Genomic DNA, 72,089 nt, shown 5'->3' with positions numbered 1-72,089 from the left:
TTTGTAGTGTATTCCCAAGACTTGCCTAGGGAATATATACTTTGAAATCACTAATTTATGTGTGTGTTAATTTTTGTTGTTTTCGAGGTATGGAGAAACCCACAAATTCATGACCACCACGAAATGTAAAATGCCACGAAATCAAATCCCCACGAACCTGTAGTTTTTCCTCAAACCATGAAAATTTGACCCCAAGAAAATATGTGATTTTACAGTATATTGTATCTGTACTAAAAATATTTTAGCGACATTGGCGCGGACAACAAGTCAATAACAACTCAATAATATATGAATACCATTCATGAATCATTAATAAATACAGTAGGTATTGGTTAGGGCTACTTCATGATTACGAAAATCACTCATTACCCAATGACTGTGCTAAATTTGAATACCTTAATTTATGTACACATACAGTACATCATTTCAAGGAGGTGATTTTTGTTTGTTTGAATGTTGTTTAAAGTCCCTCTGAGAATTCTTTTCTCATATGGAGACGCCACCACTTGCCGGTGGAGGGCTGCAAATTTATACCTATACTCGGCACTCAGGGCCATTGAGCAGTAAGGGGTCTTTTTCGTGCCAACACCTACTGCGACACGGAACCTCGGTTTATACGGTCTCATCCGAAGGACCGGTCTCCACGTCCCGCAGTGGATTCGAATCCGCTACGTAAGGATCAACCCTTACTCCGCGACTCTAGAGCAGAAGCTCTACCCGCTGCGCCACGCGGGTGACTCAAGGAGTTGAATAAAATAAATTTAAAAATCACACAATTAAATTTGTTCTATTCACATATATCTCATTCGATTTTTGTTTTCATCAAACTTTCGAGATGGTTCATGTAAAATAATATTACACTGACAAATGATTTTATGACATATCATATAACATAGAAAAAAATATAGCATGAGTATATTTAAGCTTTGAAATGTTCATTTTCATGATTTTTAAAATGTCTCTTTTGCCTTCCAAAACTATGAGAGCAAATGACACAAAACAAACAAAGTCTTGATTAAGTATCTTTTTAGAAAAAAGAACCTAAAAATGAAATTAAATGTTATATAGAAGTCCAGAAGTCTGTGGAAAATTCATCAATATGAAAATTAATTCAACCAAATGATTAGGCCCTTGCAAAAAATACTATAGTAAACTACAGTTAACTATTATATATAATTATAGCACACAATTGTTGACTAAAGTACACTTTAGTTTAAACATTGGGAATTTTGATTAACTCCACTTATAACTGGGACATTTTAGTGATAACGTAGATTTTCTATACTGATCAAATGACGCTATAGGGATTTCTGACTGTATTTTTGAGACCTTTTGATTAAATATAATGATAACCATGGCACTTTACTGATAGTTTAAAGAAAAAATCACTATATTAATGATTTTAAAAACTTTCATTTAATTAAATGTGTTTTATATTATTCTAACTAAGGTAGTAACTCTTCTGATTTGAAGCAATAACTAGCATCGTAATTTTTTATGTTCCAAACTTATAAAACATATTAATAGTGTCTCATTATTACTATAACTACATCGATAATATTAAAAAAAAAAAACAAAAATTAAAATGAGACACTAGCTTAATTCATGTAAAAATTATTTTGACAGTGGCAGTAAGTGAAAGATATTAGGTTTCAAAAGTATCAAATAATATCACTAAAATCGTTTTTTAAAAGGTTGCATACAATATGCATTGCATTTTCATTTGCAAAATGCAAGACTCAAATATATTGTTAGAAAAATAAGAAAAATCTTCAAAACTGGGTAACATTACTATACGAGACTTTTTTCACAGGAAATAATTGATCATATCAATAACTTTGTCACAATGAATGAACTTTGAATTTTTTATGAAAATCTAAATTAACTAAAGTGATAGCATTGATTAACTGTCGTAGTTTAAGTAAACTTAAGTTGACTATAGTTTTCTAAAATTAACTTTAGCTAACTTTGGTTAACTATAGTTTGCTAAAGCTAAGTATAGTAAACTATAGGTAACTGTTTGTATTTCACGATAGCATTATTTGGTAAAGATGATACCGCGATTCGCAAGAAAAACAAAATTATTCAGAACGTAATAGAAAAAAGAGTTTAAAAATAGGTTCATCACATTTCAGGTATACTTAACCTAAACAATGAGAAGTTCAATCTCTCTGTATTTGGATCTTCATATCTGTTTGTCGTCGCTTTCTAGAGAAAAATCTGACGTAGTCTACTTCTAACGAGTCACAAATCCAAGTGGTACACGCTTTTCCTTTAACAGCATTTGTACCTTTCACGGTAGTTCAGTCGGTAGAGTGCTCGCTCCGTAATTTTTAAACCTTTTGATTTACTTATGATACAATGTAACCATGACACTTTACTGATAGTTTTAAAAAGTATGATTCACTATATTGATGACTTTAAAAACTTTGATTTAGTTAAAAGTCTACTAGCACCGTAATTTTTAATGTTCCAAACTTATAAAACATATTATCAGTGTCTCTTCTATTACTATAATACCGTTCACGGTAGCTCAATCGGTAGAGCGCTCGCTCCGTGATCGGGAGGTCGTGAGTTCGAATCTCGGCCGCGACTGACCTAAGTCGATAAAAAATGGGTAGCAACTGTTCCTTCGCCATGCGCTCGGCACTTTGAAGTGAAAGTTGCGGGTCCTTCGGATGAGACCTTAAAAACCGAGGCCCCGTATCACGGCAGGCGTTGGCACGATAAAGATCCCTCACTGCTCAATGGCCCTGAGTGCCGAGTAAAGGTCAAAATTTGAAGCCCTTCACCGGTATCTGGTGACGTCTCTTTATGAGTGAAAAATTCTCGAATGGGACGTAAAACAACATACAATTAATCAATCAATTTAACGGCATTTGTTTTTTGAAAACGCAATGTAGGTTTTGTGTACTCTAAGAGTATTAATAAAATTTATAACACACGAACGAGGAAGCCTTTTATCCTTGTCTTATAACAATTTATTCACCCAGTTAAAAGATATCAGTACATCATAAGTTGTTGAGAATGAGAGATAAATACTGATACTTGACATAGATATCTATCATTATCATCATATTGCTATTAATTGTATATATTCTTGTAATAAACAAGCACAAGAAAAGTATCGTTATTATCACTAAGGAGCTCAAGAATATGGATTATTAACGGATAGTTCTAGTAAAGTACGCAAAAATATTTGATGCTAACGAACCACATACCCTTTTTTTATATATGAAGAATGTCGTACCTATCGAACAAAATGCATTTTAGATGGTTATAAACTATATTAAAGAAATAATAGAGTGTGTCAATCTCAAATGATAAATAACACAATTTTTTACGTTTCAATATTTAGACCTCAGTGGATAGAATATGGTAGCAACTATTCCTTCACCAAGCACTCGGCACTAAAAGTGAAAGTTGCGGGCCCTTCGGATGAAACCTTAAAAACTCAGGCCCCGTGTCACGGTAGGCGTTGGCACGATAAAGACCCCTCACTGCTCAATGGACCTATGTGCCGAGTAAAGGTCTAAATTTGACGGGGTCATTCACGAAAGTTATTATTTTTTTTATAAAAATTAGGTCAAACACGAAGGTCAAGATCAAGTTGCGTACCTTAGTAGTAATATCCATTTATAATCCATATTTTGTCGCCCGCGTGGCGCAGTGGTTAGAGCGTCTGCTCTAGAGTCGCGGAGTAAGGAGTTGATCCTTACGTCGCTTGTTCGAATCCCACTGTGGGACGTGGAGACCGGTCCTTCGGATGAGACCGTATAAACCGAGGTCCCGTGTCGCAGTAGGTGCTGGCACGAAAAAAGATCCCTCACTGCTCAATGGCCGTAAGTGCCGAGTATAGGACAAAATTTGCAGCTCTCCACCGGCAAGTGGTGGCGTCTCCATATGAGCGAAAAATTCTCGAGAGGGAACTTAAACAACATACAAACAAACAAAAAATCCATATTTTTGATCCACGTTTGAAAAAAAATAACCTAGACCATTAGTTGTTTTTTTTTCACAGTTCATGCCAAGGCGTTTATGTTTCGCATGATATATGGAGATAACGAACAGAATTCAAACTCACGGACCGCTAAACATCTAAAAGGATCAGGTGCGACAAGCATTAAGCATCCCCTGCCAACCGGTCAGACCCGCCGTATGCTCCTTACCATGATCGGGAAAAAAGAAAAATCCGTAGAGAATTCAGTGCGATAATAATGGCCGATCAATTAGTGTGAGAAATGTCCATCAGCATTTGACTTAATGGTAGATTGTATTTGCTGACAAAGTCATTGTATTGACCATAGAACTTGCTAAATGATGGCTTTAAACAAAACTGATTGATATATTCCTGTTTCATCAACGCAACTGTATTTCTAATTACATTTATGGAATTTTTGTAAATACCGAACTAAGTTAGCAGCGAGATGCATTTGCTTTGCACTGTGGGTATATAGTAAGGAAAAAAATGGATCAATATGCACACTCCGAATTTTCTCTTCACTCAGGCGTTGCTGTAAGAGCGCGCACTGTCGAGCGCTGCTTCGCACCATTCGCTGCACTCACTATTACTCTATTGTATACATGTCCACCAGAAAAAGTTTATTACCAGAAAAAAAAAAAAAACATATCTTTATAGAAGTTGACTGGGTATTTGTTTAGGCCACGTCACTTGATAAGTCGACAGTCAATATTGGAAACCCCTAATCTATCAAAAGTGCTAGATATTACAACATATTGTCTGAGAGAGATCCGCTGAAAAGACTGATCTAGGGGTTCTTCAAATGTCAGTGTGTCTGGCCACTGTGGTAAGTTGTTCTTGATTTATTTTGTTAAGGACAAACTTTTATTAAAAATGTTGAAAATAACAATTATGTCATATATATATATATATATATATATATATATATATATATATATATATATATATATATATATATATATATATATATATATATATATATATATATATATATATATGTATGTATGTATGTATGTATGTATGTATGTAAAATGAATAAATTTAACCGCAAAGATATTATTTTTTCATTCAAAGTTTCATAATAATGAGGTTAAAACGACAAAAGGTTGTAAATGTTAAAAATATAGTTGCAGAAATGTTGAGTTTTGAGTATCATTGAAGAATTAAGAATTTCTTAGTATTTTGGAAATTTATACAACCAAAATAGGTTCAAAAATATATACTCTGTACCTACCAGACATCTATTTTTTGTGGTTTGTATCTTATTCCTTAATTCACATATCGAACTTTTTATCAAAGCTATTTTTATATGAACAAATAGATTTGAATTTTTTTTTTATTAATTAGATGTACTTTTTAAAAAAACAAATATGAAATAAAATGGCGAAAGGCTTAAATAGTGAACAAGTCAATATATTTTCCAATGTATATTTATTGTAAGATTTTGTATTATGACATACAGAAGTGGCAAAGTTAGCTGTAAACTTGTGTTAAGAATAATTTTTGCTTTCTTAAATATAACGTTTGAGAACTAGGGTTCATTTATTCATCTTATTGTAAATATACATGCATCTTAATAATGAAAGGAATGTTTCTAACTTACTATGGATCCTTAATCTTAACTTTGCAAATCTGAATTAATATTGTTCTCATATAAAGTTGAACTTCGCTTTTCAAACAAGAAGCAAAGGGATGAATTCCCATGTATAGGCCCGTAGCAGCGGTTTCATTTTTTTTTTGGGGGGGGGGGGGGGCTTCGTACTCAGGAAAAGTGCCCCGCCCCTCCCCCCGCGCGTTCTATGGGCTTGTCTGTATACAGTATGTACTCCACTCTCTGAAGTGCATTTTGACAGATAACATCGTGCAAGAAAGCCATGACATCCACCTTGGTGAAAGGCTTGGTTTTGTACGTCCTGGTGACAAATTACGTAATTGTTACAACAGCTATACTGACCATTAATCGACCTCTCCTGGGGTTATTAATAGCTGGGTCTGTGCTTGTGCCATATGCTTGTAAGTACAACTAGAGAAACTTTCTAAAAATATATACATTTGACATTTAAAAAAAAAGATAAAAAAGAAAGGAATACATGTAAGAATTAGAGTTAAAAAGAATAGGTCATTTTATTTAATGTTTTCTCTTGAACTTTGGAGCTTATGATGTTAAGAGAGTGTTGCAGTTCTTTTGTTATTTTCCCTAAAGTTGTAGCAATTTGAGAAAAATTTCAAGTAACAGAAAACGGTCTTAATTTTTTTTCAGATACAACGGTATATACAGCACAATGAAGAACAATATCTAGAAACTGCATATCGACTACCAATTTGCCATTAAATGAAGTGTAAATTAGCCACTTAGCAAAATAAGCACAAGTTTTCTGTTTTTCAAATAGGCAATCCCCATTGTTCTGAAAAATTGCCTCCTTGAAACAGAATGAATTTGAAATACGCATAAAGAGACAGGATTTTTCTTCAAAACTGCCATTTCCGATTTTTGTTTCATAGAGGCATATTTTTGAAAATCACAGAACTCGAATAAAAATTATTATCCATCCGAAATGGAAAATGTGCACATAAAACAGCACATGATACTTCAGTGTCGGAGCTGGTCTGGTGGTAAAGCGTGTGGACTCTTTGTGAAGATTATTTTACCTGAGAATGGGTTCGAATCCTGGAATGGCTGGTATATACAATTTTTTTCTTAAATAATGGAAGTAACATCTCTCTTGAGAGAGAAAGAGAGGGGGAGATGTCGTTAAGTTAATGAGTAATATTTTAAATGCATGCAGAATTAAATTGTTTTCCTTGATATCGTGATCTAAATCAAATAAGACATACATTTCGTGGCGATGTCTTAAAAAATAAAGTACTATCATTTTAAATAATTTAACTTTTTCATACTCGTTTCGTTTCATTATTGTTCTGTTAATTAGTTGCTCAGATTTGACTTGAAACAACTAAATTGAAATGACTCAATGGAATTTTTTGGATATTGCATCAACAGCGTGATTATTGGACACATTTTTATATACATATTAACAAATATTAACGCATGCTGTCTACAGCACATCTTTCAAAATGATGTGCGATATGCACTTTTCGTTAATTGTGCATTTTATCGTTCTAACTTTTCGCGTGCAATATGACGATAGTGACCATAGAAGTGAAAAAAAGTTTACTATCAGGTCGCCAGTCTATAGGATAGGATAATTTTTATTTAAAGTCGGATAAATCAACAAGATAGGAAAAAATATGCATGAAATAAACGTAAATTGTGAAATGTTTTATTATAACAAGCTGGACATACCCGCCGTATAAATGAAATCATCTACGTAGCATTATCTATATTTAGAGATAACTCTCCATGCGTCGTGGGTATTTAAATGCCCTTCTCGATATAGGGAAAAATCACGAGTTTCTGCAACACCCTCTTTACAAAAAAAAAAAATGCTTAAATGTTTAATTTTCTCACTCTGTTTGCAAGCACTCAGCTACCATTACTTTTTTAGACGGAAACATGGTACTCACTCCAGAGCTGCTTGCACTACTTACTACTGGCCTCTTACTTGTAACAATACCTACTTCACAAACAGCCACCCTAGGGTATAGTTTAAATCGCCATTTAATTAACGCTAAATAAATTTCAAGAATTGGCTTCATGTTATTTCAGCTCAATCGCAACATCTCGGATCTTTTCGACAAGCGGAAAAACAACCTTGAAGGTATTACATGTATGTAGGCATCCAAGACACCACCACCCCCCTTTTCATAACCATTGAAATAAAAATAGAAGCATGTTACCAGTGGAGTATGGAGTTTAACTTTATTGAATGTAAAGGTATTACATATTTTCTTGTACAAAAGTGGCTTTCAAATCCATTCATCGAATACCTTAAACCATTTTTAAGAAACTTTTAACATCCGGTGATGTAAATACATTTGAGGTGTTTTTCCAAGCTTGTTGGAAAGGCCAAGAAGATGATATCGGCTTTTCCAGCTTTAGGAGTCATGCATGTAAATTTGGTATTATGTGCTACATTCGCTTCCATCTGTATTAAATTCATTCTTCGTTTACGCTCTATATACGATCTATTATATTTCCAGAAATCCAACCTGCACAGCCACTGGTTATGAATATAACCCTTTGACAGGATGCTTTCGTGTTTTTAAGGGCCTTGTTACAAACACAGAAGCCCAACAGCAGTGTAATGGTGATGGTGGTCGTCTCCTGCTAGTTAACTCGGAAGCAGAGGCTGATGTTTTGATTACGGAAATGGGTAAATGTTCTAAAACTTCATTTTTGTAACTGAATTACTGGTAAGGTATTTAAAGTATAAGGACCATATTTTGTACCTAAGAAATGAATGGGCCAATATTTTTTAATCATGGTACATGTAATTATCACATAAAAATACTCCACCAAAGGAATTTACAAAATTTTGAATCTTGTCCAAGAAATTGCATGTTCATTTTAACATTGAAGTCTATAGGCAGCGCATGTTTTATTAAGATATTATAAAAATTAATCTGAACTTCATGAAATTCCCTTGTTTAAAAAGATGCAAAAACTCCATATTTATTAAAATATGAAATAAATGAATAATTAACCATAGATATTTGTCAATATTCAATTTTTATTCTTTTCTTCAAGGGCAGATAACTCATCCAAAATGTGTAAGGTGCAAAATGGCTGGCTTCATTTTTGTTATCAGTAATGAGAATTTGGTTCATTTCACTTTAATCGTTATCTAGCAATACATATTTAACTACGTGTACTTCAAAATGATTCCAAACTGTTAAATATCCCTTCATTATACAATGAATACGTTAATATATATTTTTTTCAATTAAGTTTTTGCAGAGTCAATATCTTGATAATCTCTTTAGTCCGTGATTCTGTCACTGACTTTGCTGTGATCCTGTAATGTATAAGGTGAATGTAACAAACAGTGACGATCTCAAAAACTCCATTTAAAAATACAAATATATGAAGAGAGCATGAAACACGGACCCCTGGAAATTCCAGAAAGGGATCAGGTGTCTAGGAGGAGTAAACAGCCACTGTTGACCAGTCACACCTGCTTTAACTGACCTAAGGCCGTGATTTTTAATGGAGATCAAGACCCTGAATCTATAACTGACTTCACGTCACGTTTTATAATCAATTTAATTCATTGATTCTGTACATGACTCAATAAGATAATTTTAATACTGAATTAGGGCAATGAATCTGTAAATGACATAATACCATGATTCTGTAACTGACTTAATACCATGATTTTGTTAATGACTTGTAAATGATTTAAGGCCATGGTTGTATAACTGACGTAATACTTTGTTAATGTTATTGACTATGCCATGATTTTGTAATTGACTTAATGGCATGGTTCTGTATTGTCATGATTCTCTAATGACTTATTGCAATGATATTGCAACTGACTCACTCCCATTAATTTTTAGCTGATATAAGGCCATATTTCCTAAATGACTAAAATCTGTATTTTCAAAACAGACTTAAATCACTGACTTGAGGCGATGATTCTGTAAGTAAGTAAAAGGTCGCGATTTTGTCTTTCATTTATGACTGGGATACACTTTACTGTTAATAAAGTCAATATTGATTCTATAAATCAATTAGGACAAGATTATTCCTGACAAACTCATTATCACTTTACTCATTATCAAGCCGTGATCCTGTTACTAACTTCTTTTAAATACTTTGATTTTGTAACTGACTATAAGGCCTGATTCATTGATTTGACTTGCATGCCTCTGTAACTGACTTAAGGCCATGGTTCTCTATATGACGTAAGGTCTTCATTTTGTAACTGACGTAAGGCCGTGATTCTGTGTTTGACTTAAGGTCGTAATTTTGAAAATGACTTAAGGCCGTGATTCTGTATTTAACTTAAGCTTGTAATTTTGCAGCTGAATCAAGGCCATGATTATCTATTTGACTAAGGTCGTGATTTTTTATCTGCCTTAAGAATTCATGTTTTGCAATTAATGAAGATTAAGATATTGAAATTTATTTCATTTTAATGTATATCACTGTAAACAGCTCAGATGTAATATGCTTTTGATCATTTCATACCGGCATTATTTCCAGAAATGTAACCGTTTACGGTAGCTCAGTCGGTACAGCGCTCGCTCATTGATCGGGAGGTCGTGAGTTTGAATCTCGGCCGCGACTTACCTAAGTCGATAAAAAAAAAAATGGGAAGCAACTGTTCCTTAGCCATGCGCTCGGCACTTTGAAGTGAAAGTTGCGGGTTCTTCGGTTTAGATCTTAAAAGCCCAGGCCCCGTGTCACGGTAGGCGTTGGCACGATGAAGATCCCTCACTGCTCAATGGCCCTGAGAGCCGAGTAAAGGTCAAAATTTGAAGCCTTTCACCGGTATCTGGTGACGTCTCTGTATTAGTGAAAAATTCTCGGATGGGACGTAAAACAACATACAATCAATCAATCCAGAAAATTAATGTATTTCTTAAAAGTGTTTCCCTAATTATTTCAATGATAAATAAATATTAGTTAATTGATACTCTGTTATAAAATTGTTAAACTCTTCTTCCTTGATTTGCGACTTTGATTTAAAAAGGTATAATCTATGAAATTTTCATTGACTGAAGAAAAACCTGTTATTAATGCAATTTGACAAATATTACTTAATTTATATTTACCATTTTTAAATCAGTCAACTATAAAAAAAGGGGAAAAAATCAAAATACACATTTAGATGCTTACAGAAAATGTTGCGCTGAATTTTTTACCTTAAGGAGGTACTTTATTGCGCATGTTTTCTTATTTCTACGAATTACATTGTATAAATCTACATTTCAGTAATCTACCCGATTCGTTTATTCGGATTTTTGCTTGGAAATAAAAACATCGAAATAAATAAATGAATATCTCCCAAAAATATCTTTATTTTGCCAAATCAAAGAATATTATTATGCTATATTATATAATAAATATTATGTTATATCATAATAAAAGTGTTGTATTTCAGAAGCTATACGTTTATCCGAGGCTCTGGTTCAAGGCTCTAGGAGCAACGCTTCTGATCCATGGAAGGATGATTCCGGAAATCCTCTGCCTTATACGGGAAACACAATCCGACGGAATGATAGAGACTCCAACACAATCATAGGCATGCGGACAGACAAAGACTTTCAAGCACTTAATCCTTCGACGAAGGTTGAAGGATTTATATGTGAAACTAGTGTTACCTACGTATGATATATTTTAATAAAGTTTGAGTTCGATCGATAAACATTTCAAACCAGATAAAGATTTAATCTCTTCTACCCCATTAATTTTATCTATTTTCCAACGAACTCTATTCACTAACCAACTCGTCGCCTGCGTTGCGCAGTGGTTAGAGCGTTCGCTCTACAGTTACGGAGTAAGGAGTGGATCCTTACGTCGCGGGTTCGAATCCCACTGTGATACGTGGAGTACGGTTCTTCGGATGAGACCGTATAAACCGAGGTCACGTGTCGCAGTAGGTGCTGGCACGAAAAAGATCCCTCACTGCTCAATGCCCTGAGTGTGGAGTATAGGTAAAATATTTGCAACTTTCCACCGGCAATTTGTGGCGTCTCCATATGAGTGAAAAAATTTCGAGAGGGACATTAATCAATAATATAAACAAACCAACTAACTAACTAACCACCTCACTACACAGCAACCTTTTTTCCATTATATTCATTAAGAAATGCCCAGCACAATGATATATAAGATATATATACCGTAACGCAGGTTTCTTTAGCGACTGTAATTTTTTTTTCCCGAAAATAACTCCAGTAGTGGACACAGTATCTTCTAGATAAGTTTTCAGTGTGTTTAATATACGTAAGATGAAATACCAGATGAAAGATAACTGTAGACAACGGACTGATCAAGTTATTTTACTTGTACTCTGCACTTATACAGAAGGGTGCAATTTCAATAAAGCATCAAGATATTGTGTTTACAAAAATATAGAACGATTTTAAGAAGTGCATAAAAAATGTATTGAATAAAGTAGAAGGTATTTTACCAAAGAATAATACTTAGAGGTACAGAATACGTGCACCATTATTCTTTATGAGGAACCTGATACGATAGGATAAACAAACGACACAATACACATAAAATACGACCTAAAATGAAGCAAGTCATTAGCAAACAAGTTGATGAAACAACAATATCAACAGCTTCGTTGAAGTAAATATTTCTTTTTTTTTTCAAATTCTATGGTCGATACAATGATCGTGTCAGCAAATGCAATCTATCATACAGTAAGATGCTGCATGCCTGACGTTTTTCATACATGATAATAAAACATTTGAGAAATATTCATGCTTTGTAAAAGGAGAACATAAATTTTTTTTCCCAAAAATTAATTGTTTTAAATAACCTGTGTAAATATCTGATATTTAATTGGCCCATTGAGCTCATAGTGTTACAGTGGAGACGGTATTTGGAATGCCTCACTCTTTATTGTTATATCTGTTATATCATGTATACTGCCTTGTAAATGCATGAATGTTCCTATTTTTAAAAAATAGCGATGAGTGAAATATAAATAATAATTAAAAAGTTTTCAACTGTTAGTAATTGTTTTTTAATATTTACGTACTCTTAAAATTGTGCTTGGCATGAAGGTTCCCGTTAAAGCATACGGCGAGAGAAAAAATGACAATTTTTTTTTCTGTTAGGACCATTTTCCACGAATTTACGTATCCTCGAAACTGTGATTTTTTCTAAATCCACGAAAATTGATACCCACGAAAATTGATGAAACCACAGTACGCCCTGTATATTTGCAATATAGCAACCGGAGGGGATCCGCTCCGAAACAATTTTGAAGAAATTAAATGAGTTCCACTGAAAATGGTTACCGCTTTATTATAACGAATCTTTTTGAGATTTTATATGCATCTTTACCTAAAAAAATCCATATAAAGACGAAAATTCAACTTAATTTTCAATGTTCATTCTCGCTTAGAATTTACACGCAATGTTGACATTCCAATTCTCTAGACTGTTCATATTAAATGCATTGAGTTGGAGTTGTCCCTCGTGTTTATTTGCCACATTGCCAATAAGAGGAAGGAATTCTATCGTTGAATCGGATCCGTAGGACAAAATAATTTTAACGGTGGAACGTTCTATTTAGATTCGCCGTGTAAGGAGTTGATCCTTACGTCTTAGGTTTGAGTCCCACTGTGGGATGTGTGGACCGGTCTTTCGCAGTAGATTAGGCACAAAGAAGATCCCTCACTGCCAAATGGCCCTGAATGCCGGGTATAAGTTCAAATTTGTAGCCATCTAGCTGCAAGTAGTGGCGTCTCAAAATGAGTGTTTGTTTGTTTGTTTGTTGTTTAACGTCCCTCTCGAGAATTTTTCACTCATATGGAGACGCCATATGAGTGAAAATTTTGCGAAAAGAACTTGATATAAAAACCCAACAAATTAACAAACAAACTTCATTAGTATATCACTTTGTATACACAGGCTGCACAGTTCAGTCAAACGTTGCGCTAGATAACAGCAACATGAATAATAGCGATTTCATATCTCAGTAGCTATAGTTTCCCACGTTTTGAAGTGTTTCTCGAATTTTAAACATTTTAAGAAATATATATACATTTCAAATAAAATACTTTTTCTGTCAGTTTTTGAAACATATTTCGTGTGTGTCTTTTTTTTTTAATATTATCCTTATATGTCCAATGAGCAATAACAAAAATATTGGAAAATGAAGATAACGAAGTTACTTTCCACTTTCATTTCTTTATTTACATGCAACTTCAATTAGATTGTACAGGACTTGGAAGTGCGTCAGGTATATGCCCCAACGTCATTCATGCTCACTAATTGTATCTTGCAAAATATAAAAAGAAATACACATACCAAAAAAAGGAAAATATGTGCCTGTCGTTGATAAAAATGCATATATTCTTAAGGTTGAAAATCGCCATTCATTTAACTGAATTCTGCCATTCCGTAACTTTTCAGTGGATTTCAAGTCACCTTTCAGTTTACGAAATGGCAGAATTTCATCATGTGAAAGATAAACGACAACAATTTAAAGAAAACTAATTTCAGCCTCTTTTATTTCCTTATAATTATTAAAAATATAAGAAATAGGAGGTTTTGGTGAAAAATAGCGATTTGGCGTCGAACTGCTGTCATTTCATGAAACCTTAAAAGAAAGAGTTTACAAATTATTAAAAAAAAAAAAAATAAACTCATCACTGGAACTTATTTTAAGAATATTCAATATAATATCCTTTTCAAATGCTTAGAAACGTTCAATTGAACAAGGAATGCCCTTCCATTTTCCACTTCTGGCAAGAAGTACACTCGGACCGTCACCGCTTGGTTCTTTAATGCGCCAATAGTGATAAAAGAAATTGCCGTTGCTTCCTGTCCACCAACTGTCCACGCTCCTGCCTATTACAATATTTTTGAAGTCCATTCTTTTAAATTTTTACTTTTTTTGGTAAAAAAAAAAATTGAATGTAGGAATTATAAAACTCTAGCCACAGGTTTTGGGCTGAGACCAATGAACATAAATAAAATTTAAATTATTATTTTGGCCATGCTGCTAATTTTTATTAAAGACTGTTTTAATATATGAGGGTTGATGCTAACGTTATGTCACAACTGCTAGAAAATTCATTAATAATTGAAACTTTTCATAAAAAAATCATTGAAACTTTTCATTAAAAATCATATGCTAATACCTGCATCTACTTTGACACTTGACCTGAAATTCCATTTAGTTATATATGCAATACTTTATTATATATTGAAATAAACAACGTGGTCTCGTCTACCGAGACATGGCATAAATGTACCGATGTCATTTAACTTTAAACTTTGACACTGATTATGAATCAGATGATACATAAGATTTACGCAAAAAGGAAATCATAGACAACGTTCAAATGATTTAATACTTTAAATCAAAATAAGATAATTTATAGTAAAACGATAGTAAAGGAAATAAAGAAGGTGCAAGTTAGAGGTTAAAAATATTTGAGTATGAACCGAAAATGAGTGCCAAAATGCAACGTCATAACAACATTTTCCCAATTTGGCAATGGACGAAACCTAACGTTGTGTTTATCTTGATGTTTAAATAAAATATGTAACTAAATGGAATTTTAAGGCAAAAATAAAAATATATAAGGACATTGTAAGTTATATTTTCTTAATAATATATGATAAATAAAGATTTTAAAACAGATGTCTCACATTACTTTTGGATCACCCTCGTATGCAACATCAAAACCAAATCAATGCTCTTCATAATTTTACCTTAAATCATACCATAATCAACAAAGATTAAAACATTCAAGTTTTTTATATTATATTTGTAATAGTTGATATGATAAGAAATAAAAAAAAAAAATGAGCACAAAAATGCATTAATTTGGATCTGTCTGTCTGTCATTCTGTACGTGGGTATCTGAATGATATCTCAAAAACGATTTTAAGCTTTTGCAATGAAAGTTTATATGACAACCGCCTTTGGCCTATTGAAGACCCTTAGAGATTTGGAGCTCAAAATGTAAAAGGTCAAGGTCAATTCATACATTTAGTCTGTGTGTACGCTTTCGTTTCTGTACGGTATTTCAAAAAACCTTTAAGCCTCTGATCACACAATTTCTTATGGTCTTAAAAAGACATTAATTTTAAGGTCAAAGTCGAAAGGTCAGGTTGAGAAATTCATACATTGCAAAAATTGTTTCAACATATTAACTTTAGTTTTCTTTGAGCTTTTTCAATGCGTTTTGTATAATATTTACATTTCCAAATATTTTTCATATAATTCCTTGCAAATTAGAAAAAGTTCATGTTCTCATGAACTGCCGTGGGATGAGTAAGTATATTTCCATCGTGATGTGATTGAAGTAAAATAAAAGTACGATTTTTTTTTCAAAAAGTATCATTGAATGACAAATATATGTGGCAAGTCATGAGAAAAATGATGTCAATATAAGATATGAATTTAATTTTTAAGAATTCATGAGGTACATGAACTACAACGCTTCACGCCTGCATATTTATCTTGAAGCGCTAACGCGCTTCATGAAATATGCCGGCGTGAAGCGTCGTAGTTCATGTCCTCATGAACTCTCAAAAAATAAATTCATCTCTTAAATAACTCTCAATGGTTTATAAAAGACTACTAATAATTTGTGAAGTCAGAAGGCCAAAGGTCAAGTAAGAAATTCATATCTTGCAAAAAATGCTTTCTAGACGACAACTGTAGTTTTCCTGTAGGTTTTTAAATGAAATGTTATATCTTAGCTACCAGTGGCTTAAAGAAGGATTGCATTGTTTTAAGTCAAAAGGATAAAGGTCAAGAAATTCCTATATGCCAAAAAAGGACTTAGATTACAATTTTAGATTTCTTTGAGGTTTTTTTCTATGAAATCTTTTAATAGGTAACCTAAGTCTCTTAGATCAATAATTGCTATTTGTTTTTGGCCTTTGTCGTCCGTCGGTTGAAAACTTTTCAACATTAATTTTTATGTATATTTCATTTGGCTTCCGATTTCAGGAAAACGCACATTATCAATCAGCATATCTAAGAAAATCAGTGTATTACATGTACTTTCAATAAAAAATTGCATAGGATAAAACATTTTCATGATTTTGGGCTTTGCTTACTACTGTTCTATCTCAAATCTATGCACCATACCGGAGTGACACTAAAAAAATATTTTTCTAAAGATTATACCCATATTATAAGACTGCTGGGTAAAGCAATATGAGTGCAATCTGTGTCTGTGCCTCTTCAAAAACTTTAAAGGTTCTCTGTATCAACAGATCAGATTAAGTATTGATTGAAAAATGGTATATTGAAAATACATATACCTTAATCGGACAATTCAACAGAAAAGCACGATTTTTTTTTTTTCAAAAAGCATCATTGAATGACAAATATATGTGGCAAGTCATGAGAAAAATGATGTCAATATAAGATATGAATTTAATTTTTGCCTTTGTAAAAACTTTACTTCTTATAAACTATCAACACTTTGGTAACATCATGTTTCATCATAATACTGGTTCATTTCGAAACCGCCTCTGAATAGTCCCGAAGGCTAGATAGCTTTATCTCTTTATTGAACATATTCAATGTACTTTAGCAGGCAATGAATTACGAGGGTTGTTCAATAAATTATGTCCTGAACTCTATAACGTACAACATTATTATTCCCACTGATTTTATTTTTTTCAGTTGAAAGATGAAATAGGTTTTGATTTCGTTCCGAGTGAATTATAGAGCTGTTGAAATGTATTAGAATTTACAGTTCCTTGTTTCCAGCCTACATTCAATGGTTTTTATAGGGGTATTCAAGAACACAAAACAAAACGATATTTTAGTAAATAAGCTGTTTTCAAACAAATCTTCAATATCATTATTCCATATGGACTATATAAAAATCAGTTTCAATAAAATATCAAATATTCGTCACATTCGATGTGCCTCCTATTAATACAGTACTGCCTGGTTTTCTGATGGACTTCCTCTTAAATAAAAGAAAATGGCTTTTAATATACCTTAGTGTAAGGAATACTGACCTCTAACATTTGTACAGTTTACACATTGTTATTCTGCACTTATCTAATCGTATCATGTGTGCATTAAATTTTTTTTAGCTCACCGAGCCGAACGCTCAAGTGAGCTTTTCTGATTAAAATTTGTCCTGTCCGTTTTCTGTCTTTGTCGTTGTCGTCGTTCTTGTCGTTATCGTTGTCGTTAACATTTAACATTTTCATCTTCTTCTCCAGAACCATTGGGCGAATTTCAACCAAACGTACCACAAAGCATCCTCGGGTAAAGGTTTGTTAACAAGAAGTGTCACGACCTCTTTCAAGGGGAGATAATCATTACATAGGACTCAGCTAGTGTGAAGATTCCCATAAAAAAAAAAATAAACACCAAATTGCCACAGATAATAAACACTTTAACACGTTTAAAATTTAAACACTTCGTGAAGTGTTTAAGAAATAAACACGTTAAAATGTTTAAATTCTAAACACATGAGGTTTAATATTTAAATACTTCCTTCTCATTCTGTTTAAATACTAAACACTTTAAAAACACAAAACGTTTAAAGATTACACACTGAATAAACACAAGGAGTTTACTAAATAAACACCGTACGTGTTTAAAATTAAAACATTTCATGCTTTATTAATAAACACGTTCAACCTAAACACTTAAACACTTAAACATGTTTATTCGATGCAACAGATAATAATCACTTAAACATGTTTATACGTCATTTCTTAAACACTTCAACGTGTTTAATTTACAAAATAAATAAACACTTAAACGTGTATATACGTTTTCAACATTTTTATTTGAAACAAACATAAAACAGTACAAAATACACTGTTCTTGATGATGAACATGTACATAAAGCTTAATTAATTAATGATTTAATGTTGAATAGAGATTCAAACTTTATAAACAATTATAACATTTATCAACACATTTGCTAACATACACATAAAGATGCATAATTCAATTCAAGTTGAAAGAATTATAAAAAAAAAAGTTGATAGAATTATAAATATATATATATATATATATATATATATATATATATATATATATATATATATATATATATATATATATATATATATATATATATAGCATGAACATGTAAAACCTGCACGTGAACTAAAATTCAATAAAATTGGTGGCGGGGGATGGGGGAGGGGGGTGAAATAGGAAAATCGCTTAATAAAATGAAATATTATTTTTCAGGAATAAAATTTTTAAACTTTATCTTTAAAAAGGGACAGGGCGTCCATTACATCTTTTTTTTAATAAAACAAACAAATTCATAATTAAATATAATGCACAAAGACTGAAAATGTTATTTATTGCCTGGGTAATATATATACATTGTGTATGTATTGCAGTTAATAAATCCAGTTGTACCTGTATAATTTTACTTTCACTAATATTCAGAGTTTTAACCAAATTAAGAAAATTTCCAGTTTTTTACCTGTAAACGACTAATTCATTAAATATTCTTGCAAGTTCACAAGAGATGCCGGGGTATCACTCACTAAATTTCATATAATATTCTAACCGATTTAAACAGTCTCCTCTGTTTGTGTGTAAAATTCAGGTTCTTCTGCCACGGATGATGATCTCCAGTTTTCCATTCTCCAAAATTTTATTCAACCTTAGTATTTCTAATTCCTTCTTCTTATCAGAAATATCCTGAAAAATAGATAGATAAAAAATATTCACTATGCAAATTCAGAAAATTATCTGTAAAGGAATACATTGAGATAAAAAAATAATTTGTTATCCTTCACTCCAGTTTTAATTATATAATACATACTGGGAAACATGTTTGAAATAAAAAATCTGCAATACAAATAAATCATATAAGCAAACAAACAGTGTATACACTAAAAAATTAAATATTAATGTACCTGCAGGAGCAGCCCAACAGCAACAATTAAGAGAAGGGGGAGGGGGGTGCTACCCAAGGCATTTTCTATCATGTAAACAACACTCCCCAAAAATGTAAAGTCTCCTTAAAGAATACATGCGCGGGCAGGGGATGAAAAGTATTGTTGTGAACGCTTATGTGGTATGTATGGTCAGCAAATAATCATAATAATGCGTGATAGGGAGCATAAATTTTATCAAGGGCAGGTAATTGGATTACATAAATTACTTAAATTTCATGTTACTGGGAGACCCAAAACTAGTGTAGGCTAGGAAACAATGATGTTTATGTGTGTGTGAGGGTGTGTGTGTGAGGTTGTGTGTGTGTGTGTGTGTAAGGGGGTGACCCTTTTTCTTTGAAATGCCCTTTAAACTCACTTCTCAAGGTTAAGTGTGATCTTCGTTTAAAATCACTTTCCTTTATCAAGTAATGTATTCTTCTCAGGATTCACAATAAGAGAAGAACGTCCCTGCAAATTAATTAGATATCGCAATATTGTTAAAGACTACAAATATTTTATGCCGACCGCTGCACATGGCCGCATTTGCACTCTGACGATAGGCCTAACAATCCTGCATTTCATAAATGAAAAGCAGTATAAATCTCTAATTTATTAAGCATTCAATTTTTTCAGATTTTATATAAAGAAATGTATAAATACCTCCTGTTTCCTTGTTAGATATGGTGTTTTTGCCAGTATATGCGTGATTCTGCATCTTCTGCGTTCAAATGGCATGTTATGACATAATGAATAGCGTCATTTTCTATCATAACGTATTAAACACAGGTGTTTACTTTGCAATTTCTATATATATACCATGTGTTTAATTTATTAATATATTATGGTTAGGAAATGAACACTCGTGTTAAACACCGGTGATTAAAATATTGATAAAATTATAGAAGTCATCATAATATATGATTCTCTTTCCCCTTTAACACTTTATGAAATTTATGATTTTTTGGCACAAAATTACCATAAATTAATGTTAATTGTAATTGCTTTTGGTATGATATAAAGTCAACGTATTGCCTGGCTATCCGTATTTTTTCTGTGTCGAAAAATATCTACTAGTATGTATGGAATTACTTCATAAATTAAGAATTTGTACAAATGGCAAATGCACACAGCAATACTGAGAAGCAACATCTAATTTAATTTTTTGATTTGATGCATATGAACATTGCGTGTTTAAGATGGATGTTTAAACACTCTACTTATTGAACACCAATTTAAATAGTCGTGTTTATATGTTAAACGCTAATGTTTTGTATTTAAACCCACCATGTTTAATTGTAAAACACGACTGTTTAAAAATTAAACACAAGTTAAACATCATTTTTGACAGTGTATATGTTCTTTTAATACACACTCAAATACTTTCGTTTCTCATAAATATTGCAAAAATAGACTGATATGCATCTTGCCATAATAGCACTAAGAGAATGTAGAATGAAAGCCAGCTTGATCTGTATATACTGAGATTATCTCATTCCTCAGTGTCTGTACTTTCGGCGTGGATCAAGCTTTTCTGGTAGTTTGTAAAAAATAAAAATGAATACGAAACAAGCGTAATCGGACAAAAATAGAGACACGTTCTGTAATATATTAATCCACATTTTATTGTCAAATAAAACTGATAATGTGTAGACTTTATATAAAGCCGTAGGGAGCACATTTGTACAGTAACGTGCTAGAATGACAGGTCCAGCCCCTCGAAAATATCCTAAGTTCAACGATATCCGAATCACTATAAATTCTGAGTTATTAAAAGCGTTTAGCTATTCTTCTTACTATTTTGAAAAGTGCTGGGAACTGGTTATGCATTGTTTATTTATTCCATAATATAACAATTTTCCAATACGTATTACATCTATGTTTGGACTTTATAGAAAGACTGCTAAATTTTACTCGATTCCCAAGCATGCGGAAGTTGCTCGTAGCACCTTTCATGTTTAGAAACTAGTCTCAAAGAAATAAGAATAAATTTTATAGCGGAGCGATATCTGCATATCGTTGAACTTAAACGGTCTGTGTAGTAGTATATAGATGTTCTAATTTGAGACCCGTCACGTGACAAACAGCTGATGTAAGCGATTTCATTCTGGCCAAACTTAGCAGAGACCTGATATATATAAGTGCAAACATCACAATTCACATTCATCAAAATTTATGCTGTTAAAAATATTAAAATTGTATTCATTTTCTCTGAATATTTTAAGGCGTATATGTAGGAAATATCTTTACAAATCTTGTTCTCGAGAAAAACTAAGCCATTATTAGTAATATTAATAAATAGGTATCCTCCGATAGTGTAGATTCAAGTTTGTTCAAATCATGACCCCTGGGGGTTGGGTACAGACACAACGGGGGCTGGAGTTTTACAAAGGAATATATAGGATATATCTTATAAAAATTCTTCTCGAGAACAAAGCCATGATTTGTCATGTTATTATAGAGGCATCCTCAGGTAGTGTAGATTCAAGTTTGTTCCAATCATATCCCATGGGGGTAGGGCAGAGCCACAGCAGGGGATCAAAGTTTACCAAAGGAATGTATAGGAAATATCTTTAAGTCTTTTTCTCAAGAACATCTAAGACATTATGAGTAATATTAATATAATGTATCCTCCTATAGTTTAGATTCACTATTGTTCCAATCATGAACCCCTGGGGTTGGACTTGGATACAGCTAGGGGCCAAAGTTGACAAAGGAATATATAGAAAATATCTTTCAAAAATTTCTTCCCAAGAATAGCCAATTAATACAGAAGTATCTTCAGGTAGTGTAGAATCAACTTTGTTCAAATAATAATCCCCAAGGGGTAGGTCGGGGCCACAACAGTGGGTCAAAGTCTTGCATAGGAATATAGATGAAATATCTTTAAAAATCTTCTCGAGAACAACTGAGTTTATACAAGTTATTACGTCATAAAACAACAACGTGACGCCACAATATGTGTTTATTTTGCATCTGTACACTGGGAAATGAACTTTGTTCGTCACACGATCAAATCTTGAAGTAGGTTTGATCACATACTAACCAAGTTCATTTCAGATGGAACTTTAAACATCGTTGTTTAATTTTCATATTTATATTTGAGGCGATCAATTAGAGTAAATCATTACACTAACGACCCATCTTACGTTGCGCAGAGCTTTGACCTAAAAAATGCTGCAAAGTAGTTCATTCAAATCTGTGCAAAATGCCATTGTTAAAATGTAAGTAAGGCTACAGTGTATATTTACGTATTCAGAATACAACAAATATATTCCTGTTTTGTTTTAAAATGAAATCTGTACGTTTTAAAGATTTATCATAAATTTTTGTTTCGGTATGCAGTCCGCTCGGTAGTGAACAGGTCATATTAGCTAGAGAAGCTCTTACATTTAAATGTTTCGACTTATTTAGCTTATAATTTATAGAAATCGATGGGTTTAATGACAGTTGTAGTGATCAGTAAATGTACCTCTGAATAATGTTCACATCAAGGCCATGTATGACTTATAAAGTGCTGATTCAAGGAATGCGTCAAATTGTCTCAGCCCTAGACAATATTTAGGCTATCTTGAAACAGAACATGCTAAATCAACAATCGTTTGCACCATGATATACACTGTATATCTACAGTAAAATAGAATATATACTTGTTTATTGTGTGAATGCATAAATTTATTCAAATCTGTGCAATTAAATTATCGAAAATTTATAAGTGTATGTTTCGTTTTGTTTTCCATTTATTTTGTGACTTGCATTATCACTGCGCTTTGTGATCAATAGGTTCATCTAAGAAAAATATTTGTAAATGTAAATATTGATACGTAAACCTTTTATTTCCAGAATTTTTCAAATGTCCACCCTACAACGATTTCATGATAGAAAAAAACTCGGCAAAGGGGAGTAATGGTACGGGTATAAAGCACAACCCAGATATTCTAACTTGCCTTTACAATATGACGTCATAGTCATACATGAAACTGTTGAAAAAAAATTCGCCTAGCAAAAATTAAACGGAACGAGAATTCATGTAAAGAAGTATATCAAGTTGGATTTATAAAGCATATATAGTGAATATAGAGTGTGATTCGCAAGAAAATAAAGGTGAAGAATCAGGTATACTAATTCACATTAATCATTTTGTCTTTTGTCATGAAGACAGGTAGTGTTTTCACATCCCCATCAACCTTTTCTCTGTTGTTCTTAACAAAAAGATGCAAAAGTTCAACACTGCGCCGCAGACTAGTATTTTGAAGCATAACTTTTGTATATATCGTTAGCTTGAGTTTTATACCACTTTTACAAACAAAAATTAGTTATCCTCGTGTTAGTGTTGAACTTTTCAATTTCATTAAAGCATATCTTAGATTTATAGACGTCATTTGATAACGTCCAAGTGAAGTGCCTCATTTAGCACAATACTCAATGACATCTGTACATTAGAAAATAATATTACAGGGTTCTCCATCATTTGAAATTTTACTGTGTTGCAGACTGCGCGCGAAGCGCCTTCAAAACATTTCAGTGAGATCATTATACTATACTGTATATGTATGTTTGTATGTATCATAGGCGCTTGGGTCAAGGATAATGTATATTTTCTATATAATGTTATGTCGAGGAAATTCGAACTATATTCGTAACATTTTTTTAAGCGCACAGTGGTAATTTTTAGTTTTTTGTAAATCTTCCTGCTTGATATACACTCGACTGTCACAGAAATTTGCACGTTTTAAGAATGACATATCCCAACTGTATACTAAAAAGAAACAAGGCTTGTAACTGCATTCGCCCCTTTCCGTGCCCCCGACACGAATTTTTCCTTTTAAAAGTTATATGCAATGCTTACCAGCTGAATTGAGAACCCTCTTCTCTCCAGATAATTCTTTTATAATGATAAAAATCCTCTGGTAACAACTTTTCGTCCATTTTATATTTTGAAATAATTATTTTCTTTCAAATTTCGCTGGTTTAATTCTCTAATCACGGTAGTTCCCGAATACTAACGCCCAAAACCCAAAACGGGCGACCAGTAAATTATTTGACAGTTCTTGAAAGACGCAAGGGTTAGAGTATATGCCAAATAGAAACTGTCTAAGACTTCCTTCCTAATCACTGACTTTATTATTTTCTTATTTGCATCCTTAAGCAAAGAAGTTATGGACTGGGTGGATGATGGGAAAGGTGAGGGGGTAATGATATTAATCATTATAGAGAATCTATTAAACAATGTGGCAATTTTATATGAACAAGATTGAAAAACTGTTTCTCTTTTTACTACATGTGATTCACAAAGAAAATCCAGAAGACCCAAAGACTGCTTATACGCCAACGTATAAAGCGATTGAAACTTCTTTAAAAAGAATCTTGATCTGACACTTAACTAGTTAAAATATATTATTTTTACTTGTAAAAAATTCCGCCTAATAGCAGATCAACAACAACAACAAAAGCAGTAACACCAGAAATCACTCTTTAATCAATGATATTTTATGGAAGAAGGACTGAACCAGGTTCGTAGCACCCAAGTGTACCCCTAACTTAGTATGGACATTTTCAATGAAACGCCGGTTAAGCTCCCCTCCTCTTCCCTTTTTACGTCGAGACAGTTTTTCATTTTTATATTTTTTGCATGTCAGATTTTTCATGCAATTTTGTTTTCGAAACGTTTTATTTTGTTTGCTTGTTAATTATTTTTTGGCTGCCCTACTTTCAAAAACGAGGTTTCTTATTCACGGAACATATTATATAGCAATACATGTACAAATAAGTGTAGAATGAGATTTGAAATGCAATGTTACCCCTCCCCTAAAATGATATTTCATTAATGCATATATTAATGCATATATCATTTCCACAATGTTCTCTGGCTCGAACTTTTAATTTCCATTCTTATTAAATTTACCTGTGATTCAAACTTCTATCCATGTTGTGTTCAAACGATTTTTTTAAATTTACTTTTTAACCTCTTTGCGTTTATTGACATAGGGTCCGTTTTACAAAAGAACTTAGTACGATTAAGACCAACAATTTTAGCTTTTTCTTACATCATGCTAAACCAATATTTTAGAGAAAATAGTGTCTTCTAAAAACGTTTTTTAAGATTCACGTTATCTTGCAAAAGCATTTTTTTCATCTTAGTCGTAAATTCCTTTGATATGCATAGGAGCATTGCTTTTTTCTTTAATTTGCATGCCCGTGTAAAAAAAATGTTTGCACTTTAATTTTCAATGTAAAGTCTAAATGTAATTCAATTGCCACAATGTGTAATTTATTCTTGATAAAGATTGACAATATTGATATCGTAATTCACTTTAAAACAAATGAAATGATTTGGACTTACATAGGCGTAACCATCCCCCCACTCCCACCCCGTCCATAAATTAAAACTATAAACTCCTTTGCTTAAGGATGCAAATAAGAAAATAATAAAGTCAGTGATTAGGAAGGAAGTTTTAGACAGTTTCTATTTGGCATTTACTCTAACCCTTGCGTCTTATACTCTAACCCTTGCGTCTTTCAAGAACTGTCAAATAATTTACTGGTCGCCCCTTTTGGGTTTTGGACGTTAGTATTCGGGAACTTCCGTGATTAGAGAATTAAACGAGCGAAATTTGAAAGAAAATAATTATTTCAAAAATATATAATGGACGAAAAGTTGTTACCAGAGGATTTTTATCATTATAAAAGAATTATCTGGAGAGAAGAGGGTTCTCAATTCAGCTGGTAAGCATTGCATATAACTTTTAAAAGGAAAAATTCGTGTCGGGGGCACGGAAAGGGGCGAATGCAGTTACAAGCCTTGTTTCTTTTTAGTATACAGTTGGGATATGTCATTCTTAAAACGTGCATAATATCAAATTTCTGTGATTGTCTAGTGTATATCAAGCTGAAAGATTTACAAAAAACTCAAAATTACCACTGTGCGCTAAAAAAAAATGTTACGGATATTAATATAGTTCAAATTTCCTCGACAATACATTATATAGAAAATATACATTATCCTTGACCCAAGCGCCTATGGTATGTATGTTTAACGATCGAAAAAAGTTTGGCAAGTCTCTACATTTTCTGAGGAGAACTACGGTTCACTTAACACCTACTTACTTTGAAGAGCTTCAGTATAGGTTGTCAATTATGTAAGTACACCCCTATGAATGACTAGAGATCACCTACAATAAAAACACCAGCGCTCCGCGTTAAACAAAGAGTAACTCTCCTTTGCTTTTACTTCCGTTTTCAGCGGAGCGGACCTTACTGTGTCGCAATTTTTTTACTGTGTCGCATACATAAAATTTGAATCGTTACTGTGTCGGAGAAAATTTTACTGTGTCGGAAGCAACACAGTTAAGCACTCATGGAGAACCCTGATACTATTTGTGATTCGTCCATGGCTTTTCTGATTTCTTTTTCAAAAAAGAGATAATTTTCCTGATAATGATCTGGACGCTGCCTTAACATGCCAATCTTCTCTTTTTTGTATTGTATGTTCACCTCGATTGGAAATCAATTTGCAGTTTAAGTATCTATATAACACAGCAGAGGGAAGGGATATTTCTGTGAATGTTCCTGTTATTAGTTATCAAGAACCAAAACATGCATACTGGATGGGACCCGTTGATCACGAAAGGATAACAATAATTACTGCTCAGGGAAAAAGGCCATATAAGTCCTGAATCAGTAGTTATATTCCAGTATTAAGTCCTAAGTATATTTATGGAATTTCACGCTCTTTCTTGATGGCATTACTATCGATACCATTCGAATTCAGAACAAAGGTAGCCCTATCCATGTAGTAAATTTGGACATGCATTCGGTTAAATAGTTGTGTAATTTTAAATCTAAAAAACATCAACTGAGAATGGGAACATAGGTTGTTTATACAAATATTTTTATATTCAAATGAGAAACTGGTTTGTTTCAAACACCAGCTAGACTTCACACTTATATTGCCGGCCGACAGGGCATGCTTACCCTTCCATGGCACCTGATCCCACCTCTGATGTATTTTTTGAGGTCTGTGTTTGCTCTGCTCCTATTTTGTAATGTTTAATGGGACTTTTGAACATGATTACTGTTCGTTATCTCCATATTTCATTGTTTACTTCAAATAATTCTGTATATCGGTTTACAATCTTAACGAACAGTATTGCCATGGTAACTAAACATGAATGTAGTAGCCACAAGATAGACATTTATAAAAATTCAATTTAAAAAATTGTGTCATAGTGGAGTCCACAGGTGTAAACGTTTCATTGAAATCGGATAAATGTGTAGGAAAAGTAGAGTTTTGAAAGAATCTGACTGACTTTTTTTTCATGCTATTTGCTAGGCCATTATTTACACACTGAATTGTCGACGGATGTTCCCGTTATTTCCCGATCATGCATGGGGCACACGGCGGACCTGACCGGTCGGCAGGGGATGCTCACTCCTCCATGGCACCTGATCTTACCTCTGATGTTTTTAGAGATACGTGTTTGCTCTGCTCAAAACTTTGTATTGTTTAATGATCTTTTGAGCTTGAATACGCTTCGTTATCTCCATACATTTCATAGAACTTTTCATATAAAAATTTCTGTGAAATTCCTTTGAAAAGCTACTCCCCCTAAGTTTTCCCATGCATGTAAAAAGGGGATATTCAAAAATGAAAAAAAAAAAAAGAAAAAAAAAAGAAAGAAAGAAAAAGGATAGGGGCATTATAAAAAAAATCTTCTTAAGAACAGCTGGACATAAAAAAGATGAAATTTATTTGAAATCTTCCTAAATAAGTAAATGCAACTGTTGTCGGATGGTCTATAAGTGTGATGACCTACATATTACAGGCACTTGTTTCTTTGATCATTCATTAACCCAGGTCCTTTACCACACCACCCATGAAGATCTGTGTTTATATTTGATAATTTTAAGCAGAATAATCTCTCTTTGAAATATGAAATGAGAATTTAAACCACAGTTCTATGTTCCCTTTTCATATTAAAACAAGTTTGATGTCCAATTATTTTCTCTTTCAGGGGCATTATATTTTTTTTTTATTTTGTTGTTGATGTCCATCATTAATTAAAAGTAACGATCAAAATCAAATTTAAATGAAAATTTTTAATGAACTTTCAACTGTTTGTCTACACAGAGGACATTTCTGAAGGACTATGGAGCAGGGTTGGCAGCAACAGAGATGCCCACAGGGATTAAAAGCAACATTTACTTTTTCCTCAAGACAAATTGTGCACAAGACATTCTCCTTCAAACGACTGTTTTCTTCTTGTAACTTTTTCATGCATAATTCTGAAAATACACAACTTTTCGTTAAGGTATCTCAACATTTGTGTTTTACGGTAATGTTTCAAAAATTGCTAAAATAAACGTCTGTGATATATAAACCAAAAAAATAATGCAATTGAATCGATTCTGATTTTTATTTTATTACTTAAGCCTTGTACGAGGGGGTATCAAAAAGTTCGTGGACTAGCGCCATAAAATTAAAACCGCTTTAGGTACATCAATGATTCTTAAAATATTTAGTTAGCCTCATCTTTTCTATCTATAGAATAAACTACAGATCATAATTGTTATTTTTATATAAATTAGTAATGTTTTTGTAAGCAATGTTATGTCCAGGCGGCGCAACCTCGAACATGACGTTTTTTCGACCTAAGTTTAAGTGAGAAAAACTCTTTTGATATGGACATTTGTCATCCAAAAATCCCGATAATTCAGGTATGTGATGGGACACTATTGTTCCGTAAAATATGCAATTTTTACCTCATTCTGTAAGTTTCATAAAATTTTATCGTAAATTTTGTATGGAGTGTTCAAATAATTAAGGGCTTGAAAATGACGTCAAAAAGGGGGAGGGGTTTCTTTTTCCAACATTCTATAAAGTTTTGCCCCTGAAAAAACTGGTATAGACCTAGGAAATGTTTAAACTGGCTACAGAGAGATAAAATACATCCAGAGTGCTTGTTTTTTAAATGCCAAAATAGATTCAGAGAGAAAAGGGATGCACAGTTAATGTCGATTTGTAGTCAAGGTGGGAAAAGTCAATCACGTCAAAAAATGACGTTGATCATGTATGGTAGATATTGAACTCCAAAAGGCAAAATATGCTGGCATAATGAAGCGAAGATCTCTCCCAATGTATAAATCCATTTGCAATATTATATGTATTGAAAGCAGCTGTTCATGACATTGTAAAGTCATATAAACAAGACGGGTTTAAGTCCTCACTTAACTCCAGGGAATCTCATATCAAGATAAGTGTATGAGGTAGAAGAAAAACAATGACGTTGTCGGACGTCATGAAACTAAACGGCGACAGCGCCGGGTGATCATACAATATCGTTTTTATTTTATAATAATTTGGCAAATAATGAACGTATCAAGCTAAAATTTTCAACATGTCGTTATTTTTAGTTGTTTTATGTTCCTTATAAATTTTGAAAGCACAGACTACTTAGTACTAATTTTATCGTCTCAGTCCACGAACTTTTTGATAACCCCTCGTATAAAATTGAATATATACTTTTTTCTACCTATCAGGATTACCGAAAGGATATTATGACACAATGCGATGAGAGCAGATCCTTGAAAATTTACATAAACCTGACAAATGACACTGCACAGCCACCCCCAACTACCCACGCCCACTCACCTCACTTCTCATTGTTTCTTTCTGCATGTAAGTAGCTCTTCAACTTAGTTTTCCAATTGTAAGTGGGACTTTTGAATTTGAATAAAAACTTTTGATTTTATTTTCATAAGCCCTTCATTTTACATGCATGATTTATTGTAACGCCGAAAAAATGATACGAATTCCTTTAAATCTGAATCCTTTTCAAATACACAGGGAATCTTTTGTCTTATCAATTAATATCTGGAAATTTCAAAAAGTTTCCCTCGTTAAATTTTCTTGATTATACAAGGATTCCACTTGCTATTTGTCTTCCCTGGTAAGTGAATTATGATAAATTGTACCTGAATCAAAAACAGGAAAAACAAAACCTGAAATGTTTGTAAAACACTGATGCCCCCATATGACATCTCCTGGCCAAGGTAAAAGTTTCCTAATAGCAGGTTTAATGTCAAGATCATTAAGTCCAAAATTATGATATCAAGAGAAAGGTCTTGGCACATACGAAAGCCTTATCATGAACCGTTCTAAAGTAATGATCAAGGATAAAGTTTTCCAGAAGTATGTCAAACTCCAGCGTTAAGGTCATGGCGTTAAAAAGAAAGGTCTTGTTAAAAGGAATAAACATGTGGAATATGGAGCCCTAGCACCAACCGTTCTAAAGTTGTGACCAACGTTTTTTTTAGGACAGACAGACTCACAGAGGACAGTCCAAAAAATACATGTATATTCTTCCAGTATCCGATTACGGGAAAATAAAAATTTTAGTCTTAAGCAAGAACGTTAGCTTTTTACCGAGCTCCTTTTCTCTTTCATCCCTTTTCTGATCATCTTTGCTGAAGTAAAAGCGTATATTTATTGTATAAGATAAATAGTATATTAAACAAAGTATATTAAACATTCAAATATTTTATGAATTATGTTTTGTGAAAAGATTATATTTGGTAAAATAGGTATGTAAGATTAAAACATAACATAAAACAATGGTGCATTTAATTATTACGTACCACATCTCAGGACATTTTTTCCTATGCTTCCTGCTGTCTCTAAACTTACATTTTGAGCTGCAATATGGTGCGTTGCATAGTTCACACTTAGAAAATCCTTTAAAAATTCCTCAAAATTTAAGTTTATAGTTATTGACGGTTTCCATGCGAGAACTTATGATAGTGAAATGTCCACAATAACATGATATGAAATGCGCATGTGTAATACTTACCATATACGTATGCTAAACAGTATGAACATTGTTCAAGATCGAGCCCTATATATTCAAATTCATGTTCTGAAATACAAATATAATCCATGACAACATTGATTTTCATAGTTAAACAAACAAAACTAACAATTACTTTGTTTTACTACTGAACCGACTGTGAAATTGATTTAAAAGCCATTTTCGTGTATACTCACGCGAAGAAATATACACGGAGATACTCGCGCTAAAGTGACGTCACAATGAGCTACAGAGACGCTAATACGAGGGGTGATCAAAAACTATCTCTATATTTACAAAACCTCAATTCACATCAGAATGATATTTGGCACACAAATATTCATGAACATGTTCTATAAATAGCATATGTCATGTAATGTTTTGGTCAATGTTTATGACGTCACGGTGTGAAAATGACGTCAATATTTAGGTAACCTGTGACGAAAAATGGGTGACTCAGTCTTACTCGTGCAAGGAAGGGCTGTAAAGTTTAACGTAAATCTTGGAAATTCCCTTGCAGTGGCATATAATAATTTGTACAGGGTTTATGAAGACAAAGGACTTACAAGAAGTTCAATCATAAATTGGATTGATTGTTTTAGTGAAGGAAGGGAAATGGTTAAAACTGATGTTCGTTCTGGTGCCCAGTGAAAGTGAGCTGGGAAAAACGTGTATCCTTAGTTAAGGAATTTGTTATGAAAGACATCCAAGTTACAGTTAAAAAAATATTATTATTTACATAGTTTTTTAGTGACAGGGTACGGGATGATACCTGGTTAGTAAATTCCATACCTGGCGAGGCGAAGCCGAATTTACCCCACAGATAAAATATTTATGCATTGTCTGTGGTTTGTGAAATTGTTTTTCTCACTAGATATATGTTTCATCACTCATACAATGCCTATTATGACGTCACGTTGTGTGACGTAATGTTGTTTTGCGAGTGTTTCGTGCTGTAATAACGTACTGACAGTTTTGAATACTTTCAGTAAAGGGAGAAAAAGGTTCCATCTTCGTTACTAACATTAGTTAACTGTAACAGACACTCTGCAAACCCCGTGAACTCGAGTTTTTCGAACGTTACAAAAGAACGATAACTCCGTATCGACCATGTATTGATTTTCAAGCGACTAGGTATAAGTAATACACCCCCTTCACGTGACAGACTTCAACCAATCGTAAGCCAGGATTCCATCGAAAAATCAACAGAGGTGGGGTAATTGAATATCTTAACAATGGGATAATTATTAAATCCCTAAAATATCATTTACTTCAGATTTAAAACACATCAGATATGATAAAGAGAACGCGCCCATACTCGATTCACATTTTAAAAAAAGACGCATCTAGGACAGAGTTGTCGGGTTGTGATAGTCACCATGCTCATTCTGGTAAAATATATCCTTACCCATCCACCCTATTTCCAAGATTTGGCCATTTGTGACAAATAGACTATTCTTGTTATAAAAATTAACCTGCGTGGTAAGAAATATAAGACTCAGAAAAATCTTTTAGTTGCTGTGAACAGGACGCTACGGAGCATGTCACGTGACCACCTGGACCACGTGTTTCGAGCATGGGCAGAACTGTAGCAGATGGGCAATTAAACCGGAAGGGGCTACTTAAAAAAATAAAACACACTGAAACCTAATTTTACTTCTTTTCGAAAGTAATTCAATTAGTTCGCGAACTTTTTGATCACCCCTCGTAAAATGTAACGCTAAAGGGCCGCGAATAATTCAAACGTTGAGTATATTTTTGGTGCTTTTGAACATGTAAAATGTAAACATAAGGAATGTTTTTAAGTTTATTGTGAATTATTGGTGTGTAAATCACAGCGACTTGCACGTGGGCATATTTTTCATGAAGCGCTAGAGCACTTCATGAAATATGCTTATGTGACAAGTCTGTGTGATTTACACACCAATAACTCACACAAAAATTAAAAACCTTCCTTAAATATTTGTTTTCTCCCATTATGAACCTGCACTCACAAGATGGGTTTTCATCACCATGAACACAATTTCTTCTATAAGTGCAGCTCGTTTCTTACACTGGCGCAGAACAGGCTACTCTACTTATTTAACACATTCAAAAGTATATATATGAAATGCTGTGCAAAAGGAATAAAATTTAGTTTTTAATGGTATTCTCCGGGAAAAAAGAAATTTAAAATCATCATGATTAAAATTTCTGATTGGGGTGTATATAATTAAAAAATAATAATTTTAGTCCAGGTATTTAATTGTATAATAAAACTTTTTTCAAATAAAAGAGTGCTCTATATTTATATTTGTTCATTTTACCCAAATAGTTACAATGAACGATAACTCTTCAGGCTAGGGTGCTTTAAGTTCATACAAAGCGAAATTTCTGTGATAGTGAATCTATTTCAAGAACGATTTAAACTCTTAAAAAGAATTTTAAGAACTAAAGAAGCATAAGAAAAAACACTCTTAGCTAAAAATCAATATAAAACATTCTTTTTTCATAATATGGTTATTTATAATTTTTCTCTTCTCAAAGAGTTTCGATGACGTCATGACGCGTAACAAAATCATAAAAACAAAAATTTACAATAATTTGAAGACGGCGCGGTTTGTATCCAGATAACTGTGGTTAATAGGCAAATGCCATGTATTTTTGTATGTGATTTATTGGAGATGAAATGGATTAATAATTAATCGGGTCTACTGATTGTCTTCGGTTGAGTCATAGACTCAGTATATCATACAGTATTAAGCGTTCTCATAATGAAAGAATCTCCACTTTGTCGGTTTATATCAAGTTTTACGGAGTGAAAATATAGGTTGGTTAGTGATGTATTAGATCAGTAGGTCATTTTCACATTTGTACTCTCTTACAATTTGTCACATAAAGAGGAAATAAAATATATGGAGATAACGAACAGTATTCAAGCTCAAAAGTCCATCAAACAATACAAAATAGGAGCAGAGCAAACACGGACCTCCAAACATCAGAGGTGGGATCAGGTGCCATGGAGGAGTGAGCATCCCCTGCCGACCGGTCACATCCGCCGTGTGCTCCTTGTCATGATCGGGAAATAATGGAAAAATCCGTCGACAATTCAGTGTGTAAATAATGCCTAACAATTAGTATGAAATAATAATGTTGTTAACGCAGTTAAATGCACCTGTGTCCCCTAGATATTTATAAGGCAACGAGGCACACATTTATGTTATCCTTTTGTTTTCTGTTCTCTTTGAAAATCGCTTTTACAATACACATGTACCCACCTATCGGTTCAAATTAACTGAGTATACCAGTGCTATCCGACGTGCATTACGAATAATCTATAAGACATTAAATTCTGAAACATAAATACTACAAGAATTGATTAACAAATATAAAAGAATAATACCAGATTTCAGCTGAAGTGTCTCTTGTGACCTAGGAGTATTTCTTCTATTACACGTGAACACAGTTTGAGTTCCATTTGCATTTAGAATCTTATTCGTCTGAAGTGAAACCAGAAAGTTATTTTTTTTCTTGACGTTTATTACTTTTGAAGTGATATATTGCCGTACGAAAAGTTTGGCTATTTTGTCAAAAAAGAAATATGGCAAATAACCACTTTGATGGTCTACTGGTACAATTCTGAAATATTTCTTTAATGATGTTTAGAGGAAATAATAACGAAAGCGCCGATCATCAATTTCGGCAATATTTGCTCGGACTCCAAGATTTTTATCAGTATAATGTCTTAAACAATTAATATTCTGTTTTTGAAAAATCTAGCATATGGTACGTTTTTAGTCTGAAATGTGATAGCATAAAGTTGTAATTAGATTAAGGGGGGGGGGATAAAAATCAAAAGAGACAGATTATCATCACACCATCATACTGACCATCATACTAGTCAATTTTGATCTAGTTTATTATTTTTGGTAATCATCTTTTGATTAGTTTTTTCACTCACGAGAAAAGTCTATGGCACACATTAAATCACAATGACTGTATAATTCTATGCCTATCCTCCATGTCAATGCGTGGCTACAGTATTTACCTAAAGAATGTAATTGCATTGACCGAATCAAAACATTCTAGAAATAACTTAGAAAAAACAAAACATATAATTTACTGACTGTAGAGGTTTTTTCCATCCTTATAATTGGCTGTATTATGAGCAATGTCTGAAATGCTTCTTTTCTGGAAAAAGGGGAAAAAAGGTACACAGATATCAAACGAAAAAAAATTAAACACAATTTCGTTTTCCTACAAAAAATCCTTATATTAGCTTGATGACACAAAGATGAATTCTACAGATGGAAACCGATTGGTTGTGGCTGCTAAATATGTAAATTTCCATCAGCAATCTAAGTATTTATGTCAGGTTTTTTTTTTTCAAATGTTCACAAAACTAGAAATTTTTCAAACTATGAACCATCCTTTTGTAGTATACGAGGGTTGTCTGGTAAAATCGTGGACAAGTTGTCGTAGAGTTAAAAGATAATCAAAGTTGCGTTTTAGCATTTTCATTATCCTGTCGTATATTATTCATAAGTATACATAGCAAATTCAAATAGACATATGCTCAAAAAGACAAAGTATGGTATTTTATGTAATTGTTCAGGTACAACCGGGCGGCTCAAGGATGATAACGTCAAAGTGCCCCTTTATTGCTTCCGAAGATACGTAGGATTAACCACACTGATCCAGGAATTTCACTCTGTAATCAGACAAGAGACCTATCTCCCCCAAACTTTGAACCTTCTGAAGTATTGTATTAATACCAAATTACACCAAATTCAATTAGTCAATTCTGCAAAAAGTTTTTCAGCGTTCCTCTTAATAGGTTATCAACCACTGCCAGTAGCCACATGTTCGTATGTTTTTGTCTATCATGGGACTCGATACATTAAATTCCTCTTAAAAGCATCCAATTCATTTTTTTTCAGATCTAGTGATTATCTGATATTTTGTCTTCTCCTGTAATCATTTAAAAGTGTGCAGGCGTCATTTCGTTTGCCGTATGACCATTCACAGCGTACATTAAAATATACATAAATCTTCATTTTGCCTATATATTATCAAAAAAAAAAACAAAAACAAAAAACAAACAAAACAAAACATCTACGCTCAAATATGATAGATAAACACTTGCCAAGTAAACTCATTATTCTTCATTAAGAACTCGCTGACCACGATTTTCCCGAACAACCCCATTGGAGCTTTCCCAAAATGGCTACCTATATATATATATATATATATATATATATATATATATATATATATATATATATATATATATATATATATATATATATATATATATATATATATATATAAAGCACTAAAAACCAACAACACTGTATATCCTAAGTGTCGGATCTACTAAGTAGATACAAGGTTACGGATGGAAATTTATATAAAGCACTAAAAATGACCAACGACACGAACAATAATAATTGTCAAATTTTCGGGACAACCTGTCCCTTCCTCAGGACAAAGAAAAAAGTTAAGAAGTCATAAAAACAAAGGAAATAGAGAAGCAAAAACAACTAGTACTACTACTAAACTACCAAACACTAAATATTTACAATGTTAGTCATATTCTTTAGGCAATTACCTGTTTATTTCCTTTTAAACATGTCTATAAAAAGTAATCCAACATTCAAACTTCTGAAGAAACAACACCAAAATCAATCAAAACTGAACACCGGGTCTCGAATTTACAGACCTACTTAGAGTATGACATTATACCTAAAGGTTTCCAGATTAATGTCACGCCTAACATAGGGCCGATCTCCAACCGCTTTCAAGAACGTTGGGAAGATATTACAAAGAGGTGTTCTAAACAATTGATGTCAGTCTGTCTTTCTTGGGATATCCACAAGTTAGGACAATTTGAGAGTGATATCACTTCCTTAGAATCATCCCTCACTGATAGCATGTCCCAAGCTGATCTTGATGAAGCCCATGATATTATTGACACCTATAATATGGCCCTAACAAATGAACTCAACAAGACTCAAAGAAAGAAATATCTCCGAGACAGTGTTCCACAGACCAGGAACAACCGATCAGAGGTCCGAGTTAACAAAACACGTAAGCCCCGCTCGAGACGCTTCAAGCGCTTAACGACAATCGCGAGGGACGGACCCTCACAAACTCCTGACGTCTGCCCAGTGCTAAATAGATCTAGTGTTCCTCTCTCCGAATCGGAGACCTCACTTCTTTCCAAGGGGCTGAATTTCTGTCCCACGCCACATGAGATCGACGAAAAACAAGTCAGAGAGGACACCCGAGCTTTCTTTCGGAGACTTCGGTTGAAGGAGCATTTTTCTAGAAAAAACTCCGAAGTTGACTAATATGACTCTTCTCAGCCACAATTGCACGACCTAGAGGAACACAAACTCTATCGGCCAAAAAGTGACTGGGAACCTGCACCGGGCAAATGCGGAGCTCTTGAGTCGTATATTGACGCCGTTGAGTCAGACATAGAGAAACTCCTTTCAATGCCAGACAAGGCTCCCGACAATTTGAGTAAGGAAGAGAGATCCGCCTTACAATCATTAAAGAATCGGGATGACATTGTAATCAAGAAAGCAGACAAAGGCTCTACAGTAGTAGTGCTTGACAAGGAGACGTACATGGCGGAGGCCCATAGACAACTCTCAGACGAACGTTTCTATAAGAAACTGGGCTCTGACCCCACTAAAGAATTCTCCACCGCCATCACCAAAACTCTTGACGAAATGTTTGAGAAAAACGAGATTGGTATCAACGTCTATGAGACACTCAATCCTATTGACTGTAGACCAGGACAATTTTATCTGCTTCCTAAGATACACAAAGAAGGTATGCCAGGTCGCCCTATAGTTAGCGCTATTGGACACCCCACGGAGAAAATTTCTGAATACATCGATTTACATCTCCGTCCACACGTAGAGAATTTGCCATCCTATCTCAAGGACACCAGGGACTACATTAACATTCTACTGGCCTTCCAGATCATACCCTTCTCGTGACTATGGACGTCACATCTTTGTACACCAATATTCCGCACGATGAGGGTATCGAAGCCTGTAGAGAAGTCTGGGATAGTAGATCCATACAAATTCCTTCTACCGAGTCCCTTGCCAAGCTCCTTGAACATGTTCTCAAGTATAACAACTTCATGTTTAATGGAGAACATTACCTGCAGGTTAATGGCACTGCTATGGGTACGAAAATGGCACCATCTTATGCCAATATTTTCATGGGCAGACTGGAAGGCAACTTGCTACTTCAAGCACCATTTAGGCCCCTTAGCTGGTTGCGTTTCATTGACGATATAGAGATGAAGTGGGTGGAATGTCGCGAGAGCCTCGAGGCATTCATTTTGTTTGCCAACACCTTTCATCAGTCTATCAAATTTACAGTAGACGTATCTAATTCGAAAAACATATTCCTAGATACTACATCTACCCTGACTGATAGTGAAATCGAGTTCAGTCTCCACACGAAACCCACAGATTCCCATCTGTATCTTATGCCAACTAGCTGTCATCCCCCACACACATTTAAGGGGGTGCCTAAGGGTCTAGCCACCAGAATTCGGCGCATCTGTTCATCCCCTGCCTTATATCAAGAACAAAGCGGTCTCCTTAAGTCCCACTTATGCAAGAGAGGCTACAATGCCCGCACCGTACAAACTGCTATTGATGAGATGGCGGGACATGACAGGCAAAACCTATTACGCTACAAGGAAAAAGACAATAGCGACAGGGTCCCTCTGGTAACCACATACCATCCCGTCCTTAAGAACCTCAGCGGTATCCTTCAAAAGAATCCGCCAATTCTCCACTCAAATAAACGAATGGCAGAGGTCTTTAAGGAGCCCCCATTGGCTGCATACAGACGCCCGAGGAACCTGAAGGACATGGTAGTAAGAACCAGACTGGACAATCCATTACCTAACGGGGGCTTTAAAACTTGCTCTGACAGAAGATGTCTTCTCTGTAAGTACAGCTCTGACACAGACAGTTTTAACAGCCCCGTTACAGGCCGCAGCTACAAAATACTAGAAAATTTGTCCTGTCAAACAGACAACTGCATTTATCTCATCAGTTGCAAAGTTTGCTCCAAACAGTATGTTGGTGAAACAGGAGATCTCCGCAGGAGAGTCAATAATCACCGTTCTACCATTAGGACCAAAAAACTCAATGAACCCGTTGGGGAACATTTCAACCTTGAAGGTCACAAATGGGAGGACATGACAGTAGTGGTTATTGACCATAATCCAATATGGACAGACGCGCAGAGAAAAGGCAAGGAAAAGTTCTGGATGCACAGGCTGAAGTCATTCCGCCCTAATGGTATTAACAAACTTAATGACTTCACCAGGATGAACGTGAACTAGACCCAATCCCGGATTGTAACAAACAAGTTCATTCTCTCTATATAGTGTAAACTTTACCGTTAATTCATATTTGTAATCCTGGAAAAACCTATCCAAATATTTACAGCTCACATTTTTGTTTATTTCTTTTTTTCCGATTTCCAAATTTATAATATATCCAAATTCATATTTCAAAATTGTCCTTCCATATTATCTTTCTTTAATTTCTTTTTATCATGTAGAGTTACGCTATTTTGAGAGAATAAGACAATGTACGATTTACTGATGGCCGTAATTAATTAGCGATAATTAATTCGTTCAATTATGTAAATCACACTTCACCAGACTACACCCGATAGACCGGACGCAATTCATAGCGCTCCGGATTTCTTTGTTCACAACTGTTTATAAACTCCAAATTAAACATGTAACATTGTAAATATTTAGTGTTTGGTAGTTTATTAGTAGTGCTAGTTGTTTTTGCTTCTCTATTTCCTTTGTTTTTATGACTTCTTAACTTTTTTCTTTGTCCTGAGGAAGGGACAGGTTGTCCCGAAAATTTGACAATTATTATTGTTCGTGTCGTTGGTCATTTTTAGTGCTTTATATATATATATATATATATATATATATATATATATATATATATATATATATATATATATATATATATATATACATATATATACGGGGGGCGGGGAGGGGGGGTATGAGTGTATACGAGTGTTGTTCGGAAAGCTCGTGGACTAGCGCAATAAAATTAAAACTGCTTAAGATACATCAATGAACTTTTCAACGTTTAATTAGCATCGTCTTATTTTATTTATTAAGTAAAATATACATCATTAGTTATATTATTTAATAAAATGTTGAGGTTTTGGAAAGCAATGGTATGTCCAGGCGGCGCAAACTCGAGGATTACGCTTTTTCTGCCTAAGTGTAATTGAGGCCATCTTTAAAAAAAATGTTTGGTTACCCCATCCCGACCGACTGGCTAAAAATGGCCCGACTCATTTTTTTTTTAATCTCCAGGAAGCATTTTTTTTTATGCATTCCGGAAAACAGATTTTGAAAATTCAGCATTCATTTTGAAATTTTCTTTGAAAAAAAAATGTCTCACTTACCTACCGATTCAATTTTTTCATCCTGGGTCGGGAAAAGGCAAGCAAACATAATTTTAAAGTTGGCCTGAGAAAAAAACCCTTTTTTCGATATGAGCATTTTCATCCCAAAATGCCGTTAATTCACACATGTGGTATGACACAATTGTAACGTAAAATTTGCAATTTTTATCCCATTCTGTAAGTTCTATGAAATTTTATCGTATGAAATGTTCAAACAATTAAGGGGTTGCAATGACGTCAGAAAGGGGTGGGTTTTTTTTTTCGACTATTCTATAAAGTTTCACTCCCTGGAAAAACTGGCATAGACCTAGGAAATATTTAAATGAGCTACTGAAAAATGGAAATGCATTCAGATTACTTGTTTTTAAATGCCAAAAAAAATTAGAGAGACGAGAAATGTAAAAGTTAATGTCGATTTGTAGTAAGGGTGTTCAAAGTTTGTCACGCCGAAAAGTGACGTTGATCATGTGTGATAGATGTTGAACTCCGACAAGCAAATATACTGTTACAATCAAGTGAGGATATCTTTCATTATGTATAGATCTATTTAAATTATTATAACATTGAAATCAGCTGTTCATGACGTAAAATCATATAAATAAGACGGGGTTTGAATCTTTATTTAACTCCAAGGAATTTCATCAAGATAAGTGTATGAGATAGAGAATGAAGACATTGAGAAACAATAACGTCATGAAACTAAATGGCGACAGCGCTGGGTGATCATATGATGTCTTTTTTATTTTATGATAATTTGGTAAATAATCAAGGTATCAAGCTGAATTTTTCAAAATTTCTTTAACTTTTGTTTTTTTATGTTCCTTAAAAAAAATTGTAAGTATGAACTACATAGTATTAATTTTATCGCATCAGTCCATGAACTTTCCGAACAACCCTCACACACACTCACCCTCACACATCCACAGATATATATATATATATATATATATATATATATATATATATATATATATATATATATATATATATATATATATATATATATATATATATATATATATATATATATATATATATATACGCAGTACAGTTAAGGCTACATATGAAGATAATATGGTAATGAGGTCATAATGAGGTTTGACGTCATGACAGTTGCTCCGCCCTGATAGATCTATATATAAGCAAATAGAGCTCAAAAAAGTCATTTAACGATGATTGCGAGAATTTGTGATGAATGTCTGTATTTTCATGTTTGAATAAATAAACATTAATGATTTTCTTTTATATAAAAACGTCTTCGAAATAATTCTCATTTTTGGTGTTGTTTGGCTGAATTCGGCTTCAGCCAAACGCTTGCACTCGGTGACACGAATTGTTGTTTGCATTGTCTTTCTGACATATTTTCTATTTATCAATAAAAATCTGCATTATGACTACTTATAATGCAGATTTGTATTGATAAATAGAAAATATGTCAGAAAGACAACATCTAAAAAAGTGGCGACAGCAGCTGAGATATGCAGTGGATAAATGCAACAAGCAGGCAATCTTTAAGGAGAATATGGATAAAATAAGAGACCTAAGCCTTGTTTATCTCTTTGATAAGAAGAAGATGATGACGTTATTTCGGGAAATCATGGAAAACTGGGACGATCTGCACCACCTCCCTTAGTCCCTTTCTGTACATTTATGTAGGTGTGTATGAGCATATGTATCAACATGTAGACATACTATTGTTTACATCAATGTAAAATAACCGTGTATATGTACAATAAGATGTATTATTACAGTCCGTCACAAACTGTAATGCAGTGCCTTGTGTGTATGACCCCCCCCCCCCCCACACACACACACACACATGTATTAGGCCCTATAAAAGTTGCAGATTTTTAACAATATTATTTGCGAATATACAGAATTCTTGTCATTCAGCTTATTTTTGAAACAATATGTGTAGCAATGGAAAGCTGCAATGATACAAAAGTTATTTAATGCCTTAACAATTTCATTCATTTATATTATTATATACTATATTACTGTGGATTACTATAATAATTTATTTCTTGCATGTACAGTTTCAATCATTGATTCATTTAACATAAAATGATGTTGTCTTTCGGCATATAAACATGTTAAATAATATAAAATGCGCAGCATGACATGATATCAAATAATAATTTAGATGCAGTCACACTTGCAGTGTATATGTGAAGACAAACTGCTGCACAGTGCACAATTTATGTCACTGTAAATACAAGAGTACAAGAGCCTATTCATTTTAATTTATACCTTTGGTAGTCAAAAAAAAAAAAAAAAAAAAAAAAAAAAAAAAAAAAAAAAAATCAAAAATAAATGAAATTTAAGATTTCAGGTTTTTACCAGTGCTTCATATTTTAAATTTTTTTATACAACTTTTATCTATCTGTGTCTCTAGGCTGTAAATTTGCAGAATTTCTATATTAATGAAGATAAAATATTTGAATTTTCATTCGTCTGACTGCACGTATTTATGTATAAACTTTTTTTATAAACTGTACATATATATATATATATATATATATATATATATATATATATATATATATATATATATATATATATATATATATATATATATATATATATATATATATATATATACAATTTTTTTATCATTGTAGCTGCCAGGTGTTGTAGGCTGAAAGAATAAATAAAACTGGCATTTACAACACCCAGAGTTATCAAAATTGATGCATCAATTTCTCCACTGGGTATGAACATTACTAATTATAAAAAGCATTTCACATTAATTTTATAATATGCCAGTGTAATTTTTTTTTTCAATTATATATAGGTGAAGGAATTAAATGTTACCTCTAGTATATTGATTTTATTTTTTTTTTACTTTAACTATAGCTACCAATCTGCTCTTGCCAATGTTATAGGTTTCAATTTCCCAGAAAATTTATGTATAAAAGTTTGTTTCCTCATGGCCGTAGAAACCTGGTGAGGGAGTGCCTCCCAAAATATTTGCCGACATATAGAATTACTATCAAAAGCAGAGTTTCAATATGCTTGTGCACCCTCAATAATAAAACGCTGATGACCTTTTTCTTAATTTTTTTTATTTATTTATATATATTTTTTTGCTTGTCAAGGAATTTTTGGTAGTTGATAGTGCCCCCCCCCCCAGCTAAAAATGTATGGTGCCCACCCCCCACACACTATAATTGCTTCCTACAGGCCTGCTCCATATTAGCTACATGTATAAATATATTATACATATTCTAGGCAAGATTATTGAAATATTTTGATAATAAAACAGTAGAATTAAAATATATACATGTAATATGCTTTCTATGTTTCTCAACACCAATGAACTTTCCATAATAATATTTCATTTTGTTTTCAGAATTGATTTCATCCAAAGGAAAATGAACTGAAATGTTTGCACCTGCTCAGAATTCCCTTCACAACCTGCCTTTTAATTTGAAGAGCTGTATTTATTAAATGCATTTTCTAGAAAAATAATACTTTAACTTTTTAACTGTACAGTGGTGTGAAAGTTTGAAGGCTGTTAAAATGTGCATTTATTTTGTTGTTTGCGTTGTTTGGTTTACCAAAAAGATCTATATTTCTGCAGGTATATTGTGTTCACTTGTTTTTTAACAGAGTATCTGTTTCTTGATTACAAAGTTTTTCCTATGATTATCTTGTGTGTGCATAGATTGATAGAAACTCAAAAAAGGACACTAACCCCCCCCCCCCCCGTGACTTGTGCTAAAGTACCCAAAGAAGTAAATCCTGATGTAAAAACGGTATAATATTTATTTTTAACAGGCAAGTACGGCATATGGTATCAAAGGAGCCAGAAGCAAACTGGTGGTGGTTGGGGGGTGGGGGGGAGGGGGGTTAGATCTATAGAAAGGAAAACAGGTTATTAATAACAGGTGTAAGCACTCCAATCGCTTCATCCTGGTTCAACAAAACTTTTAACCTAGTCTAGAATCCCTGAATAGTAGAAGGTTTGATAGCTACTACGAGAATCACATAGAATGTATGTGAAAAAATTCTGTTAGAGATTTTTTTTTAATTTGTGTGTGTGTACGTACGGAGGGGGGGGGTATAAATATTTCAATAATTGATAGGGGGTTGTCTATTGTTTATTAGAAATTATTGAATCTTTCAACATTTTTAACCATGGGCATACATGATGGATGTTGCGTCAAATTTTAGACCTATTGTGAACCAGGCCTCTGAATTTCTATCAATAAGCCGTTATATGATTGATCAGAGTACGTTATATATATATACCCCATCTATACATGTATATAAATACATATATATGTATTTATATATAATAGAGGGGATATACATATTACTTCGATCAATCATATAACGGCTTATTGAGAGAAATTCAGAGGCCCGTGCACATGGTGCATGTAGGAAATGCGGAAGGTGTCAAGACGTCTTGTGTACAGCGTATAAAAGAACGAAGACATACAAAACAAAGTAAAGTCAAGGATTTTGTTATGCATACCATTTTGATTTAGTGAAAAAAGGCCAGCACAGTCCGTAGATATTATTTGTTTAAACTTTGCTAGGTACACAAACTCTATGAAGTACTAGAGAGTTATCTCCCATGCTGGGTCAATGATGCGTTTGAAAACTATATTTAGAATAAATGTGTCAAGATTTCAATTTTTAATCAAAAAGTGCAAGGGCAAGGCGATAACCAAAGAGGTAGGTTTTTATTTCAAATTCTTTATTATACTGTATATTTTTTGAAAAGTGATGCTCATTTCTTTGTAATTCATTAGGTAATTTATAATTTCCGATGAAATTATGAAAATACCGTACCCTATTTTTGAATACTGGTGTTTGTTTTCAATGAATAACTTAATTGTCTCAGAAATCTAACTCAATGAGCATCAGTTTTGAGATAGGATAGATATCAAGGGACACACATTGTGCAGTTTATTTTTGTTTGCCTTGCCCTTGCACTTTTTGGTTAAATTTGACATTTCATATTTTGACCCAAAATCGGATCCCACGTGACTGTATAGGTCACATGATGACAAAAAATATTGATCTCAAAAGCGATGAACATACTCTTCAAAATGTCATTAAGATATTTTAAATAGAGTACCATGCTAAAAAATTAGACGGTTGAACTTTAAGTGTCTCGTTTTTAGTGCATTTTGATAGAAAATGTTGCCTTAACTGTACTGCGTATGTATATATATATATATATATATATATATATATATATATATATATATATATATATATATATATATATATATATATATATATATATATATATATATGCAATATTTGTAATTCATTTGTGGCAATCATTTTATTAAATTTTATTTAAATCCATTTTTCAATTATTCAAGACATTTTTTGAAAAAATATTCTGACCTTATTTATTAAACATTGAACTTAACTTTCTGCATGCTGAAGAAAATCTGGGGGAAAAAAATCAACAATCTATACGTACGGTGGCTCTAAAATTGATTCCATTTCTATGTAACCGTTGACAGGAACACAGCTAAAATCTTCTCATGAAAATATAAAAATATATACATATACTTCTATTCAAGATTTCGAAGTGCATGAATTCATCTTCAGTATGAAAAAAAAACACAAACAAATTGACTTCAGTTTCTAACATATTTTTGTTACTTAAGAAGATAACATATACTGCAGTGTCTATGTACTATATGGAAAATTAACTTATCTATTTTTTTTTTTTAATTTTAACGATGCAATGCTTTACGGATTATGAAATATTTTTCTTTCTTATTTTATGCCAGCCTACCCACATACGATGAAACATATGCACAGATGTCTTGCAGTTATCAAAACAAGAAAACTTTCTCTGTATCTTCAAAAGAATGATTTAGATCATCTACATATTTTACGTCAACTGAATAGATGAATGAAAGAGTATCTGTACGGGGACCGTATAAAAAAAATCGCAGACTTCGTGCACAGAAAAAAAAGTTGAAGAAATAATCAAACGAAATATATTCTATATGGTCTTCTTATATGGTCATCAAAATTTATATCGAAATGTAAAATTGAATCAATTTAGGGAGATCTAACATGAAGTCACGGTGAAGTAAAATCTTTGACATCACAAGCATTATAAAATATGAGCTTTCATTTTCTCAATATTTTCCCTTAGTGTTTGATACCTTTCACATTGGGTAACCTTATTCACTCAGCATAAACACCCATAAACTATTTCTTGTCCAGCTTAAAAACTATAACATAGGTATAGTATGTTTTAGTCTGTTTTAAACTCCAAAATCGCTAATATTTCAGAAATAGTGTGACATCATTCACTCTCAATCATGTTCTTAACAGTCCAGGCACTGGGGCCATACAAATTAGACGAGATCACTTTTGATCCCCGTCTAGCTTTTATAAAAGAAATTGAAAGTACAAAAGAGAGACCGACTTTAGAGCTCATCTAAGTTTTATGGCACCGGAGTCTGATCAAGTTTTCGTCGATGATCTTGCGTCCCTTCCCATACAGCCTTTTACTGAGGTGTAACCGTCTAAAATTCTCATTTATTATTACATCTCAAGGATTTAAGAAGGTAAGACACATACCTTAGTATTTAAAGTTCTCTTTTTTTTCCTATTTGTACATATATATCAGGTATAATGCTGGTTAACTACATACATGTATTTAATCGAGCATATTTGGGTCTACGTTGGCGTCTTATAGAGTATTACACATAATTTGACAAACCTGTGCTGCTCCGTCAAATCACTAGACGTCATTTTTGCAGTTGTTTTCATGTGGATAGCATCGGAGAAAAATCACAATATTTGTGTTAGTACTTCAAACGTAATGTAAAATATCTAAATACGGAATAACAAAATAAGGAACTTTAGAGAATTTGCCGAATAATATTGTAATTATTGAAAACAAATGAGTGAAATTTGGGACTACTACGTTTGTTTTCAAAATTTTTCGTCATGCTCCCTAAATCTCGATCACCAATATCAAAACAGCAATAATTTTAGGAGAAATTATTTTAAAATAATAAATATACGAAAAAGCTTCTGGAATGTTTATTTAAAAAAAATACTATTTGACGTCTGTAAGATTAAATTATAGAAGAATCCGCGTAATTTTTGAACGGCCTTTTACTTTAACAAATAAAAAAAGATTTTCACTCAAACATTATTATCAAAAAATATGTACAGTAATTATAATAATTATATTCTTTCGGGGTTCGTCCTGCATACATGTATATGTACATTGAATAAAATGTTTTTAACTTTACCTTGATGAAACCTTTCTTCTCTATAATTTTTTTCACTCTTAACTGCTTTTGTACTGATTGAAAATATGCATAGAATTACAAAAACTCTTCATGCAGTAATCCTCCCCTTAGAATGAATACAAGGACAGCGAATATCAACAAATTTTCAGTATTAGCGAGCGCAACGAGCTCTTAAAGAGTAAATTTGACCTTGCACATTGATTCCAACGATTTTTTCCCGCTGTAACATCTGGACCCACAATGCAACATGAATGCATCTCGCTACTAACTACGTTTTCGCGGTAACAACAGTTTTTCGCCAAATATAATTACTCACTTTGATTTAATTGATATTGCAGATAAAAATTTGATCATACGTTCTTTGTTATAATTTGCACTTTTCAGACTTCGGTTTGATAATGCAACTAACATATGACTTCATGTGACGACAAAATCTAGACGTGCGTTTTGAAGGGGCGGATCTAAATTAAAACTGACTTGGTATCCAATAATGTGCATCTACGCTCGCCCCAACGGTCGCACCGTCGACATATGTTACTAACATATCACATGATAGGAAAAAAAAATATTTTTTGAACAAATCGTTGGCAAACGGTCACAAGAGAGCTCATGTTAAATTCAGATCATTATTCATTGTATGCACCTAGTGATTGACAGTTTGGAAGCTAGCTGAACTTTTCAAAGTTTAGGAAATTGTACCGTACTACATCGTTGTACTATAAAGCACTTAAAAGATACATGGTAAATAAGATTTTTGTATATACTGTCCTGAATTAAAAATTTTAGTCATTTTTGTAAAGATTTTTTTTTTCTAAATTTTATATTGCATATTGTAAACCTCATATATATATATATATATATATATATATATATATATATATATATATATATATATATATATATATATATATATATATATATATATATATATATATATCTTGAGCTAAATCAATTGGATTTTTCCCCTCCTAAATACCTTTTGTTAAATCAATCTGGATTGTTTCACTGTAAGTCTTCCACACAATATTCCATGCCTTTATTTTGTATGAAATCGTGCTAAGTCCTCTATACGTTCCTGTGTCGAAAAAATAGTTTCTAACGGTTTTCTTCTTTGGGAGGATGTATGGAATAGAAAAGCAATATTGTTTACTTAAATGTTTTTCTAGCGACAAAGAAGTTATTGGAAGAAATGATTTGATCATTACTTCCAATAGTATTATTGTTAGACTGTCCCGTTCAACTGCAACATAAACTGGCTTTACACCATTTACCTTTGGTGCTAAAAGAAAAATAAAATGTTGCTCAGTATAAAAAAAGATAAAGACAAATATAAAGAAAAGGTTGTACTATATAATAGGTATGTTTACAAAATATTGGTTGGAAGATACATGTAAGTAGTATTATAAAAATTCTGTCCTTTTTATGTATGCGCAATTACATGTCTTTTTTTATGATTTATATATTTATGATAGGGATACGTAGAAAATTACATTGTACGTACCTAAGAATTCTAAAGCACGCTTGCACAGATAAATTAATATCATTGCTCCGAACACCCATAGTGCAATAAGCTCCTTCATTGTACAAGAAAAGACACTAAAATGACAGAGAGATTAAACAGAAAATTAAATTTAATTATTCTGATATGGTAACTGTTAAATTTATATTATGCAATCTACAGTAATTCGTACACATGACAAGGTTAATTGGATTTGTCTCATCGTGTTTTGTGTATAATATGACATGTTAAATTTCAGGTGCCTTAAGATCCCCTTTTTGCAACAACCTCTAAATAAATGGCCTTGACCATCAGTAAATATAACTATATTTGAAAAGTGTCTGTCGTCTCTGTGAAATCGGGAAACTGATATGATAAATTCATAAACGAATTGGTAGAAGTCATTAAATATGAAAAAAAAAATCTTTACAGTACTCTTTAACCATGCAGGATATAGATAAATCAACATAATATATGATAGAAGAATGCACAAAAAGTACTCGTACCATATGTCCATGATTAAGACTGTGCCTTTCAGCTGTCGATAGATAATATTTAGAGAAGTTATCAAATGTTTGGTTATTCACATATTACAACTACACATTAACCAAATACATAAAACATTACAAAAAAAATTAAATCTATTTTCACTGTCTACAAGACGTAAAGGCCGTGTGAAACGTACTGTCTTTTTACATGAAAACTACGAAAACCACGAACACAGAGTGACCCGTTACAGAGTGCAGTTTATATGTAACAAATCAGACCAAGAGGGGAAAAGATGAAGATGATAAAGAGCGCTGCAACGGAAACAGTAAACGAACAAAACAGAGAACCAGAAACTTAAGAATAAATTGAACAAATTAAATAGTATTTGTGATTTTAAGAGGAAATTGTATTATACCTAATCAATTCCAAAATTAATCTCACAGGTTTAGGATCTCCAGATCTGTTCTTCGACCTTTTCCCTCTCTAGAAAAACACTTGAAAAAACTTTCAGACGAGCAACAAATCCTAAGTGCTACACATTTTCCATTCAATGAGGCCCAATGTACTTGGTTTGCGCATTGTTACGTTTTCACGCAGCGTTGTTTCAGACGCGTCTCAGTACCCTTGATTGCCGTCACAATTGAGTACAATCACGCCACAGTTAAAATGACGTCAAATTGCGCTAAAATATTTTGTTATTCTTTGTAGGTCTTGACTGTGTGTGTGTTGAAAGCTCACTTATGCTGGCATATCTATCAATGCTTGTGTTTTAAAAAATAAATTTATTAATCTAAAACAACTTTGTAACACAATTTATTTTGAAATATTGTGAATTTCTAACAAGATATTTATCAGTTTTATCTTTTTGATTTTATTTTTGGAGTTTAAAAAAATGCAATCTTAAGTAAACACATGTCTTTCTCCTAAAAATATTTATTTAATAATTTTGTTGATAACTTAACTATGGGTGTAGTACATTTACTTTAAAAAAATCTAGGACATTTAAATGCAACCAAGAAGAAAAAAACTAGGACATTTAAATGCAACCAAGAAGAAATACTTTAGTTTCCTACATATTAACAAGCTTTGTAATTTTATTATCAATATTATTAGCGAACAAAAAAGTGTGCAGAGAGACCAGAAACTTGACAATAAATGAAAAAAAAATACATTGCTTTTACAATTTTAAAAGGAAAAACATTATATAATACATAATTAATTTCAAAATTAATCTCACAGGCTTAGTATCATCAGATCTGTTCCTCGATCCTTTCCCCCTCTTGATAAACACTTGAAAAAACTCTCAGATTGTTAACAAATCCTAAGTGCTATACATTTTCCATTTCAGGTACATCACATTAATATATATAGCTTACCTCCTCAATGTTTTCAAATAAATAAAGGTAGACTGTCTAACGAGGGGCCTTGTAACACAGCGTTTAGATAAAATACTGAACCATTTAAAAACATCGATAAGAGTGAACCATAAGGCGTACGTTCAATATTACAGATATAGTAAGGACAGGGAAACATGGGCTATGAATAACAGCTTACTACACTAAATTGTACCGTTAAACATATTTGAAATGACTGACATATATCAACGAAGGTTATTATATCGTCTTTCTATAGTCAGTATATATAAAAATGGTTTATAAATCTCAATAGTCACTGGTTGTAAAGTAATATTGACAACATGATCTATGAGAGTGCAGCAGTGATCATAACATTACCTGTACAAAGGACACCTCAAAACTCGTTGTAAACAATGGCTGTATCTAATAAAAAGAGGTGAGCAGAAAATAAACGTTTAAACCTTTTTAAATTCACAAAAGGATATTTACGTAAGCCATTTATATCGATTGGTAAGTGGAGTTATATATAATCTTAATACAAAGCAGCACAAAAAGAAGGCCGGCAATTCATTTGAAATCTTTTAATCAACATATGACCAAAGTACAGGTTGTATTGCAAACAAGGTCATTGTATCAGCCATAGAATTTGCAAATGTTGATCTGAAACAAGATTCTTGTTACCCTTGTTACCTAATATTTGTCACTATAGTCTGCATCGGTGTAGGAATAGATCATACGCAGAACATGCTCTTGTGTAATATATCAACTTTGCAAGCATAAAGAAAATATGCAGGTGAAGATGGTACGTTGGTTCATAAATAAGATCAATTGCCGATGGGGAAATTGATGTCATGATTATAGTTTTCAATCATATCCTTCTCTATCAAAATTTTCAAGTATGAAGCAGATATGTCAGACACTACGGTACCTTGTTATTTAGAGTTCACTGGGAAGATATATTGAGATATTGAATGATTGATTGATTGGTTGTATGTTGTTTTAGATCCCATTTGAGAATTTTTCACTCATATAGAGACGTCACCATATACCGGTGAAGGGCTTCAAATTTTGACCTTTACTCGGCACTCAGGGCCATTGAACAGTGAGGGATCTTTATCGTGCCAACGCCTGCTGTGACAGGGGGCCTCGGTTTTTTAGGTCTCAACCGAAGGACCCACAACTTTCACTTCAAAGTTCCGAGCGCATGGCGAAGGAACAGTTGCAACCCATTTTTTATCGACTTAGGTCAGTCGCAGCCGAGATTCGAACTCACAACCTCCCAATCACGAAACATCTGCTCTACCGACTGAGCTACCGTGAACGGTAAGAGATAGTGAATGAACATGAGACTGAAAATGAGCATTGTTAATTGATAAAGCGGCCGTCGTTATATCTTTATGTCGAATTGTAAGCTACAACGAAACATTTTATTTTAAATTGTTTAAATTTTAACATAACTTTCAAACTTGATTTTTCAATGCATTATGAAGACTTTATTTAGACTATTAAATTGTTCTTTTTGTGCATAATCATAGGTCTTCCCATGCCATAATTCTTTCTTACGACAATTTTTTTTTTTTGCTTACATATTTGACGTATTACTTATTACAAGTACCACACCTTTCATTGACAAAAGAAGAATACTGGATTAGAACATTTGGCATGGCCTTTCCACATGGTATCAACGACAATGTCGACAGTGTTGGGAATCATTGAATTTGACAGTGTAATTTAGGGAATCCCGATCTTTCATCTGGCACCCTAATTTCATAAATATTATGAATTCTGTGGAAGATTACGCCAGGCGATGGGCCAGACATGAAAAAGAAGACCTTGACACTTTGTCAGAATGGGGTAAATGTATCAGATGGATGTTGAAATCTCGCATTAAGCGATTGTTTGGCAATATAAAACCACCTATCATTCTGTCTTTGTCTTTTTTTATCTTTGAATCCTTGCTTGTAGGGTTCATTATTTTTATTGTATTTTAGAGGAACTGGGATTTTATTCAGCAAGTGGTAATCCAACTTAAACCATAGCTTCCTTACTAAGGAGGAGGTTCTTTCTTCAAGATCATATGTCAGTTTAAAAATATTTTTAATATTCCAAACAATCAACATGGTCTTTAATCTCATACCTATACTGAATTCCTTAACCTCATAAAAATCCTTACAAAGATACATAGCGGGTTCCATGGAATATTCTTCCAATATCTACCATAGCTGCTTTTTCAAAAAAAAAAAAATGGAACTCATTAATTTAATTATTTTGTCTTTGGTCGTTTGCTTATTTTTTTTAATCACTCTGATTGTATACACAAGTACCCTGAAGTAGATATTAAAAATATGCTTAATTTTCTGCTTGACAACAACATTTGGAAATCAAGACTTCCAACAACCTGTGGGAATTCCAATATGTATCAATTGCATCCCGTTATTAGCTGACCAATTCTTGTATTCATGAGAAGCAGAAGTTATTCAATAACTTACACATGACAAGAAGAAGACACTTGGCCTTCAATTCGACATTTAGATGCATCGCTGACGTATTGTCAATAAATAACGGTTACTTCCATTCAAATGTTAACTCGATATATCCCAGTGAGCTTTAAATAAAAGACACTACATATTCTGGCACATCTGCTTCATATTTGGATATTTTACAAGAAAAATACAAGTAAAAATACGTTAATAGTAACCTAACAACAAAACTTTATGATATTTGTGATGGCTTCTGAAAGTTTTCTGTCGTCAAATTCCATAACTTATGTAAAAGTATACTCTAATCACCTACATATGGGGTTTATATTTACCATTTCATTCTATACGCAAGATCATGCTCCAAGTACGAACAATTTCTAAAATGAGGCAAGCTATTAACGTTTGAAGTCAGCATTTTGCAAGTTCTATGAATGATAAAATGGCCTTGTCAGCAAATACAATTTATCATTGAGTCAAATGCTGACTGACGTTTTTCATACTACTTTTTTACGATTTTTTTTTTGTGCCAGATCATGACAAGGAACAGGCAGTGTGTTACCGGTTGACAGGGGATGCTTACTACTCCATGTCACCTGATTCCACCTCCGATGTTTTTAGAAGTCCTTCTTTGCGCTGCTCCCGATTTGTATTTTTTGACAGCATTTTTTGACATATTTTACCACAAATTTTTCGATAATCCAAACAATTGCTATATTTGATAAAAACAATGTTTTTATCCGATCAGCGTCTATTTGTAATTTAAGTACGCCATGAAAATTTAAGTGATATACGCACAATGAATTATATAGTCAACATTGAATGAAACTTTAGAACAGATGTATATGATAAGCTATCTTTTACTAAAACCTAAAATGTAATGATCTTTTAGAAAAAGATATCTACACATTTTCTGGTTTAAGCACAGAAATAAATAATGAAAGTGGACAAATATTGACCATTTGCCAGCGATTCAACTACTAGTATATGAAGTTTTCAATAAAATATATAGAGAAAAATAAAATTATCTTCACTTTTGGCACAGATCTGTAACTTATTGATCTAAATACAGAACTGCTATGTCGTATTTGCATAAAAGATTGTATTTATATAGCGAATCGATTTTTGCTTTTAAAAACGTATAATGTAAATATGAGCAATGTTTAAATATAAGTCAGTTGCACTTGATCATGATTTCCTAAGCGAAAGACCTTGAATGTTGACTTAATTTTCGATTTTTGTATCACATATAGTAAACTGCATTTAGGAATAAATCAGTCAATTATATGTCATTTACGATAATGCATAGGTTGTCCAAAAATAGATGTAAAATGCCTCACATATAGTTTATTTGGTACATACCGTTCTGATAATGCAAACATTGAAAAAAAACTATTATATTAAGAACTTGTATATTAAGAACTGACATTCGCCGTATGTCTATGTCCTGGATTTTTAGAATAACTAACCGCGATGTTGACTTAGATCGCAGTGATCTGGCGGGCTTGTATTCAATTATGAGATCCTCGATTTAAGATGGAGCTAACCCGTGTAACGATTGCTAAACATACGACAATTATTTATGTTGTGGACGAAAGTAAACGGGTAGCCAATGAAGATCTGCTAGAACAGGGGTAATGTGCGCCCCTTTTGATGATCTTATAACCAGACGAGCTGATGTTTTTGACCCTTTGCATGCGTTCGAGGATGTTCTCTGAAACTCCATAAAGTAGGCAGTTCCCATAGTCCAATCTGGTAGTGATTACAGCGTCCACCATTGTCTTGCAGGTTTCTTTGGTAAGGAAGCGCCGTATACGTCCAATATTGCATATTTTGAAATAGCATGACTTGACGATCCAGGATACCTGTTTTTCCATAGTAAAGTGTAGATCGAAAAACATACCTAGGTTTTTCACACATGGCACGCTTTCAATGCAGTCTTTGATCTTACGTATCTCGTGGTAATCTCTGCCAACATTTCTTTCCATGTTTAAAAAAGATGCGTTATCGATTAAATCTTTCCACTCTATGATTTGCCCATCATTTCTCTAATCTCAGTCTCTCGAGAATTTAGTAATCTTACAAATCGAGCACAATAATTTTTAAAGATCTTTTTCCTTACCTCTATATATCCTTACTCCTCACTAAAAAAAATCTTTAGACATAATGTGCTACATGTGCCATATATTCAAGAAATAGTGTAAAACAAATCTGGATTCTCAAAAATTCCGAAGAAATATAAAGACTCTTTAAATGAAGAAACTTTTCAAAATTCAATAGCATAAAAAAATACAACATTTCCACTCTTTATACACCCATTTCTCATGATAAATTCAAGAACATGCTTTTTTTTTTGTTATCATAGACAACTGCTCTCTCTCAATAAAAAAAATGGAACTCATAAAGTTTCATATCTTGTGATATGTCATCTAAAACCTGACTTTATTAAAATCAGTCTGATTCTACACACGTACTTTCATGTTGATATATAAAAGATGCTGGAGTTCCTCACTGACATTATCTAGTATGTAGTCCTGGTGACCAGGTCTTCTAAGAATCTGTTTGAATTCAGGCGACACTAATTGTGTTCCATTCCTGTTCACCGATTTGTATTGTTTTTAGATTTTTTTGAGATTGATCAATCTTTGTTATCTTTACCTTTCTCATTATAATCCGATCTTATTTTCTATTTCTAAATTTCAAATGATAAGCATTTCTCTATACTTTCAAGCATGCATATATAAAAAAAACCCATAGAAATATCCAGAATATAAGCGTAGTCTAGATACCATAATTTGACATTTGAGATCGAGGTCATGTATTACAAAATCAATTTATTTCAGGGACATAAATAATAAAAAAATAATTTATGTTTTTTTCTTTCCATTTAGACACTTCTTTCGAATGTGTTCACAGATATAAATACTCAGGAAATGCTTAAATAAATTATGACAAAGATGACAACTAAAAATCACTCCTGTATTCATGATCTTGATACATAAATAAATGTTAATAAACAGGAATTATCCGTCTTTTACTAAAGTTTTAAAAAATTTCTGACATTATTAGCACTTAAAATTGACATCACAATGTTTATATTCTTTCATTCAATGCTACTCTTTGACATTTTTTTCTTCAAATGAACAAGAATTTAAATGTTCACTTTATTTTATTTATATCATATTCATTTAATAAAATGAAGTAATCTGGTCGAACATCAGCATACTTCTTAAACTTTGATTATATTTGAAGCCATCGTTAAACGAAAATGCATTTAATAAAGTTTGATATATTTTGATAATAATGAATGTTACGGCAGCTATTAGTTAAAAGTTTTTCACATACGTATATTCTTTTATCACGATTATGTGTGCAGGTACTTTACTCTCGGCAGCTTTTGTTGTATGTGCTATAAATAAATTTCTGTTGGAAAAATGGTTTTCCTCCACGTTGGAAGTCTAAAATTAAAGGCACGTCATCATGATTAAGAAAAAGCTGCGGGAAGTTTTCATTTATTATTACATCTCAAGGATTTAAGAAGGTAAGACACGTAACTAAGTATTTAAAATAAGGAAGGGGTATTATGTGTTGTGATCGATTCAAACCAATCTACTATACTATAAGTCACAGTTGTTAAAAAATACAATGCATTTATAAAGAATGCCGATATGTTGAAATTATCGATTTTGTTTTGTAAAATTTTATTATTTTGAATTACCTGATTTGTTGCATGCATCAATTCAATTGACGATGGCTTCAAAAAAATAAATATCTATGAATAGTCAATATATCGCTCTGCATTGAGGTACACTTTTTGTTTTAAATAATAATTTTAAATTTCACCACAAAAATGCCATTCATAATCGAAAAAGAAAATAAAAGGTGATATGTTAGCTTAGAAAGCAAGATAAATGCATATTTCTGAATATTGATGATGTTGTATTTCCCAAATAGTCAGCTTTCAGAAAAAGAAATACGATTGTTCTTTATCTTAATAATGAGAAATTTGACAAATAATTATTTTGGGATATCCCGTTAACCTTTGGTCGGAATTCACTGATTATTTTGATTATTTTAATTTTGTCATTTTATTCAGATATAGGTAAAAAATGAAGACATTCAACAGATTTCTTGTCTTGTTGGCTGGCATGTTATCAAGTTGCTGCATTTCGGAAGGTAATTCACATAAAATATTTATTCCAATGTATTCGATATTTCCGTTAAATACCTTTTATATATTACAGTGTACATTGAAGTGAGAGAAAGAGTTTGATCCTTTTTATTTTTATGCTTGCATCGGAACAAAACAGACCAAAAGTTCTTTTCAAACATTGAGACGTTAGCAATAATTCCTAACTTAAGTAGTCAATATATATGGCCTTTCTATAATGTGTCTCATAAAACACAAATCTTACAGACGTAAAGTCCTTGCATTTGCTCTCTCGCCTTAATTTAGTAAAACTACCTTAGTACCTGTAGTATATATAGAAACATCCCGAAGTAAGAAACAAAGTTAAGTTTTCAATTTTAATTTTGTGTTTTTTAAATAGATAAAAAAGGATAAAAAATAATAATAATAATAAATAAATTGATAAAAAAGATAAAAAGGAAGGGTTTCGACATTAACAAATTGATTTTGCCACTAACTTTTTAACAAATAAATGTGGCATTCAGCTTTCTAATCTACTGATTACTAGACAATCATATTTTTTGTGAGGAGAAATATGCAATACCTGCCATAAATAGTATTATTAATCACAATGAAAGATTTTAACAAAGGATCGATTGCCTAAAATTCTATCATTTAAATTGAATCAAGTACATTTTTCAGAGTATAAAGAAAGATGATGTAACGACCAACCTACCCAGCTCTTTTTATATCGTATGATACACTGAATGACAGTCATATTGTTGTGTCATTTAATTACTCATTTCTCGTTCTTGGTTTTTTTTTTAATTCCTAATATTTGAATGAATACTCTTGTTAAAAGTAAATACCTCAATCCCCTCTTTAAGCATTTAAAAATTTAAAATTGATTTGGCATGAATATCAATAGATTAAACATTTTATATAATTATTCAGGGGCTTCAATCAAAGACACTAATGCATTTAGTTGGCAATGCAATAACACAATGATCCACGCCCTTCATCTTGGAGAGGAGTATTTCATCGAGCGTGTTCTTTTCCCTTCTCTTGGTCTAACAGGAATCATTATCAGGATTGGATCTCTTGCAGCAAGAATGATCAATCACGTTTACGTCAAAACTTTAGAAAGGCTCTCCGTGGAATTTTTTAAGGAACTGGTATTGTCGTTGTTTAAAAAAGTGGCAGAAGAAATCCCTTTTGTACACGCACTTTTAGACGCACTAAATATCTTCAATAATGAAATTGCTTCATCCGTATGCCGAACATCAGGGTTTATGATAGACCGAATAGCCGACAAGCGTGATTTTCCATCGTTGTTTTTCAAGAATTATTTCAGTAGACTTACCTGGATAGAAAAACTGATGTACTGGTTTGAATCTTTTATCACATCAATAGAAAAGGATTGGGAATTTTTTTATAATGAATTGAAGAGGGACATAGAGGGATTTGTTAATTAATAAAAATGGTCAAAATTTGTCTAGGTGCAATTATATTCTAAGTATTCTAAAGCAATATATGGAATCTAATTACAAATCCACCTATTTAAGCTTCAAAAAGTTTAATCAAACATACTCGATATATTAAACCGCGGTAAATGTGACGTCGAATTATAACTAGGATTAATAAGTGTTTTATTTTAAGATAAAAAATAACTCCCTTTCAATGTACAACTGAAATACATGTTCCTATATAAATAATACATGTAATTGGTTTAATACAATTTTGTACAAATTCTATTTTTATAAACACATGAATAATTGTTTATTGTACGTCTTTGTTCCACAATACACTCATTTTCAGTTTGGCTCTTCACAATTTCGATTCCTTTGTTTTAATAGCGATTCTCTGTAACCACTTAAACTTCTTTGCCACGCATGGTCATCGATTTTGATGAAACTTTGCCCATTATTACAACTTGACACCAGAAAGATATATTAAATAAAATTTCGTTGCTATGTGTCTTGGTTGCCATGGTAACAGCCAGAAAAGTTGAAAAAATTGAGATTTTCAGTTACTTTAATTCTTTATTAAGCCTTAATAAAGACTAAGAAAAACAAACACACTATTCTCCCAAAAACATGACACCTTGTTGCCACTTATGCTATAAAGAAACTATTTAGAATTTATCTCTAAGTAAGTGGTAACCATGGGCACATTTGGAATACATTTTAGATGCTGAAAAATGCTGAAAAACGCTCAATATTCACAAATGATAGATGTTACATGATCAAACTCAATCAAAAACCTAAGAAAAGCAATGAAAAATATTTACCTTATGTAATTAGGTATTGCCAGTATTATTCTAAAAATAACTTTCATGGTTGCCATGGTAACACAGTGTCCCCATGCAAAATCTGTTGCTATAATTGGATTAATGCTACTATCTTGAGGAAAAACAATAAAATTCATGACTGGCACATATACATCCTTAGGACCTTGCAACACCGACAACATAAGAAAAATTGAGATTAATTGTTACTTTGCAGTGTAACCATGGAAACAACGTACTAGTTGTTTAAAGTGATTTTTTTTTTGCTGCCTTAGGAATTTACTAACCTTTTAATCAAGAAACATATTATTTGAATCACCTTGAATAGTACTTATCTCATAGAACTAAAGTTGAATATCATATATTGATACAGGTTGTTGAAAAATACAACACTGTTGCTATGGTTACCAAGAAGAGAAAATGTTCGATTTTGTTAATTTTATGTCAATATTAGACCCTATGTGCCAGCTTTTTGCATCCAGTTAGAGATTGGGTGGTAGTCAAAATTGAAAGTCAGGTTAGTTGTTCACATATATCAATCATAAAAGTTTTGGGAATCTACATACAAGGGTACGTATCCAAGGAAACGGAGTATTTTTCAGATTTTTATGCATGTTTTTTCGCCTTATTTCCATAGCAACGCACTATTTAAGGAATTGAAATTGAATTTTTTGAAATGTGAAAATTAGGGTCACACCAAGGCCTTTAAAAATTGATCATCAGTTATATAGAAATATGCTTTTTAAAAAGATAGGATAAGATTAAAACAATAAGGGAGTAAATTTAAAATCCCTTCATGCTATTAAAACCATGGCAACCATTGCCAACCTATAAGAAATATCATATTTTGTCCTTGGTATATGTTACAAGGATCTCTTGTCTATTATTTGCTTGCATTTCAACCTATAATTGTTTTTATTCTTAAGTGTATGACTTTATAAAATTAAATGAACAAAATTATTACTTTTGAATACTTTGTTTCCATAGTAACGTATGTTATAGTTGATTTACCAAACATGTTTATCATGCATTTAAGACATCAGACCTTCAACTTTCAGAAACAGTCATTGCCACTTGTTTGCTTTGCTGCAAACGTTAACTGTGGGACTCTGAACATGTTGAAAAATGCCATTTTTCAAACTTTACAACATGTTGCTATGGTAACCATGACACGTAGCAACCAATTTTTGCCTGATTTGAATTTACGGTATCAAAGACTTTTATCATAGAGAGTTTGGAGAAATTCTGAGACTATGCGTGCCACAGCTCCTATGTAAAAGTTCAAGTCATTACAGAGAATGGCTCTTAATATTATCCAGAAAGATAACCAATGCTTATATATATTGACTTTTTCCTACACATCCATATTAAGCATCTAATGTTTTGATGCAATATATTTACATTATGTATATTTGTTTAACTTTATTTTTCTTTTTTTTTTTTTTTTTTTTTTTTTTTTTTTTTTTTGTTTTTTTTTGTTTTTTTTTTGTTTTCAAAATATCTTGTTGTTGTCTTACGAAGTATTTTCCGTTTTTCCTGTATCAAGATACTGAATGATTATTGTGAAGGTGGAAGAGTTGGCAAGAAGCCCGACTATTAATTTTCTTTTTTCTAAAAATACTTTTTTTTGTTTCAACATAAGAATGCATTTATGCTATTAGGAAAACTCTATCGACCTTTCCTTCAACTTATTCAATTTTGTTTCTTTATTTATACTGCATGCGGGGTTTATATGATCTCTGAGTTGATTCGATAAGCAAGAGCATTTTCTACGTATGAACAATTTATAAAACGAGGTAATTTTTTGACATGTTGATGAAACAGGAATATCAACAGTCTTTAAAATCATTATTTCATAAGTTCTATGGTCTATACAATGACTTTGTCAACAAATACATCTCTAATGAAGTCAAATGCTGAATGACATTTTTCATACTAATTGTAAGACCATTATTTACACATTGAATTGTCACCGGATTGTTCCGTTATTTCCCAATCATGACAAGGAGCACAGAGCGGGTGAAACCTGTCAGCAGGAGATGCTCACTCCTCCATGACACCTGATCTCATCTCTGATGTTTTAGAGGTCCGCGTTTGCTCTACTCCTGATGTGTATTTCTTGACTTTTGACCTTGAATACTGGTCGTTATCTCCATATATCCCATTTTATATTGTTGTTACTTTTCTGGAAAGTGGGGTGTTTCTTTTTATTTCATTTTCTTATGGTTTTTTGCATTACCACATGTTTGCCAACATGTCCACAATTAATTTTGTACATATTTCAACGCATTCCTTATTATCATTGCAATTTTTGTGTTTGTTAACAATTTGAATATAAATTAAAGATAGTTTGATTTATAATTTTACTATATCTGGATTGTGTAGATTATGTGTACATATTTTTCATTCATTAACGCAAATGACATTAAAAAACCTTCAATTTGCTTTACTTGTCTCCTTTAATTCACCTGAGCTGAATTCCTATGATCATATTTTGTTCAATATTGTATTACTTTCTGTCTTTTTGTCCGTCTGTTTACCCCTTTTAATCTTAAATTTTCATATTTTCGACTTCTCAAGACACTGGACCAGCTTTTTTAAGCTTATGTAAATTGTGATTTCTTTACATTTACACACACACACACACACACACACACACACACACACACACACACACACACATATATATATATATATATATATATATATATATATATATATATATATATATATATATATAGCAATGCAGTTTTGTTTTGCATTTTCTTACAGTACATGCCTGTTTTAATTGCAACTTAAAAATGTATATAAAAAGTTATTTAAAATGTTGTTTTCTTCTTGTCCGATTAAAATAAAGGTTTTGATTTAATAGCGACTTTAATCCAAAACTCGAATACAAACATCTCTTTAGTATTTTCGGAAAATTAAGTTCCTTCAGTGCAAGTTCTTCCTTTTAAAGGAAATTAAATATTGCTTCACCTAGACATAAAAAAGATTGTGTTGTGATTGGCTTTGTCCGATCACTATTGATTCCATATGAGTTATTCAACAGATTTAACTATCTGCGCACATTTTACGCCCTGCACTACTTTGTGTACTATGCACTGAGAGCTTCAAGTAAATCTTTCATAACATGTTATGTACTAACAAGCATTTTTTTTTTCACGCATTTACCTTCAAATGCAAAGGTTTATACAGATACACTGTGAATAAACTTACATTTTTCTGCACATGCGTAAGAATGTTATTCGGAGGTACATTTCCCTTCAGGGGTGAAGTTTATTTGTTTATTGGTGATTCGGATAAGGAACAAAAATCGAATTAAGGGGCTCTTTACAATGTCAGAAAATGGCGTACTTTCGTTCGAAACGCCATTTTTGGTCCGAAATGAATTGCTTCTGTCATAAACAAATTCACTGAACACCGATTAATCACGGGTATAACACCACTTACGATATGTATACTAGCTCTACTGTGAATGGAATCTATCCCCTCGAGGCGACGAGAGTGGCCAATGTGGCCTTTCATTTAGCATGAATTGTTTGTCAATATATTCAATTTCGACTTATTTATTTACAAACAATATAATTTATTAAAATAAAATATGATTATAAGTAATAAAAAGTTAATATAATAAACCAAAGCTTTGTCACCATGATAATTGCATGTCAAACCCAAACATATGTTTCCAAAATTCCTAAATTGATGCTTCTCTCAATAACCATATGCTTTCCAGCAAGATATATCCAAAAATGCAAATTTAAATAAATAAAGCATATGTATCACCTTCCCATCGCCAAGAGGAGACACCCTGTTCCCAACAAGTATACATCCAGCATGTGTGATTATTCCCGGTGAAATTGAAACTCTTCATGAAATCACCAAAACGCTTCGATAATGAGTGGAATTATATTAACTCAAACGTTTCATCAACATTGATTATGAGCTGTTTGGTATGGAAAACGTGCAGATTTGAAACAAAGTAGGAATTTTGTTATACGATTTTTTTTTACCCGCTTTTGACCATTTACGAGTCATGTCATCCGTAGCACAGGATAATACATGTACATGAAATTTGGATGAAAACGGTAAGTGAATCTTCCTTTCTCAATACTATGAATTCACTTTACATGTCTTTGATTAGAAACGTGTGGGTCTTCGCTTAATCTCATTTAAAAACAATACAATACGAGTATAGTATTAGAGATCCCCCTTAAGAAAGCGCGACTCATATTCTGTCTATTTATGGACTTTCAGCATATCATTGTTTCTAAAGAAGGTTCAAATCTCACCGATTTCAGTTTAGATGTATTGCGAATTTTATAGTCATGGTCAATCGAAAAAAGAAGCTTGACACGTCACATAGCCATAACATGAAATCACATAGCGTTCATCTATATGTACCTATGATGACGCTATCTCCTATTTTGGAATGTGTCGTTTGATTTTGTGCACGGCTCATAATTTCTTTGGAGTTTGCTTGGAAATATCATTCAACAAATGCTGTGTAAAGACGTTTAAGCTTATTTTTAGCCTTAATTTTGCTAGGGATTCCTGAACATAATAAGCAGGCATAGAGTATCAGGGTCGGTTTGAGCCCCACTTTTCTCAAACGTAAATTTTACTTTTTAAAATATTTATTGAAAGGATGGTTAACCCCCCCCCCTTTATTTTTTGTTCTATGACAGTTGTTTTTTTTTTCTTGTTTGTCAAAAAAGATTTCAGGTAAGTTATTTTTTCTGCTCCCCCCTTTTTTTTTAATCAAAAACCGATAGTAGGTCTTTCAGTTCTAATCCTTTAAATAAGAAAAAGTCGGTTTTAAAACTGATTCGGTGTGGAACAGAGCAAAATATTTCGATGTGTTATGTCATTATCTTTAAAGACCTTTTAACCTTCCATGAATCGAAATTCTTGTCTTTTATCTGTTGGTATTCATTTGGGCACTCTACCTTCTAGAAAAATTTCCCATAACGCATTGGAAACGGAAATTCCCTTTTTGACTTTCAAGGGACGCATCCAAAGATGATTTCAGAGAGAACATCAATAACAACCAAAATATACATATATCCCTTATTGTACTTGACAAACTTGACCATATCATTGAGATCAGCTGACCATAGGGTCATCTATGCCGGTTACCATTATCTTGTTTCTTTGTATATGTCTTCCTAATGGTCTTTGTAAACTCTTAATCTCTTGAGTTTGTAACCATTTCATTATTTTGTTTTTGCTAATCACGTATTAACCATCTTTCCTAAAATATCGGAATTATTTGTCAGCACCCGAAAAAAAAAAAAAAAAACTACAAGCATTACTTGGATTGTTAATAATCCTCCCACGACATGTTTTCTTTTCAATGTACAGCAGCAAAATGAATGCATAGCAATATGCCATCTATATTTATGCAGGAAATTTTCATTCACCATTTTCATCCCCTTCTGAATCTTCCTCTAATTCACGTTCGTCATCATTCTCATCATTATTCTCTTTATCGTCTGTTTCCTCGTCATCCAACATCATTTTCTCAAGTAAATGTTTGTACTTTCTTAGAGTCATTCGAACTGCTGGTACATTTTCATAACCTTTTGTAAGGAACTTCTCAATACTTTTCATGACTTTCTCGTGGATATTTCCATCTTTTAAATCCAAAATGTCTACACAGCAAAATGTGCAACTTACGTATCACGTACGTTAAACGTATGTGATACGTATCTGACTTCACGTACGTATCACATGAAAAAAAGCACTACGTACGTTAAACGTACGTTTTCACACGTATAAATATCATGCGTGACACGTACGTTAAACATACGTATTGACTACCATACGTTACACACCCGTTGCACACGTACGTTATTCATTCGGTTCACATTTGAATAAAGTATGTGTGCAATGTGTGTGTAACACATGTTTTGAGAAACCTGCGTTTAACGCGCTTGTTAAATGAACTGCTCATATGATAAATGTATAAGTACAATACACTGAACATTTTTTTTTTCACATACTGTAAACAAAGGTAAAACAAAAATGATTCAATTCATGCAATTGACATAATTTTCTTCAAGGCTTATTTTCTTTTCATCTTTTGAATGATCCACATTTTGAAGGTACATATCTGGATATTCTTCACCTCAAATTTCCTGATCCTTATTGCTCTTAAGGCAATCACAACAAAAAGACATATTCAAATCTAAGCCAAATTTAGTGTTGAATTTTTTTAACATCAATCTATTCTTCTGCAATTCTCTTTTATCTGTAAAGAAAAAGAAAATATTAAATGAATTTGCATACGGAAAAACACAATTTTTTGATCAATATTATTTTCCACATATAAGTCCTGGTTGATTCCCTATAGAACTAAAATATAGTGTCGAATAACTACAGGTTTTTGCTTTAGTATTAATAACCTTGGTCGTTTAAACTAGACTTTTCACAATCCTCAAGTATCTACCTTATAATTCTCTACTTGACAAATTTAAAATTGAAGTATTGCGAGTGAACTCAGAAAATAAAACTTGTTCATCATAGTTATGAACTTAGTATGTTTGCTTCAAACTCAGGAGGAGCATTATATAGATTTTCAATGAATCGATACATAATAACACTATATGATCAATGAAGCCCTGCCCTAACACCTGAATCACTTAAATTACCCCGGGGCCATGAATTTCATAATTTTAGTAGAAGACTCAATGCTCATTACAATCATGTTAACAGTTTGCTTGATGTCCAGCTTTAAAGAAATTGCATTAATTTTGCATTAATTTTGATGGTTTTAGCTCCATCCCTTAGGCCCCAGGGGGAGCAGGGACCATGAAATTCACTATTTTTGTTTCCATTCAACCAAAATGCTTTATCAATTTACGCAATAAAAACTTGATCCCCAATTGTGGCCCCTCCCTACCCCAGGGGTTCATGATTTGAACAAAACTGAATCTACACTACCTGATGATGCTTTCATTTTAACATGACTAATGGCTTTTCTGTTCTTGAGAAGAAGATTTTTTTCTATATATATTCTTATGTAAAACTTTGATCCCCCATTATGGTCCAACCCTATCCCCAGGGGATCATGATTTCAACAAACTTGAATCTACATAACCTGAGGATGCTTCCATTTCAAAATGACTATTCATGGCTTTGCTATTCTTGAGAAGAAGAATTTTAAAGTTTTTTCCTATTTATTCCTATGTAAAATATTGATCCCCATTCTGGCCCCTGCCTACCCCTGGGGGTCATGATTTGAACAAACTTGAATCTACACTACCTGATGATGATTCCTTATCAATATGACTAAACAAGGCTTTGCTGTTCTTAAGAAGATTTTTTCTTATATATTCCTATGTAAAACTTTGATCCCCCATTGTGGCCCCAACCTACCCCCGGGGCTCATGATTTAAACAAATTTGAATTTACACTTTGACATACAAGGTTTCCTATAAGTTTCAACTTTTTTTTGGCCAAGTGGTTCTTGAAAAGAAGATTTTTAAAACATCATACTGAATTTTCAATATTTCTTAATTATCTCCTCTTTAATGAGGGTGTGGCCCTTTATTTGAACAAACTTCAATCCCCTTTACCCAAGGATGGTTTGTTTGTGGCAAGTTTGGTTGAAATAGGGCCAGTGGTTCTGGAGAAGAAGTTGAAAATGTGAAAAGTTTACAGACAGACGGACAGCTAGACAGACAGACAGACTACAGACAAAATGTGATCAGAAAAGCTCACTCAGGTGAGCTAAAAACAGATAGCAATAGATCATGACTGACTTAATTTTTTTTTTGTGATTACATGCAAGTCAGCTCATGCAGGTGCAAATATTGCTTATCACAGATATAAATACAACAGTAAAATTTTAGACATAACCATATGTCTGGCAATTAAATTCTATATAATAATAATAGAACTTAACCCTCAGCATTAATCTTTCATAGCTTGGCATGGACCTATATGTTTTTGTGTCTGTTCAAAGTGTATACTTTTTGTCCTTGAGGTAAAAAAAATTGCATTTCAGACTTGTAAAGCAAAATAAACAAGATGAAAAATTACTTATTTTACTGATATTAACATTTAACATTTTCTCCTTTTGTGATTGAAATGTAATGCACATCATTACATGATATATGTAATTGCAAGTCTAAAAGCAATGGGATCAGAAAATCTGATTTCTTTTTAAAGAGTATTACCATAATGCTCGTTAAACTTTCAGAATCTGTTTTTGAAGTCCAGACTTGGCATTTAGGTGTTTACGTAGGAGATGCATATGAGCTTCAGCTACATCCTGGAGTGTACATTTAAAATCACATAAAAAAAAATCACAATCACATTGGCTAGGAAAAAAATCAAAAATCAGTACAGTATTGAAAAGTTTACAGGGAAGGGGTGTTGAATTTTAAACTACCTGATGATGCTTTCATATCAATATAACAAATGGCTTTGTTGTTCTTGAGCAGCAGATTTTTTTCCCATATATTCATTTGTCATTGATCCCCCATTGTGGCCCCATCCTACCCCCGGGGGCCCTCATTTGAACAAATTTCATTCTAAACTACCCAAAGATGCCTCCATATCAATTTGACTAATCAAGTCTTTTCTGTTCTTGAGAAAAAGACTTTTTCCTATATATTCCTCTGTAAATTTTGATCACCCATTGTGGCCTCAACCTATCCCCGGTGTAATGATTTGAACAAACTTGAATCTTCACTATCTGAGGATGCTTCCATATAAATATGACCAATCATGGCTTTACTGTTCTTAAGAAGAAGATTTTTAACGATATTTTCCTATATCTTTCTTTGTAAAACTTTGATCCCCAATTGTGGCCCCACCCTACCCCCGGGGGTTATTATTTGAACAAATTTGAATCTTCACTACCTGAGGATGCTTCCATATAAATATGACCAATCTTGGCTTTACTGTTCTTAAGAAGAAGATTTTTAAAGATATTTTCCTATATATTTCTATGTAAAACTTGGATCCCCAGTTGTGGCCCCACCCTACCCCCGGGGGTCATGATTTGAACAAACTTGAATCTACACTACCTGAGGATGTTTCCATATAAGTTTCATCTTTCCTGGCCCAGTGGTTCTTGAGAAGAAGATTTTTAAATGATGCCATTATTTTTTCACTATTTCCTAATTATCTCCCCTTGGAAGATGGCGTGGCCCTTCAGTTGAACAAACTTGAATCCCCTTTACCCAAGGATGCTTTGTAGCAAGTTTGGTTGAATTTGGCCCAGTAGGTCTTGAGAAGAAGATGAAAATGTGAAAAGTTTACAACAACAACGACAACGACGACAACGGACAAATTTTGATCAGAAAAGCTCACTTGAGCCTTTGGCTCAGGTGAGCTAAAAAGACATCTGAAAAATAACTGTTACACCCTAATTGCCCTAAAAGATAATTCATATTTCCTCTACATGTTTTGTAAAGAAATACATTGGGTGGGTGCAGAGACATATGGTGGGTGGAACTTTTTCCATCAAGGGTTTTATTTGCATCTTATTGGTAGGCTAAAAAAATCAGTTACAATAAATATTTTTTTATAACAGTATGTTTTAAACCTCACCTGAATTTTGATATAGGCCTAATGTGCCAGTGTTGATTCACACCAGGCCTGGGGTGCTGACCAAGACAGCTGACTGCGTCAATATTTTCTTACTTAGTTTACATTACGTTATACACTAAAATAAAAGAAACACCCGTTAGTTTACATGCAACACAGTCTGAAATATAAAGTAATTAAATAACTGTTGATGTTATATATTCCTCAACGTTATCCTACTAGCCTAACTCCAGACACTGTCTTGCAGACGTCAGACTTCTTACCAGTGACGTCACCCGTAAAGTAAATAATAATTGGAAGTGAAAATTCCGGAACGTATATTTTACATATTTTAGTGTTATGCGGACGCTACATACTGTAAAATTATCTAATATCTATTTAGGTGAATTCCATCTGACTTTTGTTGTGAAATTATCTTGATTTTCTTTTTTTTTAATTCATCTTTTGCTCCTGAATTCGGAATGATTATATCTACCGATGATCGAGTTCAATTTTATGTGCCTCTACCGATATCCAATATACACATTACGAGATCGGTGTACTTGCAAAATTGTGAAAGTTGTATGTAGACTATGTTTTACTGCTCTAAGAGTAAACTATACACCAATGCGAACTGATTACTCCATGTCAGACATGCAAGTGGACGTAAGGTAAACAATGTGAAATAAATTGGAACATTAAAGACGCAAAACACGCACAACAAGTCAACAACACATACACCTGTGAGCTTTCAGAGGTGATTGGGTTTTAATCATAGATCATGATATGATATTATTTTTTGAAAAAAAAGTTAAATCTTTAAAATATATTACAGTATAATGATTAAAATCCATGCAACTTATGATCTAGGGTCCCGTTTTAAGAGGGATTTTATACTTAGACCAAGTTGCGGAATGGTCGCAATACTCTGCTTCATGAATTACACATTTACAGGTTATTGATTGTTAAACATTATCTTGATTAGTTCTCCAAATTCACTTTGAACCATTAAGTTAAAAAAAAGTATTTGGTCTGAGGTGTACTTTTGTACAAAAAGTTCCTGTATTTGAAAATTGAATTGAATATTATAGTCCCAGCAAAAATAAAACTTTTAGGAATTTTTTTCACTTATTGACTAAAATTAAAAAAATAATTTTACTAATTAATTTAACGAAATTGAAATTAAAAAAAAAATAAAAAGGATTGAATTTAATTATAGTTGACCTACATTTATTGTACATGTATGAAAAAGTACCATTAATATAGAAAATATACAGCCTTCTCAAACACAGCTAGCTTTTCACACACATGTAAAACAATTTTTATTAACATAGTACATGTAACGTAGCTGATGATACTCATACTTGTCACTAACGTACATGTAATGTGTGGTTTATAATACATGTAAACCATGCATATATTAACGTATGTGTAACGTGTGGTTGATAATAAATGTAAATCATGTGTGTGAAATACGTTAATGTATGGTTTATAATACACATATAAACCATGTGTTTATAAACGTATGTGTAATGTATGTTGACAATACATATGTAAACTACGCGTTCATTAACGTACGTGTAACGTCTGGTTGACAATACACATGTAAACCATGCGTTTATAAACGTACGTGTAACGTATGGTAGCACATACCATATGTTTCACGTACTTGAAACGTACGTAACACATACGTGTATTCCAACCGCACGTTTCACGTACGTAATGTGAAACGTATGTTGTCACACGCACGATATCCATACGTTGTACCACGTACGTGTAACGTGCGGTTGGAATACACGTATGTGTTATGTATGTTTCACATACATATAACATATGGTATGTGCTACCATACGTTACACGTACTTGGCACAATTAGCTGTGTAGTATTGAATGACCAAACGAATCTAAAAGCGTAATAAAACCAGTTTCTTTCATTTTGTTATCCGTTTTTTCTTCAGCCTCCTTTTTGAATTATCCACTGTTTTGATATTTTTCGACTTTAACAAACCAAACCTCCTCGGTTTTTTTTTTTTTTTTTTTGGGGGGGGGGGGTATTTTGTTTTTTGTGTTTATTTGACATGCTTAGTATAATTTTGATTAAATAATTTTGATATTATGATTTAAAGGAAATTTATTTAATTTGACTTATTTATATTTCATCAGTTTATTATTTATTTAAGGTATATTATACTTTAGAAGATATAATTATTTAGGAATTACTTTAGTATGAATAAATATAAGTTTCCCTTATAGTATTTATAGTAATTAATTAACTTTGAAA

The 72,089-nt window shown here is 32.7% G+C and overlaps 3 protein-coding genes and 1 long non-coding RNA gene across 4 annotated transcripts; 3 read left to right on the top strand and 1 right to left on the bottom strand.

Annotated features, from left to right (window-relative positions):
- Nucleotides 1-5,856: 5,856 nt before the first annotated feature.
- Nucleotides 5,857-11,219, top strand: LOC133198135 (uncharacterized). The gene is made up of 4 exons (XM_061334277.1): nt 5,857-5,995; nt 7,489-7,582; nt 8,084-8,256; nt 10,990-11,219. Exons 1-4 carry the CDS (start codon nt 5,857-5,859, stop codon nt 11,217-11,219), a joined length of 636 nt encoding a protein of 211 aa, XP_061190261.1.
- Nucleotides 11,220-28,653: 17,434 nt separating this feature from the next.
- LOC133198917 (uncharacterized) lies at nt 28,654-31,188 on the bottom strand. Its single transcript, XR_009722664.1, has 3 exons — nt 31,107-31,188; nt 30,895-30,935; nt 28,654-28,754 (listed from the first exon to the last, which is right to left on the bottom strand). It is a non-coding gene; the product is annotated as an uncharacterized LOC133198917 (long non-coding RNA).
- Nucleotides 31,189-37,227: 6,039 nt separating this feature from the next.
- On the top strand, nt 37,228-42,274 carry LOC133198133 (uncharacterized). The gene is made up of 3 exons (XM_061334276.1): nt 37,228-37,566; nt 37,663-38,036; nt 42,211-42,274. The coding sequence occupies exons 1-3, from the start codon at nt 37,228-37,230 to the stop codon at nt 42,272-42,274; spliced, it is 777 nt and encodes a 258-aa protein (XP_061190260.1).
- Nucleotides 42,275-57,946: 15,672 nt separating this feature from the next.
- Nucleotides 57,947-59,502, top strand: LOC133198666 (uncharacterized). Its single transcript, XM_061334703.1, has 2 exons — nt 57,947-58,028; nt 58,936-59,502. The coding sequence occupies exons 1-2, from the start codon at nt 57,962-57,964 to the stop codon at nt 59,454-59,456; spliced, it is 588 nt and encodes a 195-aa protein (XP_061190687.1). The 5' UTR covers nt 57,947-57,961; the 3' UTR covers nt 59,457-59,502.
- The last annotated feature ends 12,587 nt before the right edge of the window (nt 59,503-72,089 follow it).

Source organism: Saccostrea echinata, unplaced genomic scaffold (assembly GCF_033153115.1).
Source record: "Saccostrea echinata isolate AGI-Se365-2 ecotype Australia unplaced genomic scaffold, CSIRO_AGI_Sech_v1 ptg000033l, whole genome shotgun sequence".
Classification (NCBI taxonomy): Eukaryota; Metazoa; Mollusca; class Bivalvia; order Ostreida; family Ostreidae; genus Saccostrea; species Saccostrea echinata.
Note: the sequence above shows the minus strand (reverse complement) of the source record. Positions and strands in the feature narration are given on the sequence as shown.

Excerpts from the sequence above, each read along its gene's own strand:
- LOC133198135 (XM_061334277.1), top strand. The coding sequence starts at position 5,857 with ATGACATCCACCTTGGTGAAAGGCTTGGTTTTGTACGTCCTGGTGACA. Across the intron at positions 7,583-8,083 it reads TCACAAACAGCCACCCTAGG|AAATCCAACCTGCACAGCCA; the intron begins GTATAGTTTAAA and ends TTATATTTCCAG. Across the intron at positions 8,257-10,989 it reads TGTTTTGATTACGGAAATGG|AAGCTATACGTTTATCCGAG; the intron begins GTAAATGTTCTA and ends GTTGTATTTCAG.
- LOC133198133 (XM_061334276.1), top strand. The coding sequence starts at position 37,228 with ATGTCCCAAGCTGATCTTGATGAAGCCCATGATATTATTGACACCTAT. Across the intron at positions 37,567-37,662 it reads ATGAGATCGACGAAAAACAA|CCACAATTGCACGACCTAGA; the intron begins GTCAGAGAGGAC and ends GACTCTTCTCAG. Across the intron at positions 38,037-42,210 it reads ACCAAAACTCTTGACGAAAT|AAAATATGTCAGAAAGACAA; the intron begins GTTTGAGAAAAA and ends ATTGATAAATAG.
- LOC133198666 (XM_061334703.1), top strand. The coding sequence starts at position 57,962 with ATGAAGACATTCAACAGATTTCTTGTCTTGTTGGCTGGCATGTTATCA. Across the intron at positions 58,029-58,935 it reads AAGTTGCTGCATTTCGGAAG|GGGCTTCAATCAAAGACACT; the intron begins GTAATTCACATA and ends ATAATTATTCAG.